This window comes from Peromyscus eremicus, chromosome 5 (genome assembly GCF_949786415.1).
Source record: "Peromyscus eremicus chromosome 5, PerEre_H2_v1, whole genome shotgun sequence".
NCBI lineage: Eukaryota > Metazoa > Chordata > Mammalia > Rodentia > Cricetidae > Peromyscus > Peromyscus eremicus.
The window spans coordinates 72,991,721-73,063,809 of record NC_081420.1 but is presented as its reverse complement, the minus strand read 5'-3'; the positions used below and the strand labels follow the sequence as shown (position 1 = coordinate 73,063,809).

General features: G+C 40.6%; 1 pseudogene; it reads right to left on the bottom strand.

Moving 5' to 3' along the window:
* Positions 1-16,292: 16,292 nt before the first annotated feature.
* On the bottom strand, positions 16,293-47,746 carry LOC131911069 (10 kDa heat shock protein, mitochondrial-like; annotated as a pseudogene).
* Between the last annotated feature and the right edge of the window lie 24,343 nt (positions 47,747-72,089).

Here is a 72,089-nt window from a genome sequence, read left to right as displayed (position 1 = left end):
ACAGCAGCTTTGGTTCTGGGCCAGTAATACAATAGAAAAAAAAAAGTCATGGCATTATAGGGATCAGCATTCAAGATCTGGAAAAGGACATCAGAAATTGAACTACAAATGATTTAGGCAGAAATGTTAGGACTTTCACCCAGCTAAGAGGGGGCACAAAGCACCTCATTTCTTGTGCTGCTGTAGTAAAACTCGGAAGCTGCTGGACTGATGCAAAGTATAAAATTTGAGAGATTAAGAGCAAGTGGAAGATCGGTTGCTTCACCAAGAAACTCATGAAGATACTTAGGGTTTTCCAAAACATACATACATACTGACATATACATGCATATGTAGCATTGTATGTGTGCATGCATGGTGTGTGTACCTGTGCGCGCGTGTGTGGCATACATATGTAATTTTAGAGTCATTGAAAGTTATATCAAGGCGCAGGGCCAATTTCAATACTGCTTTTAGCTCCCTGATGGAAATTTTAGCAAGGTGCAAACACACAGAAGTCCCAAACTGGGCAGAGGCTGAAAGCTGAAACGCGCTTTTGTGGGGGGTAACCACTGCACTCGCCAGCTCGCTCTCCTCTACAGACCCTGGGCTGCAGATCCCGCCACACCGCGGGCCGCTATGCTCCATTTCTCCTCTGGAAGCCTGACGCCACAGGTCTGCCTGTCCCGCCCCGCTCAGCTCCAGTCCCACCGTGCTAAGCTTTCCCGCACTCACTTGGCTAGCACGCCAGGCATCCAGAGGTCTGCGCGCTCCCAGGCACACAGTGTGGCCACGCCAGCTCCTCTGCTCGCCTAGTGGTCCCTGTTCCGCAGGCCTTCAACGCGCCGGCAGCCACGCACCCGACGGCGGGGCGGGGCGCCATGGCACCTCCCAGGGCGGGCACAAGTCGCCAGAGCTACTGCCCAGAGGCCAGCAGGACGCACCGGGCCTATGTCCTCAACCGAGCTCAGGTACTCCTGCGCCCTGGCCAAGCATCCCGAGGCTGGACCGGCACTTGGGACAGCCCCCTCCCACTGTAGCTCACCTAACCTCCGAAGAACTCTCAAAGTACCTGGGCTCTAAGGATGAAGCATCCTGGCTCAGGCAGGCTCTCACCTGAAAGAAGCTTATTCCAGGCCTCCAGCCCAGGAAAAGTTCTCCTTGGCCCACTGAGGAAGTTGGAGCTGGAGGGATAAGGCTGGGACTCTGCAAGAGAGCGTATTAATATCTAGACCTTTGTCTTCACCTGCTTCCCAGGACAGTCCATTCCCACTCTGCCTCCTCACAGCCTGGACTCCGCAGTGGCGCCAAGCTGGCCAAGTTCCCTGGAGAGTCTCAATAGGCATTATTTTGGGTTATCTCTTCTCCTTCACAGTCAAAATGTCCTTCGATTCTGCCCCTAATCTAAACGGGCCCACTGAGCATATCAAACGGAGAAACACAAAAGAGAGCTCTAAAAGGTCATCAATCCTCATCTCCATTTATGAAAAAAAAAAAAAAAAGGATTACTTGAGTAGATGTACATTCAAAACTCTCCCCATAAGACAGCTTTCTGTATATGAATAAATAATATACTTTAACACAATCCTAGTCATTGTTGGCTGGAAGACTTAAGAATTAATGAGGCCAGGTGTGATAGCACACACATTCATCATGAGTTCAAGGCCAGCCAGAGTTGCATAGTGAAAACTTGTATATAAAACCATAAGTAATGAAAGAATAGTCAAGTGTCCACATTTGGTAAAAAGCAGCGATTTTAAAATAGGCAAACAATAAACAAATAGAAAATTTGATATCATTCACAATATCACAGAACCAGGAAGTAATCAGAATTATAATGAAAAAACGGAGGGAAAATTTAAAAAGCAGGTCTATTGGGGAAATATTTATAAAACATTTTATTAGAGAGATATAGGACCCTTAAATGAAAAGGTAAGATTGTAAATACATAATTTAAATGGGCCCTTGAACACTGTGGGGGCTAGTGGCACTCAGTTCCACTAGTTCCATTTAGTGGCACTAGTTCCATCTACAGTTAAGATGGAAAAAAAAAAAAAACAACAACCCCATATATAGCTCTTGACTTCCCACACTAGCAGCAGAAGACGGCGGTGACATTATTACAATGGTGCATTATGCACTACAGCTAATTTTATGCAGTTTTGACATAATATAGCATCTTTACCTTTGTTTTAGTTTTCTCGTTTTCAACTGGCGCCATAAAAGGTCTGAATGTTTCTATAGGTGGGTTCTCATAAATTTAAACTTTTAAGAATAAATTTGTACATACTTTACAGTAGTGAATGACAACTCAGACCATAGTCTACAAATATTTTTTACATCCATGACGTAGCCTGTTTAATATTTTTTCAACATTTTAGGTTACACTGTACCTATGTGAGTTTTTATCAGCTCACTACAAAACTCAAGAAGAATCTCACGCAAATGATTCTAGCAGTTCATATCCTGCTGTTCAAGGGTTGACTATATAGTATTAACAGTCAACTATATCATAGACTTCATCTGAAAATCAAAGTCTAGAAGAGCTAAGACCAGTGGTTCTCTCATCATGGTCTGGGAGTTAATAGAATGTGGCCACAGGGTCAAAACTACTTTCATAATGAAACTTTACTGGCATTCTTTCATAACTGTACACTGAAGTTTTCCAGTAGCTACATAGTAATGTATGACATCACAATGGATTGAAAGACTGTGGGGAGCGAATATACCACTGTATGAACATTTCACTACTGGATATTTATGACATTTGCATAGCCATGTCAAGAATGCCAGTTCCTCAGACTCATGGGAATGGCAAAGCCTTCTTCTCCTAGTCTGTGTACAGATTTTGACAAACAGGTTGACCTTTAACAGTGATGAAAAAGTATGATGCTCCATCTTCCCTGATGAGTGAGTGCATGATCATGCCTCTTGAGACTGCTCTCTTACAGAGACACCTGCCCTACTAAGATTAGCTAACTTGCCACCTTATTCATGCTGTGTATAATAAGACACACAGGATGCTGGTGTGTCTCCATCTAGTCAACTGTCCCACCCAAGAGCATTCTCAAGACTCAGTATAAGAGACACAGTAGGCACCTTATGGGAAGTCTATCTCTCCACTTTTATTCAACGTTCAATAAGTATTTACTGAATGGTTTTATGTGTGAGAAATATTTTCAGCTTTGGATTTGAAATTGCACTTGTATGATTGAAATTCCATGAGCTGGTGCAGAAACCTACTGATACAGAAGATACAGTAAACTGAGACCAATATATTCTTTCACTACTAAATCCTCTAACATGTGTCTGGATTTTCAACTGATTAGAACAAATGGCCCAGGTATTTTCCTGTTCATTGTTTTGGGAATCTTTTTGTGGTTGTTTCTTCACAGTCAGTTTTCCAGCTCCAAGGGTGTGTAAATATTGACAACATACAACAACATGCAGTTCAAATGCACAAAAAAAAATTTCTTAATTACATCTGTCCAGGCAGAGGGGCACAAGAGTGACTTGTGTGGTCATTTGTAAACTGTTCCACATTTTAAGTACAGCCATATGCTTGATGTTTCTAAGCACTTCTGTCGCTGCTTTGCCGTGATGTTGCCGTACAGGAGGACCATATTTCATTCATACACACAGAGATGTAATGCTGAGAGAGAAAATGAGTCAAATACAGTGCAGTTTCTTTGGGTGGCCAACTGGGGCTGATTCCTCCAAAGGCAGAAGAATTTCAGGAGCCATTTTGGAATTAGCCCTGCGGTGGGAAATTGTTTCCTCCTGGAGCTGGTTGGAAGGAGAAAGAAAGTCCGTTGGCACTGTTTTTCCTGTGATCCAGTAGCAAATCTGTGGCTATTCTTAACTGATTAACATTATACAGAAAGGCACCATTTTGCGGGGGTTGGTGGGGGGGTGGTGGTGGTGGTGGTGGTGGTAGATTTCTTGTATATTCAGAAAAGCAGCAATTTTTTTATACTCCCAGGTAAACAAACATGCAGTGTGGAAGAGTAGGAGGGAGGAGGCAAGAAAAAAAAGGAAATGAACTGAAAACATACAGCAAAGGTCATTCCTCCCACCTTTATTACCAAGGATTATGTAAACTTTATGCCTGACTACTATGGTCTGGCTCTTAAGTGTCTTCTAACAGTCCATATGTTAAAGATTTGTTTTCCAGCCTGTGGTGTTGTTGGGAAGTGAAGGGACATTTGGGAGATGGGGTTTGTGGGAAGTAGGCCATTGGGGATAACACCTTTGTAGGGGATATTAGGGCCCCTATCCCACAGTGTCTTTCTCTCACACTTCCTCAATGACATGAAGTGAGAGCTTTATTTCACCACGGGCTTCCCACCCTGATGTTCTGCCTGTCAGGTCCCAAAGCAAAGGGGACAATCAAACATGGTCTGAAATTATAAAGTCAAAATTAGCTTTCCATCCTTTAAAGTTGATTTTTTTCAGATATTTTGTCACACACAGAAAGCTAACGTATTAATTCCTATGTATGTATATATTCATGCCTATTATTCATATATATACATATATATGAATTTTATTGTCATAATATGTATGAGGAACTTCATGGTCAAAATGCTCTTAAGTTATTATATATTATTGGCAATGAAGTATTATAAATAATGTTTAAGGAATCCTGAACTATGTGGTCAAAATCAGGAAAGCAAACATTCAGCATGTTGAAAGTGTGAAAGCTTCTTAGCATTAACTATTTCAGAGATAAAGAGTAAAATATAGACTCTCCTAGAGTTGTGAAGGCGTTGCAATTTTGTAACTACTAACGCCAATTTCAGAATACTCTTCATAATACTATACCCACCTTATCTTATCTGTACAGTCCCTTCTGTACTACTATACTTCAACAGAGTTTTAGTTTATTGCTCTGCTATGAAACATGCATTATTCAACATTGTTCAGAAAACAGATCCAATAGGAAGGATGGATAAATACACAGGGAGGTAGGTAGGTACATAGGTAGGTACACAGGTAGGTACTAAGTAAGTAGATGATGGATAGACAGGGAGATATATAGATATATGGATGATTAATAAATAGATAGGTGATAGATACTTATGGAAGATATGCTATTACAGAAGATAGGAAGTTCTTTATCTGATATTTGATAGCTGGGGGCCTATGGGGATGATGGGGCTGTAGTTTGAATTCAAATCCATAAGGATCAGGGGAGTCAATGGTATAAATTCCAAGCTTAAGAACAAGGAGACTGCTGGGCAGTGGTGGTGCACACCTTTAATTCCAGCACTTGGGAGGCAAAGACAGGAGAATCTCTGAGTTCAAGGCTAGCCTGGTCTACAGAGTGAGTTCCAGGACAATCAGGGCTACCCATAGAAACTCTTTCTAAACAAATAAACAAACAAACAAAACCAACCAATCAACAAACAAAAAGAACTAGGAGACCTGAAATTTGATGGCCAGAGAAAATGGATGTCCTAGGTAAAAAAAAAAAAAAAAAAAAAAAAAAAAAAAGAGACATGTAATCCATACTCTGAGCATATTTTTAATTCTACAGAAGCCCTCAACAGGTTGGTGATGCTTGACCATGTTGGTGGGGTGGATCTTTTGTACTTCATCTCTAAGTTGGACATGAATCTCCTCCAGAAGCTTATATACACATATACACAGAAATAATGCTATTTAAGCTTAACAGCTATCTAAGCACCCCTTAGCCCAGTCAAGTTGACATATAAAAATTTACTGTGAACTCTTATTTTAACTGGCACTAGAAAGGGCAATAGGATTAACTCTACACACTTAGCTTTCTATTTATTGTCAATTGACCTTGTGTCTCCACTATGTACTGTCTAGCTATGTTAGAATGAAAGAATAACAACTGCACCTCAACTTACTTCTCTAGAAAATGGTAAATAATGGGAATGCTGTCTGCACCACAGAATTATTTCGAGGATTGCATAAAATTATCATTGTAGGAATTTAAGACAATATATGATCTGCAATACATAATTAGTATATATTGGCTATAATTATGACTACTGTGCTATCTTTATTGTAATTATCATTCCCTCACAAAAGGATTTAGAACTCCTGTCACTGAACTGTTTCCCTTTTCCCCATATACCTATTACTTTAATCATGAAAACTGAAGGACTTGTGGAGAGTGGCTCATTATCACTGAGATTCATTTTACTAGAAGCTATGTGGATTTTGCACATTTCTTTTAAATTCCCTCAGCCTATACTTTTCTCACCAGTACAACAAGATATTCTTAATTCCTTCGTAAAAACAAGAATACTCAAATTTAGAGATATTCTATATACTAACCGAGAACATATGGAAGTGCCTAGCACTTTGTTGAATTGATTTATATTAACAATTACATTTGGCTTTTATTCCCCTTCATAAAATATTCTGAACTATCACTCTGTCCTTCTTCAAAGGGAGCTAGCCAAGGTCAAGACTGGTAGAAATTTTTCCCTAGCAACACTAGAGATTCTCATTGGAGACTTTGCCAACTCCAGTGATGCCATGTCCTCCATCAATGAATGCCTTTTTAGCAGGTGTGATGGAAGTGAGATCACCTTTATTCAAAGACACATTACCACCCAAACAATTGTTCCAACTCTTAAGAAATAGAGTCCTATAAATTGTAAATACATACGAGGACATTTCTAGTCTAGAACTTGAATTGAAATTTTAATTTCAGGAAGACAGGCAAACATTTCACTATAACAGAATCTTCTTGATGGCGTTAAGATGATGACTCCTGGTATAGGGCAAACTGTGTTTCCAGAAAATAAGGGTCAAGCACAGGTTTTCTCCTGAGAATTGAATCCTTTTATGCTCAGGCAATTCCTTGACTTCTGAAGACGACTTCAAAAACTATTAGGTGGCTGTGTTTGAGTTTCTGTAAGTGCCTACTTCCAGTGGATTCTAATGTACATAATAAAGAAATATCTTAAAGCACATGGTGTTTTAGGCAGGCAATTGGATGCATATTTGTTGTCAGTGCAAACTGCAGGGAAGAGAGCCTGAAAGACAGGAAAAGTTCTGAAGAATCCATCTGATGACTGAGGTAGAATCATGTATAGACAATACTGCTCTGAAAGACAGGGCTTCAGTCTCTCCATCTCCAGCCTTTGCTCCACTAATCAGAGCTGTCTGTGCACACAGCCTGGAGGCACTGATAGGATCTCTACCCTGAGAGCTCTTGCTGTTGCATTCAAAGCTTCTGCTAGTGATGTAAGGTTATTTCTCTCTCTCTCTCTCTCTCTCTCTCTCTCTCTCTCTCTCTCTCTCTCTCTCTCTCACACACACACACACACACACACACACACACAGACATGAGGCAATGGAGTGTATGCATTCAGCTGGTAGTGTAGAATTAACTCTGAAGAATGAGGTTGCTGCATGGAGTTAGCAGGGAGCCCTGGGGAGTTTTGTGATGGCCAGCTTGGCTTTGGGAACTGACCTAACTGGAGTAGTCGGGGGAATGAAGGAACAACAGACACAAGTACATAAAAGGTGGGCTGTGGGCTCTGATGGAGAGGCACCAACAACAACCTGGAAACTCACTGTCTTCAGAGGTAGTAGGCAACAGTTTAGATGATCTTGGTAGGAGGTCTCTGCAGGGGAGCAGTCTTGGGTTGTACCCATTCCTCTGAGCCTGACTGGAGAAAGCCTTGCCATTTCCATTGGTTTAAAGAGAATACATGCCCCCATCCCTTATCCAGAAGTTATCTCCAATTCATAACCACTTATAAATGAAAGATTAGTTTTCTCCAAGGGAGTCTCACCGGAGAAACAAACCACTCTTAATGATAGACCCCATGCTGATCAGTAGATAACCAATACAAAACAAACCCATGGTATCTTTGGGGGTTCTTTTTTCCATAATGTCAAGTTAGGACATTTTTTTTAACCTTGCAGGTCTTTTGTGTATATATTATGGCTTCTGTTTTTTTGTTTGTTTGTTTGTTTGTTTATTTGTTTTTGTTTTTTTGTTTTTCGAGACAGGGTTTCTCTGTGTAGCTTTGCGCCTTTCCTGGGACTCACTTGGTAGCCCAGGCTGGCCTTGAACTCACAGAGATCCGCCTGGCTCTGCCTCCCGAGTGCTGGGATTAAAGGCGTGCGCCACCACCGCCCGGCTTGTTTTTTGTTTTTTTTTAATGGGAGTCCTGTGTGTGACCATGTGTGTCTCTGGATCTATATGTGTTTCTTGTGCCTTTTCTTTGGCTCTTTTTCTTGTTTGGCTGTTTTGCCCTCTTCTGATTTGTTTGTTTTTATTGATCTTATTGTATTTTGTTTTATTTTATTTTATTATTATTCTTTAGATGCCTGTTTGTTTTTTAATGAGAAACAGAAAGGGGGTGGATCCAGATGAGAGAAGAAGTGTGGAGGAACTGGGAGGAGTAGAGGGGGAAAGGAGAACATAGCCAGAATATATTGTATGGAAAAAATATCCACTTTCAATAAAAGAAAAAAAAAGATTCTAAGTTAGCACACAAGGTATTGTGTTAAATGAATTCACGAGTCTGTCAAAGGGTATCAAGGGTTTATCAAGATATAAAATGGGGAGAAATATACTCTTGGATATAGAACAAAGTAAACATCCATTGTTGTCCTCCATTCTTCCCGGGGTGAATGGAACCAGCTGTGAGGTCTCTGAACACACACACACACACACACACACACACACACACACACACACACACAGAGAGGGAGAGAGAGAGAGAGAGAGAGAGAGAGAGAGAGAGAGAGAGAGAGAGAGACCCTCCTCAGTTTTAAGCAGTCACATACCCAGAAAAACCAAGCCTCTGTTGGGCCAGATACCCCAAGGTCATTGGTAGAATGAATTCCCACAACAGTATTGGATTTCCTTGAAGGAGCGTTATGAGCTCAGGCTTCCATCTTTCTAAAGTAGGTGACTACAGGTATCAGAATGAAAGACACATGTGACAACTACCTGTCTCTTTTCCAATACTAACACTCCAGGTGGGCCAGTCCTGTCACTGGAGAATATCTCAGAATCAAGTTCTACCAGAACAAGTCATGGTTCCAACACTGGGAGGTCTTGGGCCGAGTGATTGCATTATATTTTATAGGACTGACTTCATTATAACTAAAGAAGCAGCTTGGAGCAGCCTTTCATTCCCAAACTGACCAGGCTGTCTTAATTGTTTGGTCAATTACAGGTGGATAGTAGAACACAGGAGAACAGCCATTCTTAAGAATCAACTTCTTGTCATGTTTCCCCTTACTTATTAGTCAGTTCAAGGTTGCTAAAACAGATGTTTGTAACTATGACACTCTGGAGATAGAAAGAATGGGATGGAGAAGAGAAGAAAAAATCAAGAAAGAACAATTTTCTGTATCCCGATCCAAACCAAGCTTCCTTCAACACCGTGAAAAGGGTGTAGAGAGATTGTACAAATGTGATTTAATGAACATGAAATCGAGTTTTTAGGACAAACTCCGTTCAGGGTGAACTTCTCCAAATTAGCAGTATAATTAGCCTTCTCTCTAATTACGAGAGATAATTAATAGGCCAAAAGTTCAGAACATGTTTGTCTGTAGAAGTTTATTCTCTTTGACTAACAAATACCAACAAAATCCCTAACTCATGCTCTTTTGGGAAGGTCATGGGACTGAAATGAAGACACATCTTGATATTCACACACAAAAAAATTCATTTCTGATTTGAAGTTCTCGAAAACTTCTTTGCCATGTAATTAATTCATTGGCTGCTGAGTGGCATCAAATGATGGGCTGATGCAAGTTGTCTTGATCGTGTTAAATTACACATTTACCTAAAGCTGAGGTAAAGTAATCCCACAGAGTTTGTTAAAATATTTACATTGCCAATTAGTGTAATGGGGAAAGGAAGATTCTGTATGAGATAGCTTGGAAAAGCAGCAGAACTAACAACAAACGTAACAGACAAAGAGCATAAGTCACCTTTGGAAAGAAGTTATGCAATCTCTTTTGAGTGCAACGTGTTGTCCTTTTTTTTTTTTTTTTTCTGACATGAGCCCAAGAAGAATTCAGTATTTACATGTCCTTGAGAATTTGTTGTATGGGGCCTAGAAAAATGCAGAAACACTTTTCAGGCAAAGCAAATCAGAGCAGATGATGGGAGCACTCTGGTGAAGGGCTGTCCCAGTTGTTGGTTTGGAAAGAGTCCAGATTAGATGGATGGGTGGGTAGGAGAATCCTGAGGACTATTACTCCCTGTGGTGCCGAATAACTGATATCAAAAACGTGAACCCGTGTGCTGTAAAGCTGCCAGGTCCCTACATCCTTGAGGACAAGGGGCCACCTTACTCGGTTTCCAATGTCTCTCCTCTGGTCTTAGTTGACTGTGTGCTGAAAAACAGAATTAATTATCATGTCAATGAGTTTATCTGTAGAAGGAAGAAAGCATATCAGACGCTGATCTGGGCCACAAGCCACCCTGCATATTTGCACGCATCATTTAATTTAATAACCATGGGAGACCTTATTAGAGAGAAATTTCCATCGAACAGCTTGATAAACCAAGGCTAAAGAAAGTTCAGTAGTTCCACTTAAAAGTTGTGGAACCAGGCAGTGAGTGTAATTGACATAAAGTGTATTCTATAGAGTGCAGTATGCATGCAAGACTTGCCTCATGAAGTCACTAGACTAAAACGCAAAGCATCCATTTTGCAGAGAGTTGTTCTGGTACTCTATGAAAGATGTTAATATGCCAGATCAATCGGCGTTACAAAAATCTGTGGTAAAATACACACAATACCATCTTAAGTAAGTTTTAGTTCAGACTTAGTGTCTCTAAGCACATGTACACTGTTGTATCATCATCACCACCGTCATCCACAAACACTTTCATCCTGTCTGTTAAAATTGTACCTATTAGACAACAACTCTCTGCCACCATTTTAATCTCTGCATCTGTGAATTTGATCACTCTAGGCACCTCATATAAGTGAGATCCCAAATCCTTTTGTAACTGCCATATTTCATTGATCACAGTGTCCTCAAGGTTCATCCTTGTTGTGGCATCTATTATAATTCTCTTCTTCCTTAAGATTGAATAATATTCCATTGCATATTTGCATTTTAAATGTGAAACAAAACACACATTTTGTGTACACCTTTATCCATCCATAGCCATTTGAGTTGTTTTCTCCTTTTGGATGTTATGGAAAATCTGCTGTGAACCTGTATGTATCAATACCTTTTCAAGACTCTGCTTTCAGTTATGTGGGGCATGTACCTGGGGTAGAATTTTTAGGCCAAATGGCAGTTTTGTTTTTAAGCTCTTAAGGAATCAGCATACAATTGGCTACAGTGGGTGTGCCATCTTACACCCCCTACCAGCAGCACACAGGAATTACTGTTTCTCCACATTCTCATCTACGGTTGCTCTTTTTATTTTTATAGTCGCTGTATTAGTTGTTTGTCTCTTCAGTGTGACAAAATGCTTGTCAAAAGCGATTTAAGGGACGAGGAGTTCACAGTTCTAAAGATCCTATGCCGGGCGGTGTGGCGCACGCCTTTAATCCCAGTACTCAGTAGGCAGAGGCAGGTGGATCTCTGTAAGTTCGAGGCCAGCCTGGTCTACAGAGCGAGAGCCAGGAAAGGCGCAAAGCTACACAGAGAAACTCTGTCTCAAAAATAAAAAAAATAAAAAAAAATAAAAGATTCTAGTGCATCATGGCTGCAGGAGCTCTAGGCTGCTCACATTGCATTCACAGACAGAAAGCAGAGAGAGGTGATTGCCAGTACTCGGCTTCATGTCTTCTTCTTTATGCAGTTCACAATCTCAAGCCATGAGATGGTATGGGCCCACATTTCCTGTGAGTCTTCCCATCTCCCTGAGCCTAAGCTAGAAAATCTCCCACAGACATGCTCAGAGACTTTTTTCTATGGCGATTCTAAATCTCACCAAGTTGATCGATTAACCACCAAGGTAGCTCTCCTCATGGACCTGAGTGAGGGGGAAGCAGTTGCTTTTTAATGGATAGTTATATATAGAAATGCCAGAAAACGTGAATATATTCCAAATAATTTCTGATTCACTTATCACTAAGTCTAAATTGCTCTATGATGATATGTGAGTAGCTCAAAACCTTCAAGAAAACAAGTATTAATTATTAATTAATAGCAGTTGAGCAGCTCTCATCACATATTTAATTCTTCCAACAGCTGCATGAGAACCCTTTTATCATTCAGATTATTACAGAGCTAGGAGATCCAAATCCAGGTCCTCTGGCACCACGTGCTAGATTAACCCACGAAGACAGAAGGCAGTTGGGCAAACACCAAAGCAAGAAGCGACTTGGTTGCAGATTACTGGGTTGCTGTACATAGAGTAGACCCCAAGGAAATGTGGGGTGTGACATTACTTGGTTAGAGTGTCGGGTTTGTGAGAAAAATGAATTTAAAATGTTGGTGCTAGCAGTAAAAGATCCTAAAGTCACAACATTGAGAATTGGATACAAATAGAACTCATGTACTTACACTGATGAAAACCAACCTGTGTTCTGAGGAATCTGTTGCTGACACACCTAGATGCTACAGCTTGAATCTAAATCACTTCCTCTTCAGAGTCTTGTGTGTTAAAGGACTGGTTGCCAGTCAGTGGCACTACGGGGAGGTAGAGCCTCCCTGGGGGAAGTTAGGTCAATAGAGGTGCACTTTTGATGGAAATATTGGGACCTTACTTTATTCTTCTTTCTCACTCTCCTTCAATTGTCATGGGTGAATGATTTTAATCTCCTGTGTACTCCCACAGTGTTCTGTATCACCACAAGCCCAATATCAAGGGAGCAAATTGACCAGGCATTGAAATCTCTTAAATCATACACCCAAATAAATTTTCCTCAGTAAAAGTTGGTTTACCTCAGGAATCTGCTATAGTGACAGAAAGCTGCCTAACACATGGACAAGATGGCTTCTCCCCCTTTCAATTTTATACCTCAAAATGTAGATCACTTACTTTTTCCAAAAGAAACCAAAAGATCTGTATCTATATCTGCATATTGTATCTGTGACATTTTCAATGTTTCTTCAGAGAATATGCTTCCTATATTCTGTTTGCTTAGTTTAATTTTGAAGATGAGGGAATATCAAGCACCTTCTAGTTTCTACATGGAACTTACATGTTTAAATGCATCTCTATAAGTGAAAATATTAAATTTTCTTTCAGAACTTGTAGCTATGGAATTATAAGGATACTACTCATTTTAAGAATAAACTTTTATTAAGGTTTGACATTCTGATAGTGAAACTCCTAAAATCACTTGAAAATCAACGTTCTAAGATACAGTAGACAGTAAGAAATGACATGATCAGACTTCCTTACCCCATCCATTTGTCATTATTTGATTAACTGATATTGGTAATTTTTAAATATAGATGATCATTTAGTCACTGGACAGTTTTGTTCACTAAATGGTTTGGAAGATGAGAACAGTAGTACACTGAATTTGGAAATCAGATTAAGTCAGAAGCATGAACAACGAGAAAAGTACAGGAAAGATCGTTGTGGTGGTTCGAAAGAAAATGGCCCTCAAGGGAGTGGCACTAGTGGGAGGTGTGGCCTTGTTGGAGTAGGTGTGGACTTGTTGGAGGAAGTGTGTCGCTGTGTGGATGGGCTTTGAGGTCTCATATATGCTCAAGCCATGCCCAGTGAGACAGACCACTGCTTGTTGCCTGCAAGCCAAGATGTAGGACACTCGAGTACTTCTCCATGTCTGCCTGCATACCACTATGTCGCACCATGATGATAATGGACTGAACCTCTGAAAATGTAAGCAAGCCACCCCAATTAAATGTTTTTCCATTATAGTGGTTGCTGTGGTCATGATGTCTCTTCATAGCAATAGAAACCCTAACTAACACAGAAGTAAAAGTAATTTTAGAATAATCTAATATAAACAGATATCCTTAATGTTCTCTGTAGTTCCTATCTATTTTAAAGTATTTCTTAGTTGACACTAAAAACACTTTCAGTCTGCAAAGACACAGGCAAAAGAAGAGAGGGGGATTTTTAAATGGATAAATCAGTACTGAGGGCAATTGGGTCAGGCAGTGAAGGGCTGTTCCACAGAGGGGAGGAAAGAGGAAGGGTATGAGGAAAGAAGGGAGGCAGGGGAGATTGTTCATGGAGTAGGGAGGGCACCTCTGGACCAGTGAAAGTTTGTAACAAGGGAAATGGAAAAACAGTGTAGACGAGATGATGAGAAATGGTGTAGGGGAGATAGGAAGGACAGTGGGCAGTGAAGAAACACCTCATCATGGGTAGAAACGTTTTTCTCCCTTGGGTTTTGGCAATTCAAGATGGAAATGGGAGGACCTAATTAGGGGACAACTCATGGCTGGAAACTGACCACAGTGAAGGCACACAGTCGAGGGCAGAAGCGAGGGTAAGGTGGTGACAGGTAGATTATCTAATTCCAGACTAGAGGAGGTGTCTTAAGTTTCATCCATTTGGGATGCCTTCTTTTTGAAGACTTTTTCATGGGACCTTGTATATAGAATCGGTATACAAATCAAGTATTTACTCATAATAAATCACAAGTTAACTTTATATATATATATATATATATATATATATATATATATATATATATACACTATCATTCTTCACTGTTTCTTTTTTATTGTTCAGAAAGTTTTTACTGTCACAAAATTTTTCACAAGCCCCACATTCAGTTATGTGACCCCAACATGGGGTTGTGGTACATGACTTAAGAGAATGGGTTCTAGCTAGGCAATGGTGGTGCATGCCTTTACTCCCAGCACTTGGGAGACAAAAGTAGGTGGATCTCTGCGATTTCAAGACCAGTCTTATCTACAGAGTGATACAGAGCGAGTTCCAAGACAGCCAAGGCTACACAGACAAACTCTATCTTGAAAAAGAGAAAAAAAGAATAAAGGAAAAAGAAAAAAGAAACTGGGTTCTAGAATCCAGAGGTGGAAGGTGGAAAGACAGAAAAACTAACTAAAATTGAATCATATTTCTTTCCTTTATTTATTTTTTATTAATGCAAGGAAAAACCCTAGACCAAGGTTATAAATACTCACTGTTGTGCTCTCTTGTAGAAGAGGCCAGGGCCTGCCCAAATCTAGCTGATTCTTTTTCACATGAACTCCTACCCTAAGGAGTCGGCTTTGATCATGGAGCTGCTTTTTCCAACCCCAAACACAGGCTACCCAGGGCAGCACGGACAGTTCCAAGAGGGGGGCTGACACACAGAATATGTCCTGCTAACTGCTCCCCCCATCCATTGGTGGTCCCCAAGTTTCCTTTCCTGTGAACTAGGAAACATGTAGCAAAGAAGCTGCTTGCACTTCTGTGGGGTGAAGTATAGAGAAGAGTTATAACAAATACGACATTCAAATAAGACTGTTTAGAGGAGCCATTATTGTTTGTACTACAGAATTTAAACTGCCCACTCCCTGCACGGGAGGTCTGGGCCACTCCACAGGGATGCCTCACAGATACTGACATCAAGATAGAATATTCATCGGTCTGGTGTGTCATATTATTTCTTCCATGTGTACGATTGTAAATCATTTCCCTGGAATGTAAACACCTCATATTCTAAATCTTTCTGGAAATAATTTTAAGGAACTTAACACCTAGATCCAGAACATCACAGGCCATTTTTTCTCCAAAAAAATTTTGTTCTAGGAGCCACCTAATACCAAGCAAGATACTTGGCCTATCAGTAGGAGTGAACAGGCATCTGAGAAAGATAGAACACATCTAATCACAAGCCAAATGCGTTCCATAAGGAGTTGGCCTGGGCCACTCTCCATGTATGCTTTCTCATGTCCTCCTCAATTCTTATTGAATAGTTTTTCTTAAAATACCTGATTGTCTCAATATTGTTTTCCATGAGCGAGCATGTCCCTATTTATCCTGTATAAATATTACATATATGTCTTAAACACTGTGTTAGATTCTATATGTTATCAAAAATGGGTGAAATGACAATTGTTTTTGAGTACCTAATAGTTATCTGCCAAACTCAAGAGCACGTCAGAAAGATCTAATAGCTGTTGTGTGCTGTTAGTGAAGTGCATTCTTATACAGTTTGTTATCTTTTCCCTTCTAAAGATCCATAGTGGAAACAGAGTTCTTAGTGGAAATGGGGTTCAAATGCAGTTGCCTGAAGTCTAAATTGTTTAATCGTTTTTATTACAGCATTGATAACTGTTTGTTTTTAGGAATCATTGGTTTATTATAAAAGGGAGGAATGGATATGATTTGCGTGATAAAATAGTTCAGAATGTCAGCTGAATGGGCAGCTTCATGCGACACCATTTCAATAATGATTTCAGTCCACATACATTCCAAGAACGTCACCATCTCTAAATAAGACACAATCTTTGTCATCTAGAACCACTTTGGTGCCTCCATATTCTGGGAGAAGAACTCCGTCTCTGGCTTTCACACTGACTGGTTGACTCTATCCACCCTTTCCTTTCGAGCCTGATCCCACAGCCACTACTGTTGCTCGCTATGCTTTTCCTTGAGACACTTCTGGAAGCATCATGCCACCTTTGGCTATGGTTTCGGCGGCACTCTTTTCAACCAATACTCTGTCAAAGAGTAGAAGACACTTTCCAAAAGCTTGTCCAGCCGTGACTTGTGCGGCCGCAGCTCAGACTCTGCCAGCATTGGTTATTTTTTAAAACTGTGTTTTTAGGACTAAGGGTTCACCCTGTAAAACTAGGAAACAGCCGAATACCTTACCTGTAAACCTACACCTAGCATTTTGCTTTGTAGGCAACTTGCAATAACCTGTATAAAACTATTCTCTAAGTCACAGTGTAAGTGTGCCAGCAAGTATGCTCTAGTTTGCTTCTCCATTGCAATGATAAAATGCTGACCAAAACAACTTAGGACGGAAAGGATTTAATGGAGCTTTCATGTCCTGATCACTGTTCATCACTGAGGGAGGGCAGAGCAGAAACTCAAGTAGGAGCAGAGGCCAGAGCCACGGAGGAATGCTGTTTACGGGATTGCTGTTTTATTATTATTATTATTATTATTATTATTATTATTATTATTATTATTAACTCAGGATGCCTGCCCAGGGTGGTACCACTCACAGTGGGCTGTGTCCTCCCACATCAATAATTAATCAAGAAAGTGCCTGATAGACATGCTCACCTGCCAATCTGATGGAGGCGATTCTTCAATTAAAATATCCTCTTTCCAGATGACTCTAGTTTGTGTCAAAAACTAACCAGAACAAACTATAATCATATAATTTTTTTTTAATGTTTGAAACCCAAAAGTATTCCCTTCTATAAATTTCAAAATCCGTCTACTTAGATCACCCCATGTCACTCTGGTCAGAGAAAATCCCCTAGGAACAACAGACTTTCTAGGCAGCAAGTCTGAACACCTGAGATACTGATATTGTTGAGATTGATAGTAATTTATGTGGACCTATTTGTAGGGATTATTGTAGATAGCTCCTGACAGTAAGTGGCCTTCTATTTGGGGGTGATATTGAGATTAGTACAGTTTTCACCTTATTTGGCTGTTTGGGTTTGCCTGATGCATGTAGCATTCAAGTAATCCTGGGATTGGAGTGGTGGTTTATATCATAATTCAGATCTTCAGGCATCTACCCTGCTTCTTTAGGCATATACTTGTTTAGCATATCCTTCCCTTGGCACCGTATCCAGTACTTAGCAGGCACAATGAATATATCTTGTCTCGTTCTGTGTTGTTACCCTACTTTCTGACTCTCAAATACCCCTTCCATTCTTCCTCTGGCTTGAGAGTTATATTCTCCACTCTTTTTTAAAATTCTTTGAGAATCAGTTTGTCTATATAGCTCAGGCTAGCTCCCAGCTCACATCCTCCCTTTGCATCCTCACAAATGTTAGGGCTTCAGGCTGGTGCTACCACCTTGACTTCTTCCTGGTTTTTATCCAATCAGATTTCCTAATGTAGCAAAGTAGTTCCCCAACCCTGGTTTCTGAAATTGAGGTGGAGGGTGGGTGGGAGAGTGAAGGATGGTTTCAAATGGGAAGGAAATACCCTTGAAGACTCTTCCTGTGTATGGTATAGTGGCTTTTAGATGCCTTCTTTCCTGGTTCCTCTTTAGAGCAGAGAGGACTTCTCCAGGTTTTGCTCATCTTCCTGACATCTGACCCAGACTTAGACTGAAGTCAGAATATAACAGAGGGAAAATAAATGAGAACAAGCTGTGATTTCAGGTTTTAGTTTTGGTGCAATAAACTGGTCAATGCCATCTTGGCTGACACTAGGCATTTAAAATGTTTTAAGACACGTACAGACTGACCACATGAAGTGGGAGATTAATTAAAGCTCAGATACATATACACCAGCCTAGCTGCTCTGAAAATGAGCCTCCTTCTTAATGTTAATTACATTAGATTTAGAAAACCCACTGGAAAAGTAATTGTTACTGGAGTCAGAGCTGAATGATGAAAAGAAGGAAAGGAAGGAAGGGAAAGGAAAAGCAAAGAAACCTCAAAAGAACCCTATAAGATTAAATTTTTTTTTTTTGGTTGAGCTAGATTCATACAGATCCAGAGGCACCTATGACCCTGAGCTGCAAGTTGGACATGCCCACTAGGACATCTGCTGCTTCTAGTCCCTAGGTCTGAGCTCTCTACAAAGGGAATCTGAGCAGGGATTTGTTAGCCATATAATCTAAATCTGGTTATCTATAAAATGAATTTATTCTTATATTTTAAGATAAAGTCTGGATCAAAGTTTTGATTGTTTGTTTATCATTTACCATAAAATTTTTTAAAAAATACCAGTTTCTCTTGATTGAGGCTTTCTATGATCAGTGTGTACCAAGTGCCTCCCAGGCATTCTGCACCTTGAGACAGCATTTAAACCTTAGCAGAATTTTGCAATTTGTAAGAGTTGATCTTGGATTTAAACTGAATGGCAACTTGTTCAATCCTAGTACCAAAGCCCCCTCTCAATGTCATGGATAATAGACCATTTATCCCTTTTGTCTCCTCCAGCCTCAGATATTTAAATTCATTTTCACACTTTACTCTAACTTTAGTTTTCTCCCATTGTTCGGCATGCTTGGAAGGTGTACCACAGGACCAGACTTTGATTCCCTGGTGGCCAAGGGGATTTGCACTTACAGTGTCTCTGTCTGTCCCCTCTGCCTGTCCTGTAATCCTCTTGGCCTTTGACTTCTGGCTAGCAGCCAGAAGATCTAGCTCATGTTGAGTAGGTAGGTACCTAGCTCAGAGCCTGGTTGCACAGCCTTCCTTGAAACAAGAAGTGGAAGTCAGTCTCCTGTCACACGTGGCCAGCTCTTCTGCTGGGAGAAACTTCAGAGGAAGCATAAGAGCATGGACCTCCTCTGGAAGTGCAGCAGCCACCATGGCCCAGCACCCCATGGTGGAAAGACTAGGGTGATACGCTTCTTGTCTCATGTAAAACAGAAATGAGTTTACACTGGTTAGGACATATTTGATCAAAATGAATCAATAATTGACACGGGCTGCTGAAAATCCAATATACGTGCATACCTTATCTTATCAGGTATCTGTGTAAATTATATGCCTGCATGGTGATTTCATCTCAAATGTCTTAGCAACGGGAAGTACACATATTAAAGGAGAATTAAGGGCAAGACATTTGAGGTTAGAAGAGCAACAGGGGAGTTGGAATGAAGGTAATTCAGTCAAAGAAATTAGGATTCTTCTCTTGTTCATCATATTGTTTTTAGCTGTCAGTTTATTTGAGCACATGCTAAGACCTGCTGATGGTATTCTCAGGTACGGGGGTATTCTGCAATGGTATTCTCAGGTATGGGGGTATTCTGCTGATGGTATTCTCAAGTACAGGGGTATTCTGCAATGGTATTCTCAGGTACGGGGGTATTCTGCAATGGTATTCTCAGGTACGGGGGTATTCTACAATGGTATTCTCAGGTATGGCAGTATTCTGCAATGGTGCATATGTAGGGGAGGAACCCTTCCCTTCCCCCTTTTTGGCCAGGCTTGCATTGTTTGGTCTTCTAGTGCTACTTCAGCTCTCATGTGTAACTTTGATCCCAGCCTAATTCTCATGGTTATTTGCATTCTTCAGAAGAAACAAACCTAGATCGTACCAGCCTGGGCTACACAGGGAGAATCCAAGCGTTATGAAAATTAAAAGAAAAAGAAAACCCATACTACCATAGATTAACCTCTGCGTGTTTTCATTTAATTAACTTCCATGTCAAACGAGACATGAGATTTTAAACTAAAACATTCAGGCATGGTCACCTTTAATGAGGACTTTGACCAGGAAAATGCTGTGGTTACCACAAAAGCCCTTAAAATACTCCCAGTGTGTCATGGTTCACTGAGTGAATTGTGAAGCCAGCAGAAACAGGACCATGCAGATCTTGCAAGGTAGCTTCGATTGACAGGAATCTACAGGCCTGGGGCCTTTAGGAGACAGAACTGGGATTTCCCATGGTTACTCTGTGGTAAAAATCATACAGAAGTCTCATCTGCGATAATCACAGGCAGAAATGGGGTGTCCTAAATCAGACATGACAGCAGTGGCAGAAACATAGTACACCCGGAGAAGAACAAAGCCAGCATTTCCAGTGTCTCCCTGAGGAGTGATCACATTTTTCTGTGTTCTTTCTGTAGCAGGCTCCCCAGGAATGTGTAGGGAGGGAGCTGCAGGGAGCTGCTGAGGCAGGAAGCTCTTACTTTTCCTGAGACTGCAGTTCAGCTCTCTGAAGCATATTTGGAGGACTGCAGGAAGCCTACCAGAAGCCTCTCCATGCTTTGCTGAGGACTGTACTAGAAGAGCACTTCCCCAGGGGAAAAAGGAGTCGTGATAAGCTTGACCCAGAAACAATGCCTTACTCATCAGAGTACAGAGCAGAACTTGTCACTCAAATTCCGGGACCTTGACTACATCCAAGGGCGTCAGAGAAAGCTGAAAGGAATACAACTCAATAGATGTCCCACCAGTGTCTTCTAGTGGGAGAGCTCAGATCTGGTGCTCTTTAATGGTGTTCACACAAAGAGACTATCCTGCCTGTCTGTATGCCAAAACAGAGTCCCAGTGCCTCAAAGGTACCTAAGCACCTGTGGTGGTCCAAGAATGGGATGGCAGAAGTATAATGGTGCCATGAGGCATCCAAATGCCTCCCAAACAGTATGACTGGAGAAGGGTGATCTAAAGGATCAAATAAATATTCTCTCTTGGGAAAAATACCTTTGTGCATCTAATTTTTTGAATTACAATTTTAAATATGTTAAAATTTTTATTTTCCTCAATTAAGTAGTTTTGAAAAATTAGTCAAAGGCTTACATCTAGGAAATAGTGGGCTGCCCAATAAGATACAAATTCTAAATTTCAAAATAGAAATGGGAAAAAAATGAATTGTTATTTTTCTTTGTTTATTTTTTGACAGTGTCTCTTGTAGCCCATGCTGATATCAAATGTGCTGTGTGTTTGAGGATAACCTTGAACTCCTGATCCTTCTGCCTCCATTTCCCAAGTGCTGGGATTACAGGTGTGTAACCATGCCTGCCCTAGAACTAAGTGAACTGATTAGTACTCAGTCAGCAATTCAGGTTTTCTAAGCCATGTGTGTCTTGTGTGGTATCCAGACCATCTTCAGCTTCAGGAAAGCCCAGATTAGTGACAGTCTAGCAAGGATAGCTTTCTGGATCTTGGGTTTCAGGTTCAGCATGAAGAATCAGCCCAAGAATAGCATAAAAACAAAAAGGAGCAAAATGGTGAGGATGGAGGAGACCCAGAAACCAAATCATCAACTCAAGGTACTCACACTGAGCAGAAATAAAGTTATGGAAACAAAAGATGATCTGGAAAAACTAGGTCATGGGCTGAAGAATCTGCAAAGTGGAGACTGCCAATTGCAATTCCAGATCCCTCCTAGGAATTCTCCTGGCTTGCATCCTCAGACTTGTTCGGAGCATTTAAAGAGCATCAGACAAAACCCACAGACTTCATGGTACTCCTGGTACTGATATAATTGAGTACTGCAGAACTGGATCTCTAAACAACACAAATATATTTTCTTACAGTTCTAGAGTCTAGAAGCTCAAAATCAAGGAAGGCCTGTTTCTCCCAAGGTTCCTCTCCTTAGTGAGTGGATGTCTGTTTTCTTTTTGTGTCCCTACAAAGTTTTCCTCTTATGTATCTGTGACTTTGCCTCTTCTTCTAATGGACTCAGCAGTATGTGAGACTGAGGGGTACCAGTATATTCTCATTTTGACCTAATTACCAGATATGCTTACATTCTGAAGAGCTGGGAGTTAGAGCCCCAACATAGAAACTTGGTAATATAAACAGAAAGAGAGAGAGAGAGAGAGAGAGAGAGAGAGAGAGAGAGAGAGAGAGAGAGAGAGAGAGATGAAGAAGAGGAGAGAGGGAGGGAGGGAAGAAGGAAAGGAGAGGAAAGAGAGACTCTTCAACTCATAGCTCCTGTCAAATTGTATATTATTTACAGTTAGTCGCATGAATTAGTAATTTTGAGGGGTTCCGCTTACATTGTTCTTTGTACCGAAAAGACACCATGACATAGAGGAAGGAAATGAATAGTGCTTATGCTTGGCAGTAAACCAGCCAGAGACTGGGCAGCATGATTTCTAGTCTGCCATCAGCTTCTACCCATTTCTGGGAAGGAGTTGTGCCATGGACACTTGACCCACCCTTCTCTTGGGGGAGGTCTTTTTTGTGTGTTTTAATTTCTATTTTATTTTGTGTGTAGGGGTGTTTTGTCTACATGCATGTCTGTACACCACATGTATGAAGTACCCAAGAAGGCCAGAAGAGGGCACTGGAGTCTGTAACTGGAGCTACAGGTGGTTGCCAGCTACTTTGTGGGTGCTGGGAATCAAACTGGAATCCTCTGGAAAAGCCGTCAGTGCTTTTACCCACTGAGTCATCTCTCCAACCCAGAGGGGCTCTTTTTGAGAAGGGCAAGAAAAGAGGTAGGAAAATATGTTTTCTGAATTAATAAGAATAGGAAATAGAGAAAGTAGACTTGGGGCAGAAGGAATAGCTAAACTTAGCAAAGCCGAAGGCTGAGGTACACAGGGTACAGTTATCTCACAGCACTCAGTGGCTGGAACAATTCCTTAGAATTCTCTCCCATCTCCCCACTAAATAAGAGGGCTAGACCTCTTGACCATCCATGCATGGCCAAGGCCAGCAAAAAATGAGGACTGCTTCTTGGGCTAAGCGATGACCTTGGACAATGCATCTCTCTTCAACAATATTCTAGCATCTGGGAGAGGGGGTCCTCAGACCCAACAGGCTTGGTTTAAGTGACTACTAAAGAATTCACTGTAGTCACCTTTGTATATAGGCCAAATTATAAAAAAAAAAAATCCATTTGTGCCCTCTGAGATAGCAAGGCAGCAAATAAGAAATATTCATTTAAAAAATACAAAACGAAACAACAACAAAAACCAAAAACCAAAAATTCTTTGCTTGCCCTTGATCAAGGGAGGGCAAATCCAGAGAAGCACATGGCTATAAAATATAAAGTTGGAAAGAGAATTTTAGAGATGACTCATGTGATCCAATGTTCCCCTAAGGTGTCAATTAACTGCAATCAACAAAACTCCTGAACTTGAACTTGTATTTGCTTCTTTGCCATGACCTCTTTCTAGGCAGTAATGAACTCTTAAAAAATTGGTCCATATAAAGTGAGATATTCTTAACCTTTTTGGTGTAGGTAGACACATTAAAATGTGTTGTTTTGCCCCTTTTTTCTCTCTGATGTCTTAGTCAAGAGTAAAATTAAATTATTTTTCCTGGAAGCTATTTTAACATAGAAACTCTTAAGTGAACTACTGAAATTTCTCCATTTTCAACAAATATCTATTAAACATCTTCCTATGCCCAGCACTATGGGTAATGTTGAATACCATGAGAGCAAAAATTAAAAAGAAATATGCCCCAATTTTGTGTAACTGCTGGGAGAGGAGGTGAGGAGAAAGTTAAAAGGCAGATAAAAAAAACAAAAACAAAAACAAAAACAGAGAAGTTCTTTTTCTATTAAGAAGACAGGGTACTGGCGGACAAATGCAGCTGGGGAGGCTGGCTGCTTTACCTGGCACTGGCAAGGGTCCTCTGAAAATGACCTTGAAATTTTGACTTGACATTTAGAGATGACCAGATATTTGTGAAACAAATGCAGAGTTGCCTTTGCTAAGAGAACAGTATATGTAAAGCATATGGAGTAGGAGACAGCATGTCTTTCTTGTTATTTTATTCTATCTTTATATTTTTAAATATTTTTATATTTATATTTTATCTTTTTATATTATTTTATCTTTCTTTGTATTTTATCTTTTTGGAGACAGGGCCTTTGCTGTGTAGTTCAGGATGACCTGGGACTCCCTATCCTATGGCATCAATTTCCTGAGTGCTGGGATTACTTACGGGTTTGCACCATCACACCTGACAGGAAAATGGCTTCTCCAAGGGACTGAATTGTAGTGAAGAAAGGAATGATGAGAAGCGGTGTCCAGAAGGTACTCTGGAGTGGGAGTCAAATAACTCACCACACTTCACATGTCTTTTAAAATACAGTGGTAAGTCACTGAAGAGCTTTCAGACAATGAGACGGTGATTTCACTTGCATTTTTAGAAGATGGTTCTGACTTTGTGTGTGCAAAGGACAAGAAAGGATCCAAGTGAACGCTAAGAAATTTCAGAAGCTGTTATAAATGTCTAGGAAGGGATGCTGTGTATATTAGAAAGGGTGGAATCAGGTAAAAGGGTGGACACCCAGTGAGGGAACAGAGCTCTGAACAGTGGATCCTAAGTACTTGCCTCCACTAAGTAGGAGGGTAGTTGCCCATTGGTAACTTGGGAACAGTGAGGGTAGTGGGATGTATATGTGGTGGTGGTGGGGGTGAAGTAAACACTTATTTCCTAGTCCTTCTCTCATATTCTCTCTATGCAAGCCCATGCATACTTTCAAGCCAAGTAGGTGTTAATTACATACAATACAAGTACGTTAATAATTCATTAACTCTTTGCTGCTGTTTCTGTGGTGCTGGGGATTGAATCTAGAGTTTTACCTATGGTAAGCTAGTATTCTGAAACTAGAGTTTTACCTATGGTAAGCTAGTATTCTGAAACTAGAGTTTTACCTATGCTAAGCTAGTATTCTAGCACTAGATTTAGCCCCATCCCATCATGATGACAACTTTCATTGAGCATTAGCCATAAAATCTAGGGACTCTTCTACTGCTGCCTGTGCATATGATACCAAATGTCACCATAACCCCAAGAGGCTGTCTCCATTTCAAAAAAAGGGAAAGCAAAGGCCGTGGAATTCAAGTCACATTATGTATCTACCTTGCTATCATCTCTCTGTGGAATATCAACCCGACCAGCATCAAAGTTGATCCAGCTTTTCTACTTGCTGAGCTTAAGCCTTCTGCGGTGTTAATTTATTTTACTGTTTTTATGACACTTGCAAATATTTCTGAGTAGCAACTTATTTCCTTCCCAGTGTCATATGGTAGTTTCAACTCATACTTCCTTGTCATATGTCGTGTGTCTAGTTTAGCATCAGTAGATGAAAGTCTGCAAATATTTAGTATCAACAGAAGCATCCTGGCTGACTTCAGATATACTATAGCCAAGTCAAGTGGGATGCTTTCCTGGAGGGTTTCTGCGTTTAGCTTCTGATCTAACAGGTTGTTAGCTACACAGATGTTCTATGGTACTAAACAAGTTTTTTAGATTTAAAAATAAGGATTTGATGTCTGCTAGGATGTGTACCATAGGGACTCACTCTTAGTAGCCTTTTCTGGATATGTTGAGCAATTCAGGTTATCAGCAGAGGTGTGACCTGGGCAGCACCAGCAACCACACACTGGACATGGGGTCATATGGGACCACAGAGTAGAGACAGGCCAGCAGCCAGGCTCCGTCCCAGCACTCTTCATCTCCCTTCAGCTCTGCTTTGGAGATATTCAAGGATTAAAGCTGTATCTTAACAAAGTCACAGAAATAGACTGCTGAGTCACACCTAGGGAGAGGCTCTTTCTAGGGCAAGGGTTGTAAAACCCATCCTTAACGTGATGGCCACTTTAACATAAGTAGCAGCTTTCATGTCTTGAGACATCTTTCGGATCATATGCTTTCCTCTCGTTCCTCTACATATTACTTTATATTAATTACTGTTGTGATTTCAATTTTTTATTATTAAAGTTACTCTGAAAGTTGATATGAATTATGATTCAACATAGCGAAATAAAATAAGTCATCTATATCTACGATATCCACACATAACCATTATCAAAATATACTAACTGTAGGTCACATATTTATATACAGAATCATTAATTTTTATGTACTATTTTGTCTTTCTTATTTTTCTGTTTATTCATTTATTTATTGTTGAATATGTATGTGTGTGAGTGTGGGCACAAGCCTACACATAATTAGGTCAGAGGACAGCTTTGGGTAGTCAGTTCTTTCCTTCAGCCACGGAGTCCAGGGATGAGCACAGGTCATCAGGATCGTGTGGTAAGTGCTTTACCTACTTTCCAGTTTGTTAGCTTTCTGAGTCTCCCCAGCTTCCGCCTTCCTCCAAGAAGAACCATTTCAACTGAGAAGACATTACTAAACACCACCCTTTCCTAAGATCTTTTAAAACTCCTCCTCATGGTCCTCTTTCTGGTTTCATAATTAAATCACTCCCACACATGTATATGTACGTATGTAAAAATTAAATGTGGGATTTTCCTAAGAGAGAGAATATCCTGTACTCTTTAGTCCCCATTGCAGTTTCTCAGTTGTCCCAGGAATATCATTTATCTAAAAATGTGATCCAAAATTACCTTGCATCCAGTTGTCGTGTTGCTTTGGTGTCTATGAATCTTCAACAGTTCAAAACTTCTCCATAATCCCTGGATTTTCAGAATCCTGGCACTTTTGAAGGTTACAGAGGAATGATGGTGTAGAACATCTCTCCTGAGCAGAAATCATGATTCCTTTCTAGAGCTCATATTAACAGCAGGGGTGTGGATAAGGAGCGGGAAGGGTAAATGTTGTTCCTTCCAAACTCAGAGGAAAGCTGAGCTACTCACACTCGATGCCATTTAATGACTTTCTTACCCTCTTCTTTGGTTTCCTAATTGCTAGGTGACATTTGGGCGAATCAATTCGTACTTCAAAGCCAAGCCAAATAAGCACCACAGGTTATAGCAGAGTATGTCTAAATTAGCCTTAGACTTAAATACGAAACGCAGGTCTATTTTCACATGGTAAAATCTATGAAATGGCTGTCTCCTACCCTTTATTGTGCTTGTTTTGTTTGTTTGGTCTGTTTTCTGTTGCTACTGTTTTTTTGTTTTGTTTTTTTTTCTGGTGGTTGAGAGAGCTGTGCTTACTGGCATTTTGGTGATTGTGTGGCAGGCTGCAAGGCAACACCTCACCTTCATCTTTATTGCCATTCACAGTCGGGGTGCCAGTGCCTACTTAATTTCATGCTCCACCGATTTACAAATGGTAACTGTAGAGCCAAGATCAACACAGTGGTAGACTAATGGAGAAAAAAAAAAGCCCCCAATCTTTTAAACGGTCATCAGGCAAATGTCCAGAAAGCATTGTTATCTGAAGCAGCAGAGTTACAATGGAAACATTGATGTTGGAAGATAACAGTCACAAAGCTAGATGAGAATGCTGGGTCATTGATGCTTAAATGTTTCATATTGCTTTCTAAGGTGCAGTTATTATTTGGTTCTGCAAAGGTACCATTACCCAGAAGATGTTAAGTGGCCATCAGATACTAATACATTAAGTTAACCGAATAGAAATGGATCACAGAAAATCCCTATCAGTATTTCAGTAAGAACAAGGCTTCACAGGAGCCCACAGAGTCACAGCACATTGCCTTTACTTTCTATCCATATCTTTAATAAATTAGTCACATTTACACAGCATTTTGAACTAGTAAAATGTTTTCATGGGGCTGGAGAGATGGCTCAGTGGTTAAAAGCCTGACTGTTCTTCCAGAGGACCCAGGTTCAATTTTCAGCACCTACATAGCAGCTCACAACTGTCTGTAACTCCAAGATCTGACACCCTCACACAGACATACGTGCAAACAAAATACCAATGCACATAAAATAAAAATAAATAAAATTGAAAAAATATTTTCATATTTATTATTTCATATTTTAAGAGGTAGAGATTTACTGGGCCTTATTTAGCATCATATACTGGGTCAAAGGCTCATAAGCATTATCTCATTAAATTCTTCCAAGAAAAGCCTTTTGGTTGGTCTGTAACCACAAGAGAGAACAGAGGTTGAACTGGCCAGTAAATGTCCCCACAGTTATGCCAGGCATTTGCAAGAAGAGTCAGCCCTTCCTGCTACCTTGGCTGTCTTGGCAGCTTCCCACAGACTTCAAAGGACACTGTAGGCATTTCTTGATAAGCCAATTTTTCCAGTATTAGATATCCTCTAGTGCTTCTCCGTCCTGATGCACTTCCTCTCATCTTCAAATTCCTTCTGACAAAAGCTAAAAAGAGAGCTTCAGTCTGAACCCCTAATGGAACAGCCCATTCTCTCTGCTAGAGGGGTAAGAAGAGTATCAGGGTCTGGATGCATGTGTTTAAAATACTTCTGAATCTTGAGAGATGCAGGATAGTATGTGTGCTCTCCTAACTAACAGCATCACCATACAAAATTATGCATTTTGTCTTTGCAAGAGAGAATAAGGATGTTGATTCCCTAATTGTGCTCAAGATGTGACAAACAACAGCAACAAAGCCTTGCTCTTCCTTCCTCACTCCATCTGTAGCCCTTGTGAAAGCCTGGCCTGTGTGTGAATCTTGGAAATGGCCCACACAGTGTTGCCACTTAGGGAATTATCCTCATCTAACCTACTTTGTCTTTGTGTTCACAGTGATAGCAATGGTGCTTCACAGTAGTGATGGGAGGATTGAGACTGACAGATCCAACCACAAAACCAACTCAGTCTTGTTACTTAAAAAGGTGGACTTAACTGGGCATGTTACCTTTCATCCTGGAACTTGGGAGATAGACAAATATATCTCTGTGAGTCTGAGGCCAGAGACCAGCCTGTCTATAGAGAAAGTTCTAGATGAGCCAGGGCTGCATAGTAAGACCCTATTTCAGGAAGAAGGAAGAGGAGGAGGAGGAGGAGGAGGAGGAGGAGGAGGAGGAGGAGGAGGAGGAGGAGGAGAAGGTGGGAGGAGGGGGAGGAGGAGAGACTGTGGTCTTATAAGTGTCATTTAGTGCCAGTTGTCAGATGCTACTACCTCTTTTGGTCCTTTGACCCATGACCTCCCCTCCTGCCAGAGGGCAGCCCTACACATGAGTGCACATTGAAGACCAAGACAGGGACCACCTTGAGCGCCTTTCTTCAACAGATGCAGTACCATTGTATGTAAAGCAGTTCTCGGGAGCTTATGGTTATGTCTCTTGTCTCTGAATCTTGTTGGGAAGATGCTGTGTGTGGATATTTGAACCCATCCTAAATTTATCATAGCTTAAAATCATCTCAGTGCATTCTCCCTCCTTACCTCAAACTGTTCTTCCTTTTAATTGTTCTAATTCCATTTCTCACCATTAGAAATACTTGCATAATTATGACAGTTAACTAAACAGAATTCCTAGATCTACCATTAGGCCTCACCTGGTACCTCAATTTTCAACCATTTGAACAGCTAAATACAAACTCAATTTATTTGCAGTTTTGTTTTAAATCTCTTTGGATTGAAAGTCTATTCCCTATAAGAATCTAAGTCCATGAAGTCTGAGTCATATCTGTGTTGGGGGAGAGAGAGCCCTGTATATCCCCAAGTTCTTAAGTGATCTCATTTTAGAAATTTGATAAATATAGGCGCTAACAAGAATAAAACATCAAGAAAAGCTTTTTAGCTTTAAATGTACTTAGGGGCCTTCATGGGAGTATAAATCTAGAAAAATTATCCAAACATGACATGTTAATGCTTTCAGATAAAGAATGATAAATTTGCAAAGTATTGATGGGATAACTGGATCTCTGAGCAAAGGTAGAAAATTCTAGGGACACCACTTAGAAATATATAGAGACAGGAAGCTCATGAAAGATTGGGGTTAGCTGGGATTTGCTCATTCATGTTCATGGAAGACCTCATTACCAGTATAGCTGATCGAGGCTGTTGTCCAGTATTGGTATATGAAGGATATTTCTTTCAATGTAAACTTTATGGCTTGCACATGCAGGAAAAGTCAGTCAGAATGACACTTTCTAAAGTCTAATTCTAGTAATTTTTGTATGAAATAATCACACCCAGATTGACATAGTTCGAGAAGGCAAGCGGTTAACTTCATCTGTGTCCTTAGTACCCACTACAAGACCTGAAATGAATGACAACCAAAGTAATGATGGAAATGTTCTGCAAGATATTTAGTTTTCATCCTTGTCTTGTGATTCCCAACAACCCCTGTCTAATGAAATTACCAACAGCTGTCAGCTGGATTTGAAAACTCCTTCCTGTAAGAATATCTGGGTTATCAGACAAATATACAATCCTGGGCAGAATATAGATATTCCAATGAGACACTTGTGTCCTCCCTTTGGCTATCAGAGTATTAAAACAATAGTCTGAAACAGATTGGAGTTTCTCCAGGAATCTCCAGGGAGAAGATGGAGACAGTGAAGTGTGGTGCCAGGCAGAGAGAGAGCTTGCCTCTGATGAAGAGATTTCACAGGACTTGGACAATTTGTCAGATCATTTTGCAGGGGACACTGGAGCTGAGCCTGTATGGGGCCACACCTTGACCAGGACTGTTTATCTGTACCTGTGTATTGCCTTCTATTTAGGCCTAAACCTCAGGTCAGGACCTGAAGATGGACTTGGTGTGTGTGTGTGTGTGTGTGTGTGTGTGTGTGTGTAGGCCTGGGCCAGGGAAGTTGGTGGACCATTTTGTTTCTCTTCCTGCGGCTGCATTAGATCGATTCCTGTTTTCTGCTCTTGACTGTTATCTGTCTGTTTAATTGCCCTACTGAGGATAAGGTGCTGAACACAGCTTGTTAGGGTTGCCAAAGTCCAGGCTCTGACCCTAACAGCTCTGAAAACACCCAAATGAGTTTGCAAATGGGTCCGTCCTTTGCCAGATGTGTAATCCTATGGAGTATATTGATCAGTAGATTTCCTCTTTCTAAAGTGGAAATGATAAAACGCACCTATACGACTAGAGCATTAAGTGAATAAATATGCCTACCATGCTTCGAAAGTGCATGTATATTGGCTGGAGGGCAATGTGAAATGAGGAACATAAAACAGATCTCTCCTCAATTACCAATGTGTAGGAGATTTCCTACACAGGAACTCTGTTTTCTCTTCAAATCACCTTTTAATCTAAGTGTCTTTATTTCATTCCTTGGGACCTTACTGTCTCCGTTGGAAACTAACAGCTAATCTAATAGACTGTGCTAATGGTGGGGGCCTTAGAGGCTTAGTGTGTCACCTCTCTTATAAGATTTGTCATCCTGAAGAATCCTTTAGAGGCCCCAAATCTTGTCCTAAAGATAAAACACATAGGCATAAGGGTGGGCAGGCTGGTCATCCTGGATCCTGTAAGGACTTCTCTCCTTTTTAATTATCCCCTTAAGATCAACCTATGCTGGAGACCAAACAGAGGTATTCAGTCTGAGAGCCTGAATGGGGCCTCCTATGACAGGTTTCACCCAGATAATTCAGTGTTTCCTTGCCCCTGTCCAAATACCCATTGTCTTTTCTGGAATATCAGCCATGCTTCTCTTCAAATCCTGCCTCAGAGACTAACATCTTCCTCTTAGCTCTGAATCCTTCTGTCCTGCTGGTTCCCTGCTGTGCTCTGATAGACTCTCAATGCCAGCTCCCTGCTCATCAGATTGCACAAGGCTGGCATCTACTTCTCTTCTACCTACCTTCCTAGAATGCCCCCTCTCTGCCACCATTTCAGGTGCATACAGGGAGCTTCATGTTTTTTGTGCCAGCTCCGTTCTTAGAGTGTTGCAAGCACAGCCAAGAAAAAAAAATGTAGAGGGCTGAATTGCCTGAAGCAGGACCCGAGAACCGCAGCTGCAGCACAATGTGCCCTTTGAACGCAGGAAGCTTGTTGACTATTATGTGTATATTCATATCTGAAAGCATCTGAATATGCTTAGGCAGGCATTCTTGAGCATGCTCAGTGTAAGCCTATTGTGTGAGTAGGAAGATTGGCTGACGCATTTTGGGAGCTTGCTTAACTTAAGATCATGGAGTTTGAAAGGTTAAAATAAAGATTAGGGATACTGTGGGGTATGCTCACTAAAAACTAAACATCCTAAAGTTAGCAACTAGGGAGTTGGAGGCACGGCTCAGCAGTTAAGAGCCCTGGCTGCTCTTCCAAAGGAGCTGGTTCAATTCCCAACACCCACATGGCAGGCTCACAACTGTCTGTAACTCCAGTCTTGGGGTATCTGACGCCCTCTTCTGGCCTCTTTGGGCACCAGGCTTCTGTCTGGTGACCAGACATGCCTGTAGGAAAAATACTTATATGCACAAAGTAAACCAATTAAAAAAAAAAGATATTAGCCAGGGATGCCTCTGGGCATGCTCAGCTTTCTTCACAAAATTTCAGCAGGGGGGATGGGGGGTGGACACAATGACATGGGACAGGAAGGACATCGACATTTGGAAGGAACTTTACCATGGGAGTTTGCTCCTAAACCTGCTTCATCTCATGGCTAAAACTTAAAAAATCCAAGTTCTGGTACATATCAGTAACTTGTACCCTGCTCTCACCTCGTTTAGGTAACTTGTTTATCTTATTGTAAACTCAAGATAAAAGGGACAGAGCAGAGATGCTGCACAGCCATTTTTGTCACTGATGAAGTCATTCTGTGCAGAGAGCTAGCATCTTTAGTTCCTTGAAGTAAAACACAAATCTGAACAAAGGCACAATAAGGTAACCTTACTTTGAATTATAACTTACCGTAAGTTCTTCGAATCTTAATAATAATGAACATATCTAAAATATAATTATAAAATTTATCTGACATGAAATAGTTTTATTTATGATATATTTTGAAAATCCTAGAATCTACAATTGACCCTTTATAAAAAAAAAAAAAAAGGAGATCATGCCAGGCCTATTGGCAAATACCTACAGTCCCTGACTTGGGAAGCAGAACAAGAATATTGGAAGTTCAAGGCTAGCCAGAGACTATATATATATATATATATACATATATATACATATATATATATATATATACATATACATACATACATACATACATATAAAAGACAACAACAGCAACAGCAAACAAAAAACCAAGGGCTTGGCTTATAGCTCAATGGTAAAACCTTTGCCCAGCACATCCAACCCCATATCCTTTTGTGTACCAACTTGTAACAGGTAGAATGGAGGCTGTTATGGCATCAGTCTCGCGGTGCTGTCAGAATTAAAGGAATTGCTATGATGGGGCTTCTAGAAGAGAACCAGGCACATAGCTGGTGTGTAGTGTGTACTAATCATTGCTGTTTTAAATAGACATATTTGTAGAGCATTGTGTCTGATATCTGTCCTCCTTAGCCACAAACCCTGCTTATTTAAATTTCCTGTGAGAGTCTAGCATTTGAAATATTCTCAAAGAAGTAAGCTTCTTACAATCTTTGAATAATTTCAGTGAAACATATTTGTTCTTTCCACCCACCACTAAATAGACACAAAAAGATAATGAGGCAAGCTAACTTAATTATTTTATCATACTTCAATCATATTTTAAAATGTAACTATTTTATGAAGAGGCCAATAATCAAATTTCCAGTTTTGATAACTGAAGATAGTTTTAGCAATCTCAGTATAATAACTTTCAAAGGTTGAAGGTTTTTTTTAAGCACAAAGTATTATTTTCTGGAAAGAAATACAAGGAGAGAAAATGAGCTTTATTAGCATTGATTACATTGGCTGCTTTCATTTCCAATAAATAAACATCATCCAAATTGAAACACATACGGATGCCAAGGGGAAAGTGCTATTGATAGAGTGGGTCCAAATGTCAAAAACAAGCGGAGTGTGGAGTTTGGGAAGTGTGCTCCAGGATCCAAATGTCACAAACCTTCGAGTGACCTTTGTGTTCCAAGCAGTTACCAAATAGCCAAATCTGGTTTGTGTTACCATGGAGACACACTTTGATGGAAAGACCTCTGATGGGGTTGAGCAGCGTGAATGATTAGCAGGCAGTGTTGTGATAAATAAGAATTTGTGTCACTGTGGGGCTTTTGCAAGAGATTAAGCATGTGTGTGCAGTGCAGATAGCATTGTGTAAGGCAATATCTGATAAGGCTAATGTCTACAAATGAAGAGCAGATCAGAAACGGTTTTAACGTTTTCCTTGGCAATTCTAATATAAAAAATACCGGACATGAAAAGGACATCAGTGTAATTTAAGAACAAAAGTTAACCACAAGTGTGGTTTATTTTACTATGCTTTTCCTTATATATTTGATACTCTAAAAATACTAGGTAATAAGGTAATTAAAATTATCATAGAATTCTCACCCATGCCCACAATAAAAATGAATTTTGTCTTATTGATAGGAACTGGATTCACAGTGAAATGAATTCAATTCCTGCTCCAATGTTTGCACTTCGTACATGAGGGACATTCCTAAAGGCAATGGGGGTGCAGACACAAGAAAGATAGAACATAAATTCTAATTCTGCCTCTGGATTCCTGGAACTGGATCTGGCTTTGAGAGAAGTAATGCCATGTATTGTGAATGGATGCTAGAAATGAATTGTTTTCTGGTCCCACAAATACTGTTACCAAGCTGGCTTTGGAACTGAATCTACAAAAGGCCAGTGGACTGTTCTAAAAAGGCAATTACAATATGATGGCAGAGGACACAGTAAAACCACCAAATTCCATGAGATTAAGTCCATTGCTGAGTTTCCATTTGTGAACTGAAACATTAGATCAGAAGCGAGACCGGGGGGACACTATGGCAGTAGGCAAGGCATTCTCTAAGTTTAGGAATGATAGCTTTTACAGAAAGGTTGTAGGCATAAATAAATGAACTGGCATTCTGAGCAAGTTATCTAATCCAGTAAGAATAAAACACTTCCCCCTCCTATGATGGAACTGACTCATTATATTCAATCTGTCTTCAGCTAGCTGGCTAGTCCCTTGGGAAATGTGGTTATCCCAGATCCTGTGTTATCCTTTGCTACAAGCAGGTTGAGCACACAACAGTGAAGCCAGGACAACCCTGGTGAGTAGAGGTCCATGTTGGGGATCTTATGTATAAACTCTACCCTGGTGTGATGGATACTTTGTCCATGAATCCATTGGATGATGACAAGGATGGCCAGGGAAAGTGTTCGTGCTCACTGAATGGTTCACCCTATCTATTTGGTTCTTAAATTCCTTCTCTGCTGAGATCACTTTTTTGAGCATTCACATGGGACATAAATACCTTGTTATTTTGCCCATTCTGAAAAGTCTACCTGAATACCTCTTCCCATGACCTCTATTTTATTTTTTATTTTTTTTGACAGGCTCTCACTGTATAGCCCTGGCTACCCTGGAACTCATACAGATACAGTGACCTCTACCACCCAAGTATTGGGATTAAAGGCATATGCCACCACACCTAGTGCCCATGATCTCTTTGTCACCCATCTTGTCCAATCACACTTCTTCCAAATCCATAACAGTCCTGTCACAGCTCATAAATGACACACAGCCATTCCTAAGAATCCTTCCTTCCTAGCACATTGAACCAGGTACACTGGCTCTGCCCATTAGAAGAAATTCTCTTCATTGTACTTCAGAAACTTTCTAGAAAATAGCTCTAGACCTGTAGCTTTCCACTTCTGGAAAGTGTCTGTAGTTCATGTAAAACCATCTTTAGATTGAAGAAATCTCACTGGCCCACTGATGGTAGGGAAGTCTCTGTGACGCTAGAGGCACAGGTTACTTGAGAGAAGAAAGTGTGGAAGCTGTGGGGACCATGGACAACTTTCTTTTTGTTTACCTTACTCAAGGACTTGATGCTAATTGTGTATGTCCAACTTCATGGTCTGCAGGAGACATGCCTGAAAGTATAGCTCCTTCCACATAAAAATAGAATAAAGTTGATCTGGGTGGTGGTGATGCACGCCTTTAATCCCAGCACTCAGAAGGCAGAGGCAGGTGGATCTCTGTGAGTTCGAGACCAGCCTGATCTATAGAGTGAGTTCTAGGTCAGGTTCCAAAGCCATACAGAGAAACTCCGTCTCAAAAAACAACAACAAAAACAACCAAACAAACAAACAGGATAAAGTAAATGGTAGATAAAGTATAGACAACGAGCATGAGAAAAAGCAATAGGAGAGGAGCAATAATAACACCCGTGATGGCTAATTTGGTTGTCAACTAGGCTACATCTGGAATCATCTAAAACCGAAGATCCTACTGGGGATTTTCTTAATCAGATTATTTGAGGCAGGAAGAACCACCCTAACTTGGGCTACAACTTCTGGTGGCAGCCCACAGAAAAGGACGTGGAGGAAAGAAACTGCTTTTTATCTGCTTGCTCTACTGAACCAGTATTAAAACCAATTTGTTTGTGGTTCCAACATAGACTGAAGATCAGCAGCCCTCCAGCAATCCCCCAGGACTCCAGCAGCAGTCTGGGACTGCTGAGACACCTAGCTTCCAAGACTGGAGAGTTATTGCATTCTTGGCCTTTCCATTATGAGATAGTCGTTGCTGGACTTCCCAGGCCATCTCTCTCTCTCTCTCTCTCTCTCTCTCTCTCTCTCTCTCTCTCTCTCTCTCTCTCTCTCTCTCTCTCTCTTTCTCTCTCTCTCTCCTCTCCCTCTCTCCCTCTCTCCCCTTCCATCTCCATCTCCATATCTATACTCTCCCCTTCCATCTCCATCTCCATATCTATATCATCTATCTCTATATCTATGTATTCACACACACACACACACACACACACACACACTGAATGATGAATGATACATGGTATAATATACATATATATGATTTTATGTCTTTTAAGTACATTAAAAATATTTTTTAAAGGAGAAGGAACTTTTGTGTCAACCCAGAGAAGATAAGATCTAGGTTGTGACAGAGAGGAGGAGGAGGTCTAAAGCTTCTAGAACAGCTGGAGAGAGGGAGTCTGGACCCTGGCGGAGTCCTCTGTAGAACAGAGAAATGGAGGAGCCTGGGAAAGCTGCAGTGCAGGTAAATGTTAAGTGGAGATTTTATAGCAAAGGACACCAGCTTTCTGTGGGCATCAGGCTAAGGGCGGTAGGAAAACTATCCCTTACTTTTGAGAGAAACTGAAGGCTTTGATGAAAAGATTTACACTAGAGTCACTGCTCCTTATTGAGCACATGACTATTTAAAAGCGAAACCTGTCTTTTTTTGTTTTTGTGGTGGTGGTCCTGGGCCTTGCAGCTCCAACTCCACTGATTTTGAAACCTGTTTAAAAGGAGCAATTGACATTTTACTGAAAATCTCCAACTGGACCATTGAGTGACTCCTCTTCGATGAACCAAATAGCCAAGGGCTGCACTGCTGTTTTCCGGATGCGCTTAGCATCATAAAAAATAATCAATACATTTTACATCAGAGATGATCTGACAGATGCTGCTTGAAAAATAAACAGTTTCACACTTCTGAAAGTTGAAATGCTGAGGCAGCTGCATGGCCTGTATGGGCTCCCCTGGAAGCCAGAGGAGGAGGGGCATTATCACAGTGTACCTTTGGATTTGCGGTTCACGTGCCCTTGGCCATGCCACTCCAAGGAGCCTCAGCAGAGGCAGTAAAAGCTGAGTCCCCACAAGAGCCCTTCCTTAGGAGTCCCAGAGAGGCCCGCCTACACTCCAGCATCCTTTGACCTTTGCCAACAAATGTGCTCAGCTCAGTGAACCTGAGCATCACGAGCGTCCCGTGAGTGCTGCAGCAGACAGGTTTGCACATGGAGTGTCCTGGCCAAGACAATGAAGCTGAAGAAATGGGAAATCTGCCCTCATGACGAAGGTAATTTAGCATGAAATTACAACTGATAATGAGACAATAAAGCATAGGCCCGGCAGCCAGTCCTGCGACATCACTGTTTCTTTGCTCCCTGGTTGTTGGAGCAATCACAATGTTGGGAGGCTGTTCTTCCTGGGTGGAGATGATTGTGAAGATGTGGAGCTTGGGCCAGGGTCAATGCTTGTATGAGCTCCTCAGGTGAAGGATTATGATGTTCATTATTTGGGGATTCATCAAAATGAAAGGATTTTCTTACAGAAAAATGGAAAGCTGTATGTTCTGTGATATATAAATTTTTAAAATGTTTGATTTATTTTTATTTCGTCTGTGACTGTCTTGTCTGCGTGTATGTATGGGTACTGTGTGTGTACCTCATGCTCACACAGGCCAGAAAAGGGTGCCAGATCCCCTGCAACTGAAGTTATGGATGGCTGTAAGTTGCCAGGTGTGTTCTGAGAACCGAAACTTGGTCCTCTGAAAGAATAACAGAGTGCTCTTAACCACTGAGCTATCTCTCCAATCCTAGGTATATAATTTAAAAAATATATTGTGTGAGATTGACTAGAATATAATTTGATATCTTAGGTGAGAAGTCAGATATCTAACTGTTTGAGGTGAAAAGAACACAGAAATACAAATGACTTTCCTTGTCTGTAGTTTGAGGAAGTTAATTCTTTTCCACTTATCTGCCGTGATGATTAAGTGATTTACAGCATAGAATAACTCCTAGGAAGTAACTGGGCCATATTGACAACCATACTTTGATATTACTTGTGGTGCTATAATCTTTGGCTTTTCTTCTAGAGTCTTATCAAAACTATCTTGGGAAGCATGTACCATCAACTTGCATGGTTTTATGTTCACTTTAAAGAAAATGATTTTTAAAATAAATATTGGTACTTAATGAAACATAAATTCCAGCCAATGAATTATATTAATAGCTTCTCACTCAGCTCTTTCATCTACTGATCTTGATCCCATTTGTTCTGCAAATGACTCAGGATTGTCTACACCAGCAAGCGATACAAGATGCCCATTTAGACACTTCTTCCTCACTCTCATATCTATGCCATTTAAAGAGAAATCTCAGTATTGGATAATTGAGGGTAAAATAGAATATGGCCGGGTTATGCTCTATACCACTGAGCTACACTGTTAATTCCATACTTGCTTTAATACTTTGAATTCCCTAAAGTTCCCTGGAACATCAACTCTTAGGCCTATCCCCAGAAGTCTTTACTCTAGAATGTCCAGAAATTTGAGGGTGTTTCTTAGCAACAAAGGTCAGCTTTGTAATCTCACCCATCCCATTGTGAAAGGGAAGTCTCCAGACAAGGCAGAGGTCTGAAGACATTCCAATATCCCAGAAAGACCAGAACTGGTGCTATTTCTTACTCTTGTTAATGAAGAAACACATACAGGCAGTCTAGGCTGCTTGCTTAAGGTCAATGGCCTAGATTTTGTCTCCCTGGGACCTAAATCATGCTCCAGAATACTTTCCATCAAAACAAATTAGAGCAGTTGGATTAGAAAAAGTAAGAAGTTCTGACTGGGATAGATGATAGTAATATGTTGGTTCATGTCTTCTTTGATTTTTCTGTTTTCTTAAGCCAATGTGAACCAGATCAGCTTTTAAGTCTTTCCAAAACACAGGAGCAAAGTTCACTGAAACTGTATACCTGAAGTCTTTTATGCAGTCTGCCTTAGATTGTGGGGAGGGGGGAAGCAAATCCACCTGCTTTAGAAGTAGGTGCAGTCATCTTGAGGTCACCATGCCTCATTGCTTCTTGGCTTGACTTTGGAAAGCCTATAGTGATCTCTTGGCTTTTCTGGCACTTGGTCTCATGATATAGATTAATATTGTAACCCTATTTGGTCTTCCTAAAGATGTACCATGCTTCTCATGCCCTTCCCTTCTGAATGGGTAGTATCAATATCGTCACACGAGTTTCTTAGCTTGCCTAATTTGTTGGATTATATATATTTCCTTTGATTCTGTGATCCATCAGTCCGGTACAAAGTGAAGGGATGCTATTTTGCATGTAGTTATAATGTACATAGATTATCACCAATGTGACATGCTAATAATTATAGATGATCATTAGTCTTGTAAAGCCCTCAGATCCCTGTGCTGATTCTCAGTAGATGGCCTTAATTCCTTCTAGCAGAAACAATGTAGACCCTGTTATCAGGGATTTCTCCTTGCATTGCACTCTCCAAAAGTTTCCCTTCCCTGTCACCTTAACACATTCACTATTGACAAGATACCCTTCTTAGCCCAACACTCATTCCTAGGACTTGTTCACAAGACAACTGTTCCTCGGATTTCACTCAAAGGCAGAATAATAAAATCATTGTTTAATCCCTCTCTGGTACCATCTACTAAAGTATATCCAGATAGATCTTTTGATTATAGTGGGCTGAACTATGTCTGTGCAAATACTGATGGATTCCAAGTATTTCAGCATCAGTCTTGGGGCATTTCTGTTTGTTATTAATGTTATTTCTTGTGTTTCACAATAACAAAACCAACTGGTAGCTTAAGAAGACTGAGCTAGGCAGCAATTCTCTTTCAGATTCTTCCTAAATCCTGAACTCTGAAGAGTTCTTAGCTCTGTGCCTAGTGATGGGAACAGCCTTCCGGGCTTTACCTTCCTTCATCCCTAATTCAGATTTTGTTTCTTTCTTTAATTCTCCACTTCGCTGCTGGGAAATTGAACCCACATTTGTCCTTGTCTCCATGATCTTCTGACCCTTACTTAGTCCCTCCTTGCTTCCCCAATAAGTGTATCCCCTTTTCTTCAAGGTTCCCTCTCTCATTCCTGTATCACATGATTCACCTATATCATTTATTTAAAGTAACAAGGGCAGAAGCACTGTCACACACCTGTAACCCCAGGGCTCAGGTAGCTCAGGTAGGAGAATGATGAGTTCCAGCCTCCCCCTGGGCTACATAGCCAGCCCTTGACTCAAAAGCAAACAGCTCCCACCACCCCTGCCCAAATTAAAATCAAACCAACAAGAAGGAAAAACAAGAAAAAGGAAAAGAAGTAAAGGCTTTCAAGTTCTGATTATTTCTCCATAGTTAAAAGGGTAGAATGGAATATCTAGGTGGGGTGAGAGGAGAGACTGAGTCACGGGAGTAGAGGGATTCAGGTTTCATTTTCTCTGGGAAACTGAGGAGTGGAAACTAGAAACAATGGAGACACCCTCTGAAACAATTCCATCTAACTTCATTTGACAATATGCATGATTCAAAATGATACAAAATGAGCAGAGAAGGGCTCAGAATTTAGCTATGAAGTCTTAACTAAGTAGATTTAAAATGCACAAAATTATAAACTCCCAGAGAGCACATGTGGATCATGGTAGATCAATCAATCCTGACCACTGTCCCTGGTTCGAACAGGATGCCATAATCGGATGGTCATGGAAATTCATCCTTGGCTCAGGGCTACTTGTCCCTCTAGGAGGAAGGACATGCAAAAGCTCATTTCTCAGAGAGATTTCGAGACTCAGCAGAAAATGCATGCACCACTCACCCTGCAGTCTAATTACCACTGACCCCAGGAACTGGATGGAAATATGAGAGAAGTGCAGAAAAGAGTCTCAAGGATCAAGTCAAGGCCCAACAGAGACTAAGCATAAAAGTGACACAATAGTACACACTTATATAATCCTAGTACTCAGGAGGCTGAGTCAGAAGGATTATGAGTTTGAGGTCAGCCTGTGATTAGCATTTATTCTGCATCAAAAAAATAGCCATAGAGAGTAGAGTCAGGCATTTTGTGGAACTATCTGCTTCCCTTTGTGTTCACTTTGCAAATAAAAGTTGATATTAGGAATTGGGGAGATAGTTCAGTGGAAAGGATGCTTGCTGTGCAAGCATGAGGATCTGGACCCAATCCCTGGCTGCTGTTAGTTGTTTTTACTCTTTCTTCTTTGGGGGGGGGGTTCTGCTACCCAGCTCCCAGAGGTTTTTTTCTTTTGTTTGTTTGTTTGGATAGATCTTTTAGGATCTTGAGGTGTATTGTTAGTTTATTTGTTTGACATTTTTCCAATGAGCTATTGAAATCACTAATAATTATAAACTCCCCTATTAGAATTGGCTAAGCTATAGCACAGAGGTATAGTATAGTAAGTTGTACTTTAATTGCTATTTGATTCTAGGGACATTTTAATTTCATCACAGGTTTCTTCAATGACACACTGAGAATTGTATTGTTCAACTCCATGTAATTGTACAGTCTGTGCAGTTTTTCTTGACATTAACTACTTGTTTTGTTGCAGAATGAGCCCATAAGATACAAAAACTTTTTTTATTCTTAATTTTGAATGTCCGGCCTTAGCTTGGCTTGTTGCTAGCTAGCTTTACTTAACTTTAAATTAGCCCCATCTGTCTTTTGCATCTGGGCTTTTACCTTTCTCTGTTTCTGTATATCTTTTCTTTCCTTCTTACTCCATGTCTAGCTATGTAGTTGGGTGGCTGGGTGAATGGCCCCCAAAATCCTTCTCCTTCCTCTCTCATTCCTTCCTCCTTTTCTCCCTCTATTTCTTCTCTCCACCTGCCAGCCACACCTATCCTATCTCCTGCCTTGCCACTGGCCGTTCAGCTCTTTATTAGACCATCAGGTGTTTTAGACAGGCAAAATAACTCAGCTTCGCAGAGTTAAACAAATGCAACATAAACAAAAGTAACACACGTTAAAATAATATTCTATAACACTTGGCACCTACATAAAAGCTGGTCATGGCTTCTCACACTTATAACCCCAGAATTGGGGATCAGGAATGGGTAGATCCTCACAGCTTTCTGGCTCCCCATCCTAGCTGAGTCAGTGAGCTTCAGATTCAGTGAGAGGTCTGTTTCAAAAGAACAAGGAGACAAGAGTAATAGAAGACATTCAATGTCCCCATGACCACCATGCGTGCAACAGGTATGCACGTATCCCTTCCCCATGCACAAGTGTACACACACACACACACACACACACACATTCACAAATGAGCTGCTATTAGAATCACTAACATTTCAGTAGTCACTTCCTTCTCTCTGAAATAGTTTTTGAAAAGGTATGTGTTTCTTCATACATACACATATCTTTATATCTTTTTTATTGGGTCAGTCTGGATATGTACTTTAACTGATTTAAGAATAACAGGAACATAATTGGTTGCTTTGCAAATGAAAGCCACAGTCAGTGAATTTAATGTTATACAGTTAATTGGACAAACACTAAGCTAATGTAGGACCTGCGGGGTGGGGGATTTTTTTTTTTTTCCAGAAGACCTCATTATGGGATTGAAAAGATGAACCTTAGGATTGTAACTTGGTGGCAGAACACTTTCCTAGCATGCTTGAGGCTCTGGACCCCATCCCCAACACTGCAAAAAGCCAACTAAACAATGGAAGAACAAACCTTTAGATACTGTCTTAACAATGCAAGCAAGATTCATTACTTTTCATAAGTAATAAGATTATAATTCATACTACCTTGCCTTTTGAAACCTAAATTTGCTTCGTTTTTGTGGACTCATGTGGGTTATAGGTAGATGAGATAGGGAGTGAGGCGTGTGTGAGTTGCCAGAGACCATCAGTGAAGTGTTCTCTACTGACCTGCTTGCACTGGGATGTTGCCCCAGCAGGATCCTGCACGCCACATCCCTTAAGTCTCCACTACGTTCAACATCAGTCCCAGAGCAATCAGATTTATTAACCTCGACTTCTTTTCTGATTTGCTTTCTGTTGCTGTGATGAAATAAAAGCAACTATGGGGAGGAAAGGATTTATTTGGCTTATACTTCCAGGTCACAGTTCATCACTGAGGGAAGTCAGGGTAGGAACTGAAACAGGAACTCAGAACTTGTGGAGGAATGTTGTTACTCAAGCTGAGCCACTCTCTGACTCAAGCTGAGTCACTCTTTGACTCGTGTACAGCTCATGCTTATTTAGCTTTCTTATACAGCACAGGACCATCTACCTAGAGATGCTTAGGGCTTTCTCTTGGGGTTTCAATTGCTGTGATGAAATGCCATGACCAAAAAGCAACTTGGGGAGAAAAAAGGTTATTTGGTGTACACTTACACATCACTGTTCATCATCAAAAGAAGTCAGGACAGGAACTCAAACAGGGCAGGAGGGGATGCAGAGGCCATGGAGGGGTGCTGTTTACTGGCTTGCTTATCATGGCTTGCTCAGCCTGCTTTGTTATAGAACCCAAGACCACCAGCCCAGGGATGTCACCATTAACAATGGGTTGGGCCCTCCCATGGCCCGCCCCCATCAATCACTAAGAAAATGTCTTATAGCTGGATCTTATGAAGGCATTTTCTCAGTTGACGTTCCATCCTTTCAGATGACTCTAGTGTCAAGTTGACATAAAACTAGCCAGCAAAACTGACCACTTGTCAACTTGACACACAAATACAACATGGTTGAGACATAACCTTTCCTTTCTCATTCTTCCCCAAGACTGCACATTAACATCAACATTACAATATAAATATGCCAAGTTTTAAAAATCCCACAGTCTTAATTCAAATACTTAAAAAAATCAGTGTCTTTAAAATACCAATGTCTTTTAAAAAGCCAAGATCCTTTGAAATTCAGTCATTCGACTCTGGGATCCTGTAAAATCAAAAATAAATCGAATACTTTCTTACTTCAAGAGGGAAGAGCCAGGGCACAGTCATAATCAAATCAGGGCGAAACTAAACTCCAGAAGTGAGGATAACTCAGCATCCAGTGTCTGGGATTCACTCATGATCTGTGGATAACTCAGCATCCAGTGTCTGGGATTCACTCGTGATCTGTGGATAACTCAGCATCCAATGCCTGGGATTCACTCGTGATCTGTGGATAACTCAGCATCCAATGCCTGGGATTCACTCGTGATCTGGGCTCCTCCAGGGCTTGGGTCACTTCTCTGGCTCTGTCCTCTGCAGCACACACAGTTTGTCTTTTTCCAACTGGCTCCACTCCACTGCTGCTACTGTTCTTGGTGGTCATCCCATGGCGTCTCCAAAATTCTGGGGTCTTTTGCAGCAGCTGGGCTGCACTTTCACCAATAGCATCTCATAGATTCTCTTCATGGTGCCAAGCCTCAACTTCTTTGCATGAGCCCTTCAGTCCTGGGCCTTCAACTGCTACTGAGGCTGCACCTCCACCAATGGCCTATCCTGGCCTCTCCCAGTGCCACGCCTCAGCTGTTCTTCATGACCCCTTCATGCCTTCAAAACCAGTACCACCTGGGTGACTCTTACACTACTACCAAGTTCAGCTGCCAGCTTGAGATCCAACCTCAGCTAGTTCTGGAACACAGCTTTTGTGTGCTCCCAAGAAACACTTCGCAGAAGATTTCAGCTCATTGATGCTGGTCTCCTCTCAATCACCAACTTCTCAGCTCCAGCCAACCATCATCAATTATCCCAGCAAAGCAAAGGTCTCACTTTAGCAGTTCTGGTATCTTGTTAATCACAGCTGATTCTTTAGCCTCAGCTAACTAGAACTGCAGAATCTTAATTCAAAATAACAAATGCCCCCCCCCCCCGAGTCTTTAAACGTCCCTCTGAAACTTCAAAAGCCAGGCCTCCATCATTTGCATTGCTCTCAAATTCTTATCTTCCAAGCTCCTACAGAACAGATCATCAAGCATTAAACATTCATCGTTTTTTCTTGCATAAAGTTCCAAAGTCCTTCCACAATCCTCCCCCAAAACAACATGGTCATGTCTGTCACAGCAATACCCCACTATCCTGGTACCAGTTTTTCTAAGTTAGGGTTTCTATTGCTATGATGAAACACCAAGACCAAAAAGCAGCTTGGGAAGGAAAGTATTTACTTGGCTTACACTTCCACAGTACTGTTCATCATTGAAGGAAGTCAGGACAGGGACTCAAACAGGGCAGGAGCCTGGAGGCAGGAGCTGATGCAGAGGCATGAGGAGTGCTGCTTACTGATTTGCTCACCATGGCTTGCTCAGCCTGCTTTGTTAAAGAAGCCAAGGCCATCAGACCAGGGAAGGCGCTACCTTCAATGGGCTGGACCTTCTCACATCAATTGCTAAATAAGAAAATGCCTTACAGCCAGATCTTATGGAGGCATTTTCTCAATTGAAGTCCCCTCTGTTCCGATAATTCTAGCTTGTGTCAAATTGACGTAGGACTGGCTAGCACAGGCTTCACATGGGGAGTTATTTCTGGAATCCTCTTTACTCCCAGCTGCCCCAGTCACCATTCTGTCAGGAGAGGCGATGCTCTACAGCAAGGGCTTGGGAGAAAATACCTCCTATGCAAGCATGAGAACCCCAGTTTGGAACATCAGCACCCATGTGAACACCCATCATAGTAGCATGCATCCGTAACCCCAGGGGTGGTGGAGTGGGGACAGGCAGACTGCTGGAGCTCCATGGCCGGCTTAGATGAATCCATGTGCTCCAGCCTCAGGTGGAGGCCTTGTCTCTAAAAAAATAAGGTGGAAAGTCATCAAGGACACCTGATATTGACCCCTGTGGCCTCCATAAGCACAGACACAAAAATGCAAGCTCATCCTCATCCACTTGTATGCACACAGCCTCTAACATGTGCACGCACCATGTGCACACACACACACACACACACACACACACACTTCACAGAAAAAGATAATTGTGCTCCTCCGCCTTTCAGCTATCAGACAATTGAAAAAGCAGGTCCTCCTCAAAACACAATTTCTCCAAATCTCATGCTGGGAGAAGAGAAAGACTGAAACCCTGGTGATAGCCAGAGGAGGTGCTTACCTTCCTGGAGATTGCACACACTAGACAAGTTATTGAAGCCCCCATAAGACAGATGGGAGCCAAGATAATGATGTATCAGTGATGGGCAGAACCATACCTTGACCCTTTGCCCTCCATTTAAACCTAAGCGTCATGTCAATGTGGAGATGTGGCCACATAAATCCCCCCTTTCCCCTATCACTAGTATTAGTCTCTTTAATTGGCACACTGAGGACAAGTATCTGATCCTAACTTACTGCCAGGACTCAGGTTTTATCCTCAAATTTCTGTTAGTATTCCCACACTCATTCTTTCTGACTGCCTTGATGTTTTCAAGACAGTAAATAACAGGTAAGCCAGGCAAACAACTAAAATGTCGTTAGCCACTAATGTTTTGTCTCACATTAAGTCACCTGATTAACAACCTGGCCACCTAGCATGTCCTTCCCAGGAGGTGGAAGTCAAGAAATGTCACTTTTGAGAAAAATGGTCATAAAAATTGAAAAACAGTGGGCAAGTTTGGATAGAAATCGTGATTGAAATACAATCCTATAGGCTGGAGGATGCAGTTTAGTGGTAGAACACTTGATTATTATGTGTCACTGTGATCCCCAGCACCTTAAAAAAAACTCTTGAGTGAGATCCCATAAACCCTGTTTAGATGACCTTGAATTGATTTTAGCATGAAGTAATACAGACAAACAAAAATTTTTAAAAAAAAATCATAGAATAGACCTTGAATAAAAAGGAATCCAATAAGTATAAATTTGAAAAATCTTAAATTTGAGAAAATAGGCAAATAAAAACTCTGAGCAAAGTCTTTGGACAATAAGTATCACTCCCACCCCCCAATACTCAGTGGTCAAAGTTATCGTCACTCTATGCTTAACTCCATGCGCCCTCTGGCGACTCTCCCTGGAAGTGCAGCTGCTAGTCCTCTTACGTAAGCGTTCTTTCTCATCAGAAGATAATTTCGGTTTATCCGGCATAACCGACTCTTAGATATGCGTTTTCTCGTTATTCATACAAGCCCATTGTTTCATCACGCTTCTCATCTATTTTCTAAAGTCTCATAGGAATGCATGAAATACAACAAAATTGGAAATATCAGGCTGTTGAATCGTGAAAGTAAAACAATGAGGAGACAAGCTGACTAAGAAAATAGACCACAGCACATAAAACAGCAACAGAACATCCTTGTATCGATGGGCAGTGTGCTTTGCTGTACACATTTATACTGACTGTAGTAGACCGTGATAAGCTGTGGTAAAAGCACCATTTTAAAATCTCAGATGCTTACGACACTGCTTAATTTCTTTTTCAGGCTACAGATGTCCGTTTTCTCTCTGGGTTCTGTGATGATCAGCCAGTGCTGCCTGTCACTGTGTTTTAGAGGAATTTCAGGGTTTTTTCACTAGCAAGTGAATTCCCCAAGCTTGTTGCTCCTACTCACTTTCATTGGCCAGAGCCAGCCGTGAGGCTCCCCTTGCAAGGCAGGTTGGTGTCTGGACATCTGTATAGAAAGATAGGGAGCAGGCGTGGTGGAAAGACAATGCCCAATATTATGCTCCCAGAGAAGCTTTGATTCATAGCATTTTGAAAGAAAAAACAAAACAAAACAAAACAAAAAACAAATGTAATATCTCAGGAATTTGCCTAGATTGCCATAACTCAGAAAATATATAAACTATTTATGAACAATGGAATAGTGTAATACAAGAGTGAAATTATAAAATTTACAGGAGAATGGATGAAACTGGGAAATATTTTACTGAGTGTGGTAACCCAGCCTCTAACATCAAATACTGTGTGGTCTCTCATCCTACTACTAGGTAGTACTACTACTAGGTTTCTGTGTTTAACCTGGAGCACGTGTCTGTAGAGGTCAGGAAGCAAGAAAAGAGTCATAGAGAACAGAGGTGAGGGGTGGGGTAGTGAAAATACATGTGATATGAAAGTGGGGCGGACTACCGAGGGCAGAATGTAAGTAATGCAAAGTTTTAACCTGGGATGGGAACAGGGAGGTGTTGGGGGGAGGGTTAATCTAAATTAAGAATACATAAAAAGCCAAATAGAAACTGACTACTTTATATGTCACCAGAAGTCGTAGGTTTTCAAATGAAAATCCTAGTGCCAGGTGCAGAATTCCCAATGTGTAACAGCTTTTGAGAATTATTGGCCAGGGAGATTCCAGAGGCTTCCAAAACAACACAGGCTATGGTTGTACTTGGTTCCACCAGAACTTGGTAAGAGGATACTGTTGCTGATGCCACAATTTCAGGGCAGAGAGAAATTAGGCTGGAACTGAGCTGGAAGCTTCCTTCCTGCTGACTAGCATTCACAGTGTCAGAGCGTGCTATTCAGGCTCCTGGGAGGAAAAAGTCATCAGCATCCTTAAAAACTAGCCATAGATTCTGAATGCCACAATCCTGACCTGCTAGGCAAGGTATTCCCACCGGTGCAGTAGTGAGTGGCATGATTGTTTTGGGGGATTTTTTCCTAGATACTGAAGGAGAAAAACTTATTTTAAAACTTGTCACTAGATATTATTTTTAAATAGACATTGTTTATATATTCTCATAGGAAAGTAAAAAGAATGAAATAGATCACATGCTTTCTTTTGGGATTTGCTCTGTGGGAAGGAATGCATGCATGGTACTGTGAGTGGGCACAAAAGCCTATGGCTCTGGAGGTCACAGGCCTGGGGGGCATCTATTACTGAAGTTTTGCTAAATGAACATGTAGTCAAACTTCCCCATAAATACTTATATTTATACCCACAGATTAGTGCTGCTATCAGCCTTGGCCAGAGAAACTTCGTTTTTCTGTGAGAGAGATAGTCTAATACTAGAAGCTAGTGGTTTATCAGGACTGAGCATAAGAAACAAAGCCAAAGACAAAATCCATAGGTCATTTAATATAAAATAGTCTTAAATTTGAAACGTTAAAAAGCCAAGAGAGAGTGCTCATGTAGTCCATACTTAGCTTTTCCTTGGTTGACATCTTACAGAGTGATGATGCTATGTTCACCAGCTTCCAGTCCTTCCTCTTTTAATTTCCCTGGTTGTTACAACCTCCCCAAGCTCAGGTTCCTCTCTCTATGCACCAAGGTAAGGAACCCTTAAGGAACACTCAAACTGCAGTGAGCTGAGATGCACTGTTGTCAATGCTGAGGATGAAGGTAGGGTTGCTGAGGGAGGCAGTGGATGCCAGTGTAGTTAGAGGACAACCCCTAAAGGCTCACTAGCAGTTCACACTCGCTCAGGAAATGATTAAAAATCCAAATTAAAATGTTAAACTAAATGTCAACTGAAAAAGAATGAAAATTATTGTTTACTTTCATCTCGTGTTTTCTTCCTTCATTTAAACACTTTAATTATTATTATTGAAGTCAAAGCTATAACTATGCCTATTTACTTAGTTTCCTAGATACTGGAGGAGAAAAATTTATTTCAAGAATTGTGATTAAATATTATTTTTAAATAGCCATTGTTTATATATTCTAACAGGAAAAGAAAAACAATGAAATACATTACATTTTGAGGAAAATATATGTACTTACATGTTTTGAAACATGAATATCAAAAGCCATTACACATGGACTCTCAAACAAAGGAAGTCAAGACAAAACATCAAATGAACACAGATCACAAATAGTAACCACTCCAACTCTGAGAACTATAAAAACGAAACAAACAGCAACAACAAAATACAATAAAATGAGTATCATTTGGTCCAAAGAAGATTGGGTCTAGCATATAGACTGAAGGAAAGATGAAATTATTTTATTTTAAAAGAGGAAGATTAATTTAAAAATAAATGAATTCGGTTAAATACAAGATTAAAAGGCAATCATAATCATCTAATCCTCTTTTATTATAAACTGTTTTAATTTCTCCACAGAATGAAGCATGGCTTAAGCATTCACTCAGTTTGTCACCAACTAAGAACAAGATCAAAAAGTAATATTTAAATAGTCTCATCTGTACTACTTTATCCAAAAGTATATCCCCCACTTTCAGGCTTCTTGCAGTATTTCTAAACGTTTATAGAACTTTCTCCTTGGATTATTAAGGTTGAATTCATCATCACCTTCCACCCACCAACTCATTTGCTGGCTCATTTCCACTAGCTGTCAATGATACCATCATTTTCTGTACAGAAAAGTCACCATTTTTGAGTCACCATTGACTCATTTTTTTTTTCATTTGATTTTAGCCACCATGAAATCCTATGTAATTGTTTTGCAAATGGTTCTGGATTCCGTCCATCTGCCTGTAATTTTATAACCCAGCCACCTTGTCCTTGTGTAGCTCGATGACTCCTCATTTCCCGAATCTCTATACCATGTCAGTTCAGAGAATAGCAGTCTCACTCAACAATAGACTTGATGGCAAGTCAGGTTTTCTGCATTCTCTGGAAGTTACAGTATAAGTCATTAAAAGGATAAATGTGGAGCCTGACTATCTCAGCTACAATTGGCTCCGATTATCCTTAATAAGTGCCTCAAAAATTTCCTCCATAAAACATGCATCATGGTACTATGGTAAGAACAAAATAACCCAACACATGAAAAACATTCACAACAGGGTCTAGTAGACAAGAAGTTATTTGTTGTAGAATATTATTTTAACGTGTGTTACTTTTGTTCATGTTGCATTTGTTTAACTTTGTGAAGTTGTATTACTGTGCTTGTCTAAAACACCGGATGGTCTAATAAAGAACTGAACGGCCAGTAGCAAGGCAGGAGAAAGGATAGGCAGGGCTTTCAGGCAGAGAATATATAGAAGGAGAATATATAGAAGGAGAAAACTGGGGGGAGATCTAAGATCTAGCAGCCAGAGAAGGAAGAGGACTCCAGGGGCCAGCCACCTAGCTACACAGCAAGCCACAGAGTAGGAGTAAGATTTACAGGGGTAAGAAAACAGGAAAAGGTAGATGGGATAATTTAAGATAAGGAAAGCTGGCTAGAAACTAAGCCAAGCTAAGACTGGGTGTTTATAATAATAATAAACCTCTGTGTGAGATTTATTTGGGAGCCGGGTGGCAGGCGCCCCAAAAGACCAAAGACCAACTAACAACAGTTATTATTATTGTTAATGGTGTTGTTTTAACTATTATTGAAGATCCTCATTAATTTCTGGTATACAGATTCTTTTGCCTGAATTTTCTCATATACATTCTATTTTTAATCTAATTCTCCTGTGGAGAACCCATGTTGCTCTTCATTTTCTTGCTATTTTTCCAGCATTTTGGGGGGACATGTTTCTGATCCAAATCCCTTACCCATCCCCCAACTCTGATCCTTTCAGGTTTTCACACTATCTGCCAAAGAAATGATGGTGAAAGAATTCTGCCAGGGTCAGGAGAAAAGGCTCATCTAACTACAGATAAATTTGAAGACAGTCCTCAAGTTGATTAAAAATTCATTCTTTTCAACAATATTGTTCAGAGTCTAAAGACTGCATCAAGAGAGTGATGATTAATTCTTATTACAGCTTCCTTCCAGTGTAGAACCCTGATCTCATAAGAAATGAACAATATTATTTTGTCCCTAAAATCAAAACCTTGTCATGAGGGAGTGCCCCACATATCTCAAGCTCAAGGTCATATTTAAGTTTTGATTCTGCCTCAATACTGTAATTCACATTTTAGTTTAATTAATTTTAGCTTTCATTTTTCTTGTTTAGCTTTTGTTTGCATTTCTTGGTTGCTTTTAATCTTTCCAGTCTTCTGATTGCACACTGCCATCCTGTCACTAAGGCAAATCAGTCTCCTTCTCAGGTTTATCGCACTAAACCTACTTTCTCTTTGAAAACATCCTTTCTCAGCCATCAGGACTTACATTCTTCCAGGACCAATTACTCCCTTTTGACCTGGGCTGGTCCACCCTCCCTTAGGCACCCTGCTGGTCCCTCGTTCCCTAGAGGTCACCAGATTAGTGCTGAATTTAGATTATCACATGGCATACTATAGCCCAGAACTCAGGTGATCCTCCTGCCTCAGCCTCCCAAGTAGCTGAGACTATAAGAGTGTGTCATTCTAGTTTCTGATAGACATGACTTCAGGACTACATTTTTAATTTTAAAAATCACTTAAATTCCTTTGTTAAAGTTGTGTACAGTTTTAAAATATTCTTAGAAGCACGTAAAATATCTTATTTAGTTGGGGCGATTACTGTGTGTCCATATTGTTCTCCATATTGACTATGCTGGTTCATACCTCTACCAGCAGTGAGTAGGGGTTAATTATTCCCAAGTCCTTATCACCATTTTTGATGACCATTCTGTCACCGTTCTGTCCGAGGTGAGATAGAAGCTCAACGTGGTTTTAATTTGCACTCCCTCATGCCTGAGGGTGTCCAACACTCTAAAAAAAATATTTATTGCCCAATATTTGTATTTCTTGTGTTCGTCTCATTAGCCCCTTTACTGATTGGAAGTTTTATTTTGAAGACTTTTTTTTTTGTTTGTTTTTTGTTTTGGTTTTTCGAGACAGGGTTTCTCTGTGTAGCTTTGCGCCTTTCCTGGAACTCACTTGGTAGTCCAGGCTAGCCTCGAACTCACAGAGATCCGCCTGGCTCTGCCTCCCGAGTGCTGGGATTAAAGGTGTGCGCCACCACCGCCCGGCCAAGACATTATTTTTTATATTAACATAATTTTATTGTTTCTTTGGGAATGTCCCATCATGCACACTAATTCCACTCATTTCCTACTCTGTCCATGTCTGCTCTCCACCCTTGTAGCCTCCCCCCACCCTGAAAAAGAAAATAAAAAAAATTTAAAAAGAAAGTAAAAACAACCAAAACACTTCGCTTCTCCATCTTTCCTGCCTCACCATCTCATATTCCTTTGCCATGGTGGCCTTGGAAGCTGCAGTGTGTCACGCAGTATACCCTTTTGGCCAAACAGCTTTACTTGCGATATTTGTTGCAATAAGTCGTTGGTCTAGTTCAAGGCCTCTGGCTTCTGGTACATCATCAATACTGGGCCCTCACCGGAACTCTTTTCGGATATCCTGCTGTTGCCCCAAGTCATGGAGCTCCTGGGGCTACGGTTCCACAGGACCTGTCCTTTCTCGCGTTCGAGCAGGTCACAGATGGGATAAATGTTAGAGTGGGTCAACTCAAAGCCCTGGATGAAGGCCTGGTTGGTAGCTGAATTGGTCAGTCCAGGCTTTCATCAGGACCACCCCCGCCTCAGGCAAGGGTCAGGGCCAGCTCTCCTGTACCCACGCCTTTGGGGACAGATTTTTGGTGTGCTAATGTGAAGGGCTGGGACAAGCTCTTCCACTGGAGGGCCAGCTCTTCCGCTTTGGTGGCTGGCAAGGGGGAGAGCAGTTCTCCCAGGGCCTTCGAGGGTTGGAGCTGGCTCTCCTACATCCATGTCACTGGGGCCAATTCCCTGAGGGTTGGGAGAGTGGCAGCTCTCCCACTGAGGAGGCCAGTGAGGGGTGGGACCAGCTCTCTGGTGCCTAAGCTACCAGGGCTAGCTCTCCAATGGCCCCCACTGGTAACATGGGCCACAGACATCAACATAGACCCAGGCTGCCGCAAGGGCCACAGACTCAGACATGGCACTTGGCTGCAGTGTGGGCCTGAGCATCACCATGGCCTCAGGTGGCAGTGCAGGCCACTCAGGTCAGTATGGCCACAGTGGCAACATGGCCCTCGGACATCAACATGGCCTCAGGTGGCAGCCCAGAGATCAATAGAGATCCAAGCCGTGGCAGTGCTGCAGACCCAGACACGGCCTTCGGCAGCAGCACAGTTCAGGACTTCACATGTCCCCGGGTGGCCGCATAGGCCACTCATATCATCCTGTTCCTCACCAGTGTCCTGTCTTCACACCACTGCACATGAACTGTTGTACTTCTCCTTTTTCCCCGTTTCTCTACCACATACCCGTTCATCGAGCGGCACACACCAGCCCGGGGACACTTGGCACCAGGAGGGCCTGTGAGGTCATTGTATTTTTGTAGGTTCTCTTTATAGTCTTATAGTCTACATATAAATAAACCCATGTCGAAAGTACAGCTAGCAAATATGTTCTTCCATTCTGTGGGCTGACTGTTGATCCTGTTGCCTTGGCTGTGCAGAAAGTTTTAGCTTTCGTGTTTTCCATTTGTTTCCTTGGGATTATTTCCTGGGTTTTCGGAGACCTGCTTAGGAAGCTCTTATCTACACCTGCACCTTAAACTGCACTCCTTGCCTTCCTATAATAGTCTTTGAGTTTTGGGTTTTAAATTAAGGTCATTGATCTACTTTCAAATGTTTTTTGTTTTTTTTTTGTGCAAGTCAAGAACTGTAGATCTAATTTCATTCTTCTGAAGGTAGATATGCAGTTTTGCAGCCCCCATTTGCTGAACAGATTTTTCTCTAGTATATTTTGATCCTATATTCTGTTCCTTTAGTCTACATGTCTGTTTTCATGCTAGAACCATTCTGTCTTCGTCACTATAGCTCTGTAGTATAGTTTAAGGTCTTCTATTCTTATAAGACTTGCAGTGTGCTTTCTACTTAGGATTTATTTAGCTGTTTATGATCTTTTGTGTTTTCATGTTAATTTTTTCTAGTTCTGTGATGAATGTCATTGGAATTTTGATGGAGATTCATTTTAGTTTTATCTCAATAGTTAATTCAGTATCTTCAGTATTTTTAAAATTTATCCATACTACTTAGTATCCTTCTCTTAACATGGAGGAATTTGGTTATTTCATGTAAAAGCTGGGCATTCTTTCACCTCTTGTAGTGGCTACCCTTTCTGGACTTTCACTCAAAAAAGTTTATCTTCTTCATTTTGAGAAATTTCCTTAATTTTAAAATTATTTCCTGTTGTTTAATATTTTTGTCCATTCATTAAGTTGTTTTTCACTGTGGTGCTAGAGATGGGAACTAAGGACTTTGCACATGCCAGGCAAGCACTCACCCCAGCACTGAGATCCCGTCCAATTTCTTCTTTTTCAATTTAGTCTTTGAGAATTTCATACCTGTATACAATGACCTATGATCATATCCACTTCCCATTTCTCTTCTCCATCTCCCCCAAGATCTCCCCTAACATATCTCCCTCCCAACTTCACGCTCCTACTACCTACTACTACTGCTTCCTCCTCCTCCTTCTTTACCTCCCCTAAGATGTGTCTAACATAACCCTCCCAACTTCACGTCTCCTCCTCCTCCTCCTCCTCCTTTTTTTAAAACTATAACTCACTAAATCCAATTAGTGCTGCCCTTGTGTACAGGGTATGGGGCTACCCACTAGAACATGGGTAGCCTACTAGTGGCCACCTTCTAAAGAAGCACGGTCCTCTCTCCCAAGCAGCTATCAATTGGCAGTAGTTCCTTGGTTAGGGGTGGGACTCATGAGCTCCTTCCTTCCTCATGTTCAAACTTAGGCTGGCTTGATCTTATATAGGTCTTTTGCACTTAGCCACAGATGCTATGAGTTCATGAGTACAAAATGGCATGTCTTGATCTGAAAACAGTTTCTTTGCAATACACATTAAAGAGATGTTGGTATTTCTGAGTTGAGTATTTTTACCTCTTGTCTTCTCTTTCATATTTTCTGCCTTTTGTCTTTTACTTGATTTTATTAACCTGTTATTATGAAACAAATATTTTGATCTTAAACATTTCTGGGAAAATGCCAAATAGGGATTTTAGAAATTTTAATCCTTTGATCTGTTTCCTCACTGGATCATTTCTTCTTCTTCTGACTTCTTCAAGAAGAACCTTTACCATTGTGTTAAGAAATCTCCAGCCTTGTCTACACAGCAACTTCCAAGTCAGCCAAGGCTACATAGTGAGAGCCTGTCACAAAAAAGTCTCTATGAAGCCAGAGAGCTGGATTAGTAATTAAAAGCCATGGCTGCTCTTCCAGAGGACTTGGATTCCATTCCCAGCACCCACATGGCTGCTCACAGGTATCTGCCACTTCAGTTCTAAGAAATCTGATGCCCTCACGGCCTCAGGCATGCAAGGGGTACACAAAAACACAAGCAGACAAAAACACCCATACACATAAAAAATTAATAAAAGGTCTCTTCATGTATCTGATGAGGTTAAAATCAGCAATGAAAAGCTCACTGGGAATTCTGTGTCAGTAATTCTGGAGCATTCTCTGGATTCTAATTTCCCAGGAGTAATCCACTGAGGTAGGTGCCCCTGAAGTCTCTCGACTTTTACCTGGAGCTGTGCAGGTATTTGTGTTTCATTCACATGGACAGTCAGTGTGTGTGTGTGTGTGTGTGTGTGCGCGTGCGTGCATGTGCATGTATATGTGTGTGTTTTAACTGTTTCCTGAATCCAGCTCCATTTTTTAAAATTCATTCCTCTAGTCGTTTTATGCTGTGGATATCACTCTGTATGCTGTGAATGTGTTGCTCTGCTTGACTGATAGATAAAATGCTGATTGGCCAGGAGCCAGGCAGGAAGTATAGGTGGGATAAAGAGAGAGGAGAATTCTGGGAACAGGAGGGCTGAGTCAGGAGATGCCACTGCTGCGTGAGAAGTAAGATGTGAGTACTGGTAAGCCACGAGCCACGTGGCAAGGCATAGATTAATAGAAATGGGTTAATTTAAGATATAAGAAATAGATAGCAAGAAGCCTGCCACAGCCATACAGTTTATAAGTACTATAAGTCTCTGTGTGTTTACTTGGGTCTGAATGGCTGCAGGCCCAGGCTGGACTGGATAAAACTTCAGCTATACCTTTATGCTATCGGCAGCTTTTATTTCCCTACCCTCCGCAGGGTGGGTACATGCTTATTGTTTTCCATGTTTCTACACGGCATGCCTTATCCTGCTGAGTTTTCAGCTATGCAACACCTATTTCCCCACCTTCATTAGGGATCTTTAGAAAAATTATAACTGTATTTTCCATGGATAATCTCTTATTCTCATCATGATGATTTTTCCAGTTTAAATTTCCATACATTTATTTTCATTTATCTTAGCAGAGAGAAGAGGTATAAGATAAAGTCTCTTTTACCCAAACTCCTATAGCTCATTTTCATTGCACTTCCAAGTACATCTGATTTCAACCCTTTCAGTCTTCTGTGTCAGAAAACGTCTATATTTGGCCCTTACACTTGATTGTAAGTGACTCACAGTCATTCCCTCGCAGACCAAGACATTCTTCCTCATCTTCCAGCTCAGATCTTATTGATGAGGAGGTGAAGTCAGAATGGCCTTTATTTCTTGGTTGAAAGTTTTCTGGAACTTCCAGTATTTTTTTCTACTTGTGAAAAATGGTTCTAGATATAGGCTGTATTGTTTCTTGATGCCTAGAGCAAAATGCCTAAGAAATTTAAGGGAAGAAAGGAGGCTCATTTTGGCTCATTGTTACAGAGAGTGCACAATCCATCCCTTGTGGTAGTGATGGGTATGGTTCAATGGGAGCATAAGTCTGTAGTGGTGGACTGTGAATGTCTACAGGCCAGAAGAAAGAAGCTGAAGCTGGTATAAGTCCATCCTTAGTGGTTGTTTCTTCCGCCTAGGACTAAAAGGTACCATATCCTCCAAATGCAGCAGCATCACCTGGGCATTAGGTGCTCAAATATGTGTGCTTATGTGGGTATTTTAGACTCAAACTATTACATAGCTTTTTAAAAAAATCTATCCTACTCAGCAATAATTGAATATGTTTTGTCATAAAAATATGTATCTCTTTTCACATCTGGAAATCATTTCACTATGTTTATGTTTTCTCAGCAGTTTTCTAAATACTTTTATCTGAGATTTGGTGATACCTCTAAGATGCATGGAGAATAGCAATGTGTACGAGTAACTAGGAAATATATTTGGGAGAAGACTCATCCCTGGCCCTTGTTCTAATAACCCATAAAATACTTAGAAATAAGCCTACTGAGAAGGAGAATGACTAATGAAGAAAATTATTACTTAAAAATGGTACTTTTTTCCTCTTATTAAAAATAGATTTTTTTCTCACATAATATATCCTGATTAGGATTTCCACTCCTTCTTTTCCTCATAGCTTTCCCTACCTCCACTTCCATCCAGATCCATGCCTGTTCTGCATCTCATTAAAAACAAACAGGATTCTAAGAGACAATAAAAAACAAAACAAAACAAAAACTAACACATCAGAATAGGACAAAATAAATAGGAGAAGAGCCCAAGAAAAGGCACAAGAAATAGATACAGATGCAGAGCCCCTCTTGTTCACACACTCAAGGATAAAAACACTGAGCTGGAAGCCGTAATATCATCAAAAGACCTTACAGGCCTGTGTATAACACCTCAGTCTCCCTGAGTTCATATGTGCATCTATTCTTGTTTCCTTAGTGTCCTACACCCCTTCTGGCTTTTACACTCTTTCTGCCTCTCTTCCACAGGGTTTCCTGAACACTGAGGGGGGAGATTTGAAGGAGACATCCCTTTTAGGGCCGAGTTTTCCAAGGTCTCTCACTATCTGTGTATTGTCTGACTATGAGTTTCTGTATTTGTTCCCATCTGCTGCAGGAGAAAGCTTTTCTAATGATGGCTGAGCAAGGCAGTGATCTACAAGTGTAGCAGAATGTCATATGGAGTCATTTTATTGCTATGTTTTTGTTTTTTTTTTGTGTTGTTGTTGTTGTTGTTGTTTTAGTAGAACAGTAATATTTGGTTTTACCTTGGTCTTTGAGCTATCTAGTCTCAGGTTCTTGATTGCCCGGGGTCAGATACGGATTCCATCTTGTGAAATAGGCCTTAAGTGAAATCAGATATTGTTTGGTTACTTTCACAAGCTTTATGCCACCATTGTCCTAGCACATCTTGCAGGCAAAACAGCATTGTAGATCAAAAGGTTTGTAGCTGGGTTGGTGTTTACATTTCTCCTTTGGTAGCATGCAGAGTACCATTTGGTACCAAGAACACTAGCCAGTAGAGGGAAAGCCTCTAAGTAAACACAGGCTCAATTTCTTCATGTTCAATGAGTTGTGTAGGTGTTGTCTTCAGCAGTAGTAGCTGTCAGTTTGTAGTGAGCAAACTATAGTCTTGGCAACAAGCTTGGCTTTTGAGGGGTGCCCATGGGGCCCTTTTGGCCAACAACTCGATTAGATGTAACACATTCCTGGTAGTGGAAGCTTCATTTAGTGGTAAGAGATGTCCAGTTGGGACTCTGCCTACCCCATTATTTGGCAATTTCCTTATGTCCAGTTGGGACTCTGCCTACCCCATTATTTGGCAATTTCCTTTATATAGCCTATCTATCTATCTATCTATCTATCTATCTATCTATCTATCTATCTACAACCTATATCTACAGAAACCTATATCTACAGAAATATATGGGCAATTTCCTTTAGATAGAGCATACACATGCATATATATATACAAACATACATATGTGATATGATCTATATCTACATACACACAAATATATATTTGTTAGGAAATTTCTACTGTGTTAGGGCTCCACAGCCCCTCAAATGGACCTTAATTTCAGCTATGTCTCCTCATATTCCCTCCTTTATCCCTTTCTTCCCTTTCTTCCCCACCTGATTCTCCTATTCCAGTTCCCCCTAATCCCTCCATAACTATTCTATTTCTTTTTCCTAGGGAGATATATCTAGTCCCTTCCCCAGTCCTTTACTCTATGCCTAGCTTTTATGATTATATGGATTGTAGCTTGGCTATCATTGACTTCACAGCTAATATCTGCAAAAAGTGAATATATACCGTATTTATCTATCTAAGCCTGGGTTACTCATTCAGGATGACTTTTTCTAGTTCCATTCATTTATCTGTGAATATCAAGATTTCATTTTTTAGCAGCTGACTAATATTCTATTGTGTAAATGTTCCACATTTTCTATATCCATTCATCTGTTAACAGACATCTAGGTTGTTTCCAATTTCCAGCTGTTATGAATATAGCAGCAATTGACATGACTGGGCAAGTGTCTCTATGGTAGGATGAGGCATCCTTTGTCTCCATAGCTAAGAGTGGTATAGCTGGATTTAGATGTAGATCAATTCCCATCTTCTTGAGTAATCAACACAATTCCTATCTTCTTGAGGAACTGACACACTATTTTCTATAGTGATTGTACAACTTTGCACTCCTACCAGCAATGGACGAATGTTTTACTTAGTTCACATCCTTGACAACATGAGCTGTCATTTCTTTTATTGATCTTAGTCATTCAGATGGATGTAAGATGAAATCTCAAAGTAGTTTTGATTTGAATTTCCCTGATGACCAAGGATGTTGGCTGTTTCTTTAAATGCTTCTTAGCCATTTGAGTTTCCTCTTTTGAGGATTCTGCTTAGATCTGTATACTATGTTTAATTGAATTATTTGTTTTCTTGATATTTAGTTTTTTGAGTTCTTTATATATTTTGAATATTAGCCCTCTATTGGGTACATAGTTGCTAAAAATCTTTTCTCAATCTGTAGGCTCCTGCTTTGTCCAAATGATGGTGTCACATATATAAGAATGTAAATTCCTGTGTCTTTATAAAAGTTAAAAATGAGAAACTATTTAAATGTTATTTTTACACAAAAACTAAGAATTTGCATTGCTTTAAAGATGTTGGTTTTCTTAATTGCTTTCTATTGCTGCAATAAACACCCTTATCAGAAACAACTTGGGGAGGAAAGGGTTTATTTCAGCTTATAACTGTAGTCCATTATGAAGGAGAGTCATGACAGGAACTCAAAGCAGGCACCTAGAGGCAGGAATTGAAGCAGAAGCCATGAAGGAGTATTGCTTATTAGATTGCTCTCCATGGCTTGCTCATCTTGCTTTTTGTACCATCCAAGACCACCTACCTGCCCAGGGCTTACCTATAGGCTAAACTGATGGAAGCAGATTAGGTTCAATTGAGTTTCCTTCTTCCCAAATAACCCTAGCTTGTATTAAGTTGACAGAAAAAAACTAACCAACACACTGGTTCATCATCAAAACTGTCTTTCATTGTCCTTTAGGACAGCTTTCAACACATAAATCCTATTTAGTGGAAGAATTTTTACATTGAACCTTCATTTTTTTATTCCTCAGATTCTTGGTAAATTCATGCATTTGTCTTTTCCATCCACAGAAACTTAATGAGTATTTTCTCCTTGCCAAGAATGATGTAGACTAGATATAGAGTAGTGAGCCTATGGAAAAAATTAAAATTTTGGTATCACCACCCCTGATTTCAAGCTCTACTACAGAGCTATAGTAATAAAAAAACTGCATGATATTGGCATAGAAACAGAGTCAAAGGCCAAGATATAAATCCACATACCTGTAGACAGCAAATTTTTGACAAAGAAGCCAAAATTATACAATGGAAAAAAAAGAAAGCATCTTCAACAAATGATGCTGGGATAACTGAATGTCAGCATGTAAAAGAAGCCAAATAGATCCATATCTATCACCCTGCACAAAACTCAAGTCTAAGTGGATCAAAGACCTGAACATAAATCCAGATATATTGAACCTGATAGAAGAGAAAGTGGGGAATAGTCTTGAATTTATTGACACAAAAGACGATTTCCTGAATAGAATACCAGTAGCACAGATACTGAAATCAACAATTAATAAATGGGACCTCATTAACCTGAAAAGCTTCTGTACGGCAAAGGACACTGTCTATAGGGCAAAATGGTCCCTACAGAATGGGAAAAGATCTTCACCAGCCCCACATCTGACAGAGGGATGGTCTCCAGAATATATAAATAACTCAGGAAACTAGACATTAAAAAAAGCAAATAATCCAATTAAAAGTGGGGTATAGATCTAAACAGAATTCTCAACAGAAGAATTTCAAATGGCTGAGAAACACTTAAATAACTGTTCAGCATTCTTAACTATCAGGAAATTGCAAATCAATATGACTCTAAGATTCCATCTTACACCTGTCAAAATGGCTAAGATCAAAAACATGTGACAGTTTATGCTGGAGAGAATGTGGAGCAGGAGGAAAACGCCTCCATTGAGGGTAGGAGTACAAACTTTTACTTCCACTTTGGAAATCAATTTAATAGTTTCTCAGAAAATTTGGAATCAATATGCCTCAAGACCCAGCTATATTACTTTTGGGCATATACCTAAAAGATACTCAATCATACCACAAGAACACTTGCTCAATTATGTTCATAGCAGTTTTATACATAATAGCCAGACTCTGGAAACAACCTAGATGCCCCTCAACTGAAGAATAGATAAAGAAAATGTGGTACATTTACACAATGGAGTATTACTCAACTGTTGAAAGCAATAACATTGAGTTTGAAGGCAAATGGATAGATCTAGAAATAAAAATCATCCTGAGTAAGGTAACCCAGATCCAGAAGGACAAACATGGTATGTTCTCACTCATAAGTGGATATTAACTGTAAAGTAAAGGACAACCGTGCTAAAATCGAGACCTAGAGAGGCTAGATAACAAGGAAGACTCAAGAAGGGAATGATCAGATCTTCCTGGGAAGGGGAAGTACAAGAGATCTTGTGGGTAGACTGGAGGCAGTTAGAGATGGGAACATGAGGGATCAGGTTGGTGGATTGAGGGGGAGAGTACTGAAAGAGGTGACTGGAAAGGGGGGCATTGTAGCATCAGGTAGAAACCTGGTACAAGGGAAACTCCCACGAATCTACAAGGATGACCCCAGCTAAGACTCCTAGCAATATCAGCTATGTGCCTGAACTGGCCATCTCCTGTGACCAGGCAAGAATTCCAGTGGAGGGATTGGAACACCAACCCAGCCACATAACCTTCTACCCAAAGTTTGTCCTGTCTATTGGATGTGCTGGGTTAAGGATGGCCCAGGGATTGTGGGAGTGGCCAGCCAATGACTGGTCCAGCCTGAGACCCATGCCATGAGAATGAGTTTGCCCCTGACACTGCCTGGAGTGCCAGGACCTAAAGGCTGGATGGCCCAGAGACCTGGGATAGAACCAAACACAATTGGAGAAAAAAATGTCAAGGTAATGATGCCTAACAATATTCTGCTATACTCATAGATTGGTGCCTACCCCTACTATCATCAGAGAGGCTTTATCCACCAACTGATGGAAATAGATGCAAAGACACACAGCCAAACATTTGGCCAAACTCAGGGAATCCTGCTGATGACAGGGAGGAAGGATTGTGGGAGCCAGAAGGGTCAAGGACATCATAAGAAAACTCACAGAATCAACTAACCTGGGCTCACAGGAGCTCATAGAGTCTGAACCAACAACCAGGAAGCCTGCATGGACTGACCCAGGCCCTCTACATGTATGACAGTTGCGTAGTTGTTAGGAGTCCTAACAGTAAGAGCCAGGGCTGTCCCTAACCTATTCTTCATACTGGGTTGCCTTGCCCAGCCTTAATATAATGAGAAGTACTTAGTTCTACTGCAACTTGATATGCCATGCTTTATTGATATCCATGGGAGACCTGCCATTTTCTGAACAGAAATGGAGGAAGAGTGGATGGGGTGGGGGTGGAGGCAGAGAGGAGGTGGGAGGAGGAGATGGGAGGAGAGGAGTGAGGGGAAACTGAGGTCAGGATGTAAAATAAGTAAATTAATTTAATTTTAAAAAGTGGAAAAAATAAATAAAAATTTCCACGAATAGCCCTATATCACCAACCTAAATTCACCAATTACTGGCACTTTACCGCATCTGCACCCTTCTGTGTATACCCATCTGATTTGTTTTGTTTTTGCTGGGTCATTTAAAAGATTCATAGAAGCTACAGGCTTCATGGCATATTAGTTTTCAGTTCTTCAGCATGTAGCTTCACAGAGTAAACTCGCTGAGTAGCAAACCAAAATATTACTATGCATATTAATATAAAATTATCTGACAATATTTGAAATATTTTTGAAACTATACATGCATCCTTCATTCCAATAATATCAGTTATAGCTATTTTTCAATCTAGGACCTAATCAACATCAAATATTGTATTTATTTGTAATTTTTCTTCAGCCACCTTAAATTTAAAACAGTGACCCTGGTTTTATAGTTCAAGTGCAGATACCAATGCAGCTGTAGAAACAATTATGCCTTGGACTTATCGGAAGCATAATCTTCTGAAATATAAGTTCAACAACATTATTTGTCTTTGAATTGATTATGTTCCAGTTAAAATTAACACATTTGTAAATCAACAAAGGATCTTTTAATGGCCAACACTTTGTACTGTTAGTGTAAATTGAACAAATTACACTCATTATAACATTTATAGCTTGGAAATAGTTGTTTAAATTGGAAATATTGTAATTCACAAGGTTCATTTCCCCCATCACTAAGATACATAAATATTATGTCTTTAACCACCAACCACTTCTTCTGACCATGTTCATTTTACTCCTTTTCCCCAGTTTCCCTGTAATTGTGTCACCTCTCTTTTTCTCTTTTTTTTCATTCCATTCATCTTACCCTGCTTGCTGCTTTCTGCAGCACCAATGAGCAGCCTGTCTCTGTTAGGAGCATTTTATGGCAAGTAATAAACACTGAGACATTTAGTTAAAAGGCATGGAGTTGATTCCTGGATCTATTACAGGCTGGATGACTATTAAGGATGATCCGAACGAGTCTCAGTATATCAATGAAATGAAAGGGGATAAACACAATCTGGGCAAAGGAAAACAATCCAAGACACAAGGAAGTCAATTATCTCACCAAGTTCACACGTTTGCTGAACGGTGACACTGGCATGTACCCCTGAGCAGGTGGGACCGGAGCTCAGGAGCCTCATCATTCTACTTCTCCATCTCTTCAAAGTCAAAAGCGTAAGGGCATCTGAATTTACAGTCACTATTTTTGTCTTTCCATGATGTCCCTGTGGTCATTTCTTTCCCATTTGGTAGGGACTTCTAATGGCCTTCCTTGGCAATTTTGTCCCTAGGTACCCTCTCTTGATGGCATTTGGCTCCCTGGTCTCTTTAGCTATCTCCAGAGCACACCTCTCATTGTCCTCTGTAGCTAGCAGGCTCCCAGTGGCTGTGGGTCATGGTCATTTAGTTCCATTAACTTCAGTTGTTGTGACCAGAGGAAGAAAGGCTTCTCATCTACAGGCCGAATGTGGTGGAAAACACAAAATGTCTCCTATAGTACAACAGAGCCGTCTTCTCTGCTAAGACGGTGTTCTAGTTTGATTTTTCTGTTGCTGTGATAAACACCATGATCAAAATCTTGGTGAGGAAAGGGTTTATTTCAGCTTTAGTTTACGGTACATCGGAGGAAACCAGGACAGGAGCTCAAGGCAGAAACCTGGAGGCAAGAGCTGAAGCAAAGACCGTGGAGGAACACTGCTTACTGGCTTGATCCCGCTGGTTTTCTCAGTTACCTTCCAGATAGCCCAGACCTGCCTGCCTAGGGATGGCACTGCACACAGTAGGCTGGTACATTTTGCAACAAATAGCAATTAAGAAGATGCCCCAAATACATGCCCACAGGCAAATCTGATCCAGGCAGTCTTTAGTTGAGATTCTCTTTTCCCAAGTGACTTCAGGTTTGTGTCAAACTGACAGCTGAAGCTATGACAAGATAGATCTCTTTCTATGCTGAGGGCTCTAATCCTCAAAACCCCTACAGTTATGTTCTAGTTATCACTTATCAGACATCCAAAGGGGTCCAAGTGTGGGAGGAAAGTATGTTTGATATTTGGATTTGCTCTGTTGGTTAAAATTTCTTTCTTGTGCCAGGCCGTGGTGGCGCATGCCTTTAATCCCAGCACTCAGGAGGCAGAGCCAGGTGGATCTCTGTGAGTTCGAGGCCAGCCTGGTCTACAGAGTGAGATCCAGGACAGGCACCAAAAATACAAAGAGAAACCCTGTCTCGGAAAAAAAAAATCTTTCTTGCTTTGTTGCCAATAACAACACATTTTCCCAAGTTAGGATACCAATTCCATAGCTTGAAGGATGCCTGTAAGTATTAAATAAAATAAATCATGAAAAAATAAGGCAGAAAGAAGCTAGTAAATGAGAAAGCACTATTTTTATTTATCTTGACAAATAATCTTACATGAATTGAGGCAATTTTCTCTGGAGACTGACAATGTTTTTTGTGGTCATTAGTATTCTCAGGATCATAAAATACATTTATTTCACTGAGGCTTGACATACATCCAAGATGCTCAGAAATGATACTGAGTATATTAATCTTATTATTTTGCTGTGCTTGGCCTTTTTTTTTTAATGCTTTGCTACCTTTCAGGAGCTGTAGTTAACTATAAAGATATGCTATCCTGACTTTATTTAAATAGAGTTGCTGATTTTCTCAGAAAATTGCCTGAAATAAATAGCAACAAATGTGACCTTTTATTTAAAGGAGTGAATATATTCTTCAGAAATTTGCAAGAAATAGATAATGCAGGTGTCAATTACCTGAATGTTGACACTTCTGTTTTGGTCTTGGAAGTCATTACAAACAGGATCCCCATGAACAATTTGAAAAGCAAAAGTCAGACTTAATCTAAAACCGGATGCTGCATGCTTCCTTTTTGGGGTGCAAATGGTGAGCTGCCCCATGTAATGGGGGCTGTTATGCATCATCTTGACCTCTATCTGTGTGCTGGTTGGTTTTTGCAACTTGATGTAACCTAGGGAGGGAAGAGGGAACCTCAATTTAGAAACTGCCTCCATCAGATTAGGTTGTGGGCAAGTCTGGCGGGGAGGCATTTTCTTGATTTATGTTTGATGTAGAAGGACCCAGACTATGGTAAGCAATACCACACATTGGCAGGTGGTTCTGGATTGTATAAGCAAGGTAGAGAAGCAAGCCATGGGAGCAAGACAGTAAGCAGCATCCCTTCATTCTCTGCTTCTGTTCCCGCCTCCAGGTTTCTGCTTTGAGTTTTTACCTTCACTTCCCTTCTTGATGGACTATAAGCTTTTAGGTAAGTAAACTCTTTCCTCTCAAAGTAGTTTTGAGTCTAACTGTTTATCAAAACAACATAAAGCCAAATGGGACAATGTGTGTGCTAGTGGACAGTGCCTTCTCACCGAGACAAACCAGAAATGCCTCCAGAAATGCTAGAGTCCCATGGGAGTAGGGCTAGGGTGAAATCAGTGTCTGAAAATCACAGTCAGTGGAAAGGAAGAAGTCAAAGTATCTTTATTTGCAGATGATATTACAGTATACATAAGTGACCCTAAAATTTCCACTGAAAAACTCCTACAGCTGATAATCACTTTCAGCAAGGTAGAAGGATACAAAATTAAATCACAAAAATCAGTAGCCTTCCCTCTTTTTGTATTTTTATTTTTATTTTGCAGTACAATTCAGTTCTACGTATCAGCCACGGATTCCCTTGTTCTCCCTTCTCCCGCCCCCTTCACCTTCCCCCCCAGCCTGCCCCCCATTCCCACCTCCTCCAGGGCAAAGCCTCCCCCCCCCCCCCAGGACTGAGATCAACCTGGTAGACTCAGTCCAGGCAGGTCCAGTCCCCTCCTCCCAGGCTGAGCCAAGCGACCCTGCATAGGCCCCAGGTTTCAAACAGCCAACTCATGCAATGAGCACAGGACCCGGGCCAACTGCTTGGGTGCCTCCCAAACAGATTAAGCCAATCAACTGTCTCACCCAAAATCAGTAACCTTTCTATATATAAATGACAACTGGGAAAAAAATCAAGGGCTGAGAAAGAAACCAGGGAAACAATACCCTTCACAATAGCCTAAAATAATATAGAATATCTTCAGGTAACTATAACCAAGCAAGTGAAATACTTGTATGATTAAAAAAAACTTTTAAGACATTGAAGAAAAGAAATTGCAGGAGATAGGAAGATCTCACATGCTCATGGATTAGCAGGATTGATATAGTAAAAATGGCCATGCTATCAAAACCAAGTCTACAGATTCAATACAATTCCCATCAAATTCCAACATAATTTTTCACAGATCTTGAAAGGACAATTTTCATCTTTTGTATGGAAACACAAAATATTCAGAATAGCTAAAATAATCCCAAATAATAGAAGAACTATTGGAGATATCACCATCCCCAATCTCAAATTGTCATACAGAGCTATAGTAATAAAAACATCATGGTATGGACACAAAACCAGACAGGTTACTCAATGGAATCAAATTGAAGACCCAGGCATAAATCCACACACCTATGGATACCTGATTTTTGATAAAGGGACAGAGGTACACACTGGAAAAAATAAAGCATCTTCAACAAATGGTGCAGGTCACACTGGCTACATGCAGAAAAATACAAATAGATTCATATTTATCACCCTGCACAAAATTCATCTCCAATGGATTAAAAGCCTCAATATAAAACCAGATATACTGAAACTGATAGAAGTGAAAAGTGTTGCTGAATATTGTTTTAAGTTGTGTTACTTTTGTTTATGTTGCATTTGTTTAATTCTGTGATGCTGTGATATTTTGCCAGTCTAAAACACCTGATGGTCTAATAAAGAATTGGATGAACAATAGCAAGGCAGGAGAAAGGATAAGCAAGGCTGGCAAGCAGAGTATAAATAGAAGGAGAAATCTGGGAGAAGAAAGGAGAAAGAGGAAGTAACCAGAGAAGGAGGAGAAATCCAGGGCTCAACCACCCAGCTACACAGCAAGCCATAGAGTAAAAGTAAGATTTACAAAAGTAAGAGAATGGGAAAAGCCCAGAGGCAAAAGACACAAGGGCTAATTTAAAGTTGAGAAGAGCTGGCAAGAAACAAGTCAAGTTAAGGCCGGGCATTTATAAGTAAGAATAAATATCCATGTATTTATTTGGGAGGTGGGTGATGGGCCCCCAAAAAAGCAAAACCAACCAACAACAGAAAGTGGGGAATAGCCTTGAACTCATTGGCACAGGAAAAGGCATTCTGGACAGAACACCATTAGCAAGGGCACTGAGATCAACAACTGAGAAATGGGACCTCATAAAATGGAAAAGCTTCTGTAAGGCAAAGAACACTGTCATTTAGACAAAAAGGTAGCCTACACAGTAGAAAAAGATTTTTACCAACTCCACATCCAATAGAGGGCTAATATCCAAAATACATTAAAAACTCAGGAAATTAGATATCAAGAAAACAACCCAATTAAAAAATGCATATAGACTTAAACAGAGAATTCTCAAAAAAGGAAACTCAAATAGCTAAAAATCACTTAAAGCAATGTTCAACATCATTAGTCATCGAGGGAATGTTAATCAAAACTACTTCCAGGTTTCATTTTATACCAATAAACAAGAGACAGCTCATGTTGGCAAGGATGTGGAATAAGGGGAACACTCCTCCATTGCTGGTAGAACTGAATACTTGTACAGCCACCTTGGAAATCAGTGTGGTGATTCCTCAGGAAGATGAGAATCGATCTACCTCAATATCCAGCTTTACCACCCTTGAGCATATATCCAAGGGATGCCTCATTCTACCACAGAGACACTTGTTCAACAAAGTTCACTGCTGCTCTATTCATGGGAGCCAGAAACAGGAAACAACATAGATGTCCATCAACAGATGAGTGAATTAAAAAAAAAATGTGGTAAACTTACACAATGGAACATTACTCAGTTAGTAAAAAGAATGAAATTATGAAACTAACAGGTAAATGGGTGGAATTTGAAAAAAAAAATCATCCCGAGTGAGGTAACTCAGACCCAGAAAGACAAATATGGTATGCATTTGTTTACATTCAGATATTAGTTGTTAAATTAATGATAACCAAGCTACAATCCATAGAACCACAGAGGTTATGTATACAGTAAGGAACTAGGAGGGGACAGATAGATCTCCCTAAGAAGGGGAAATAGAATATGTATTTATGGATGGGTGGGGGGAGCTGGAATGAAAGGATAAAGTGGGGAGGGGGAGGTAAGAGGGAGGTAAGGTAGGGAATATGAGGAAAGAGTTAAAATTAAGGGCTACTGGAGGGACAGTATGGAAACCTAATCCAGTAGAAGCTTCCTAAATTATCTACATATGCGAAGATGATTTAAAGGAAATTGCCAAATAATAAGGTAGACAAAGTCCCAACTGGACATCTTCTAAATCAAATGAAGCTTTTAGTACCAGGAATGGGTTACATCTAATTGAGTTGCTCATCCAAAGGGGTTCCCATGGGACCACCAAACAACTTAGGCTGTTGCCAAAACTGTAGATTGCCCTCCATAAGACTGTGGATTGCTTTCCACAGACAGCCAGGCTCTATTGAGCTGAAGGCAACACCTATACAACTTATTGGACATACAGATGTTGATCTGGTGCCTTCCTAGAGACTATGGGCTAGCGTCTTCGGTACAGGAAGGCACTCTGCACACTAACAAAGGAGAAATGTAAACACCAACCCAGCTACAAATGCTCTACAATGGTTTCTTGACTGTAAGATATGTAATGATAGCACAAAGTTTGTGAGAGTAACCAACCAATATCTGATTTGACTTAAGGTCTACTCCATGAGATGGACCCTTAACCAATACTGCTTGGGTGACCAAGAAGCTCAGACTAGATAGGCAAGAGACTTAGGGTAAAACCAAGTGCTACTATCCTATTAAAAGAATCTAGCAATAAAATGACTCCAAATGAAATTCTGCTATATCCTTAGATCAGTGCCTTGTTCAACCATCATCAGAGAAGCTTCTTCTTGCAGCAGATGGAAACAAATACAGAGACCCACAGCTAGACATGAGAGAGAAAGAGAGAGAGAGAGAGAGAGAGAGAGAGAGAGAGAGAGAGAGAGAGAGAGAGAGAGGCCTTGTAACACTCAGCCTTAAGTTGGATGTCTCTATCAAATCCCTTCCCTCAGTGCAGGGAACCTGCAAAAGAGAAGATGTAAATAGTGTAAGAGCCAGAGGGGATGGACGACATCAAGGAAACAAGACCCACACTCGAACTCAGAGATGAGGCAGCATGCACAGTGGCTGCAAGGGTCTGCAACAGATGGGGGTCCTAGAGCTGAAAGGAGAAGTGGATGCATATCCCATCACTAACCTAGAAACTATCTCCAATTGATAGCTACTTGCAAATGAAAATTGAGTTTTCTCTAAGGCAATCTCACTGGTAATAAACTACTCTTAAGGGTAGGCTGACATGCTCAGCAGTAGATGGCCAACAGAAAACAAACTCAAAGGCATCTTTGGATGTTCCTGGTCTTATAATGTGTCAGGGATTTTTTTGAAAAATTAATCTGATTTTTTATTTTGTATATTTTTTTCTCTCTTTACCCTTATAGGTCTTTTTGGGTATATACTATGGTTTCCAGTTAGTTTTTTAATGGGACTCCTAAATATATGAATGAGTGGGTCTCTGCCTATATCTGTTTCTTGTGCCTTTATGTGTGTGTGTGTTGGTGGAGGGGCTCTTTTTCTTCTGTTTGTTTTGTCCTATTCAGATATGGTAGTTTTGTTTTATCATATTATATTGTGATATGATGTTCCACTAGAAGC